Below are 72,089 nucleotides of genomic sequence, written 5' to 3' on the forward strand. Positions count from 1 at the left end.
TGACAAGTAATACCTCTTCACTCTCTTGTCTTATAAATTTTTCTTCTAATGGCCAACAAAGATGCAAAAATCGATCTCTCATTCAAATTGGATGGGACCAATTATCGCATGTGGGCGGCCGCTATGGAGAATAATCTCAAAGGTAAAAGGCTTTGGGGTTATGTATGTGGAACCATTCCGGAACCACAACTAAAGTTAACTAAATTTGAAGGAGGTGAAGAAAAAGCCTTGAATGAAGAAGAAAAAGAAAAGGTTATTCTTGATTACTCTTCTAAAATGGAAGATTGGGAAAGTGAACATGCTAAAATCTTAGCATGGTTCATGAATAACGTCGAATTGAAAATTTGTGCAAATCTTGCAAAATTCAAGAAGGCTAATGAAGCATGGTTTTTCATGAAAGGTATGTACACTCAAAGAGATCTTGCTAGACACTTTTTTCTTCAAGAAAAGGTAAGAGCTACCAAGCAAAGTGATATGAGCATTAGGGACTATTATAGTGCCCTATCCTCTTTATGGTATGAACTTGTCCTTCTCGAACCGCAATAGGAAGGAAGTGCTATTGCTATGAGACAAGAGCAAATGGAAAAAGAGAGGTTCTTTCAATTTATTCATAGGAGACTTGGGCACCCTAGTATTTCCAAATTGTACCTTTTTCCATTTTTGGAAAAATTTTGTAATACAAATACTTTTACATGCAATGATTGTATTCTTGGGAAAATTCACTCTCTTCCATATTCTCATAGCAATTTTGTGTCAAAAAGGTCTTTTGAACTTGTGCATTCCGATGTATAGGGACCGGCACCCGTTATGTCCAAAGGAGGCTTCTCTTACTATGTTTCTTTTATTGATGATTTTACTAGATACACATGGGTTTATATTATCAAGAATAAATCCGATGTCTTCACTAATTTTAAAGAGTTTCACGCTCTTGTTCAAAACCAATTCCAACACAATATAGCCATTTTTAGATCCGACTCAGGAGGAGAATACATGTCTAAAGACTTCCAAAATTATTTTAAAACAAATGGAATTTTGCATCAACGATCTTGTCCTAAAACTCCGCAACAAAATGGTCTTGCGGAAAGGAAACATAGGCATTTAATTGAAACCACAAGAACTCTTCTTGTGTCTAAATGTGTTCCTAAAAACTTTTGGGCCGAAGCTCTTCTTACCGCAACATATCTTGTGAATCGTATGCCCTCTTCCTCTTTGAAAAATGTTTCGCCCTTTGAAAAATTATTTAAGATTACTCCCGATTTTAATAGACTAAGAATCTTTGGATGCAAATGTTTTGTACTTAGTCTAGGACAAGATAAGTTGTCACCTAAAGCTATTGAATGTGTGTTCATTGGCTATGGTGAGAATCAAAAAGGCTATAGATATGATATTCGAAACAATAAATTATATGTGTCGAGAAATGTAAACTTTATTGAAGAACAAAATGGTTTCGATATCCACACATCTAAGGAAGACATCGATTATTCTTTTCTATTTGACTTAGCTCCTAGAATTGAGTCTCCAGAGGCTATTTCTTGTGATACTAGTTGTGATGGGATTTCACATTATAATGATATACAACAACATGATAATACCTCCCAAAATGAAAACCTTAATGATATAAATGTCTATACCCGGCGGATAGGAAATGAATATCAACCTGCTATTGACAGATACTCTCAAGACTTTTCTTTAGAAGAATCTACTAACAACCATCTACCTAGGAGATCTTCTCGTACCAGTAGGCCACCACAAAAATTTGTGTCCTATGAATCTTTTTCTCCGAATTATAGGACCTGTCTTATGTTAATACATTCGTATCACGAACCTTCCTCTTTTAAGGAAGCTAAAGATCACCCACATTGGATTGAAGCCATGAAAATCGAATTAGAGGCTCTTAACAAGGCCCAAACCTGGAGCATTATTCCTCAACCTTTAGGGAAGAAGGCAATTGGGTGTAGATGGGTATATAAAGTCAAAACTAAATGTGATGGGTCTCTTGAAAGATACAAAGCTCGTTTGGTAGCAAAAGGCTATGCCCAAGAATATGGGATTGATTATGAAGAAACCTTTGCTCACGTGGCCAGAATGACTAGTGTACGAACCTTAATTGCCTTAGCATCCATCAAACAATGGCCTATATACCAACTTGATGTTAAAAATGCTTTCTTAAATGGAACTTTATGTGAAGAAGTTCTTATGGATCCTCCGCCGGGTCTTGAAATTGGGAAAGGCAATATTCTAAAATTAAACAAAGCTCTTTATGGGTTAAAACAAGCGTCAAAAGCTTGGTATGATCTTTTTAGCAAAGTAGTTCTTGATAATGGTTTCTCCTCATGTTACACTGATACTGCTTTGTTTGTTAAATCCTCTAATGAATACATAACCATTTTGTTATTATATGTTGATGATATGATTATCACAGGTAATGATAAGAAAGGTATTGATCTTATTAAAAATATTCTTAAGAAAAATTTTGATATGTCTAATCTGGGTTTTTTGAGGTATTTCTTAGGAATTGAAGTTGCATACTCCCCCAAGGGGTATGTCCTATCTCAGATGAAGCTTGCCTCTGATATTATTGCTAGGTCTGGGCTAACAGATGACAAAAGGGTGGAGACTCCAGAAGTGATCAATGCCAAAATGAGAGCCAATGATGGCACTCCTTTAGCAGATCCCATGCCTTATAGTCAATTGATTGGATCCTTAACATATTTATCTATTACCAGGCCTGACATCTCCCATGCTGTTCATAGTGCAAGCCAATTTCAGACTGCTCCTACCACCACTCACATGGCAGCAGTAATGAGGATTATCAGATATCTAAAAAATTCCATAACTAAGGGAGTATTCTTATCCTCTTCTTCACCTCTTACTTTACTTGCGTATACTGACTCTGATTGGGGGGGTAACCCCGATGATCGTATCTCAACCACAGGTTATTGTGTGTTTCTTGGGGAGTCACTTATCTCCTGGAGGTGTAAAAAGCAGCGTAAAGTTTCTTTCTCATCTACTGAAGCCGAATATCGTGCGATGGCCACTACCACAACTGAGATTATATGGTTAAGAAGCTTACTTAAAGATATGGGTGTCTCATTCTCAACTCCCTCAAAGCTATGCTGTGACAACAAGAGCTCCATCTATATCGCTAGCAATCACACTTTTCACGAACGAACGAAGCATATTGAGATGAACTGTCATTATGTTCGAGACGAGTTTTTACGAGGCACCATTCAACTTCCATATGTTCCTACCGAATATCAGTTGGCGGACTTCTTCACCAAAGCTTTGCCTTCGCCTCGCTTCTACTTCCTCCTTAGCAAACTCTCGGTGATCTCACCATGTGTTTGAGGGGGGGTGTTAAAATATGATGTATATTTATTTATATATATATATATATATATATATAGATTACGACACATACATATATATATAATATATATATGTCTATGTGTCTATCTATATATATAAATATATATATATTTATTTTGTAAAACCCGATAGGGGTATTTCTGTAATTTCACCCTGTACACGCATATCATTGATATGCTTTTCTCTTTTTCTTTTTCCTTTATTCTTTTTCCTTTTTTTGTTTTTTTCTTTTTTGTTTTTATTCACTTGAGAGGGGTCCACATGGAGTCGTTGGACCCCTCCAACGGTCATAAATATGACCGTTGGAGGGGCTCCAACGACTCTATGGGAGCCCTTCCTTGGGTCCCTTGCTGTGTATAAATAAGGGGCTCAGCCCCATGTATTTGCTAAGCTTCTCTTGAAGCATTCTATAAAGTGAGATATATTTTTTTATCTTCTTTTTGTGCTTGACCACTTTTGTGGTTTATTTTGCCCTTTAGTGGCATCTTGTGTATGTGCGTGCTTCCGTACTTTCGCTTGGAGACGTTGCTCTTTTCATTTGGCACTTCATTACAGGTGCATCAGGTATACACTGACTGGGTTCTCATGCCAATACCTTTCATTGTTTCTTGGGCAGAGCTTGGAGTAGGGTGTAGGTGTTATAGATTCACCTCTAAGAAGTTGCTTACCTGCCCGTTTCCGTCTCTGTTGGCCTACCCCTCAGGATTTTCACTATCCAGATAAACCTTAAGCAGATATTGTTTGAATAAATAATTGCTTTGGTGTTTCTATTTATGTTCTGAATCACTTATATTGACAGTCCATGAATTTGATGAATAACTGATGTTTGATTCAAGGAAAAAAATGCAGTTAAGATTTCTAGGCTAATCACTTGTTTTCTTCATTTTTTTGTTTAAACTGTAACAAACTTGTCTACTGCAGAATAAGTGACATTATTTTCATGTGTTTGTTTTAATATGAATAAATGGCTACAGCTTTTAGATTCTTATTAACTTTAGTCTGACTTGTAGGAGTCATAAAACCAATACTGTAACCTCATCATAAACCAAGGTTTAGGGTTTTGAGGAAAGGATTGGTAGGGGTGGGTGGGGGAAAGGAACCTGCTTGAGCATAGAGTCTTGCAGACTCAAAACCTGTGCAACAATTATGGTGACTATTCTTGGATAAGATTAAGCATCAATCTGCACATTGAGTACTGTGTTCAAGAAAGTGTCATGAATGCACTACCTCTTTGTCCCAAGGTCCAACCTGCACTCAACTGTTTGCCCATGTCTTTATTCACAGACAAGGATGCAGTTGTCAACTTCTATTATCTCCTTCCAAGCAAGAAAACTTGTTGGAATCTTATTATCCCTTTTAATGGGCTTGGATCTTTATGAATTACTATAACTTTTCAATATCTTTGTGTTATTTATGCTCTTTATGTGTTGTCTCCGAAAGCTAAATTGATTCTGAAACAGGCTGCTATGAGATTTATGTTTCTTTTCCTTTAATTTTTGCAAACAGGCATATATATATCTAGATGAGGCGCACAGCATTGGTGCTGTTGGGAAAACAGGAAGAGGTGTTTGTGAACTCCTTGGAGTGGATACAGCTGATATTGACATTATGATGGGAACTTTTACCAAATCATTTGGATCAAGTGGTGGATATATTGCTGCATCCAAGGTTTTTATTTTTATTTTCTTTGGATTTCTATCTAATATATTCCAAAGATTTTTATGTAATAAGGATTTGTATTTAGTTATTGATTAGTTTAATGAACTTATAATCATCTACACAACTCAAATCTTTATTTAAAGAATTTGCTAACATATATTGTTTACCATGTTTTTGTTTGGGAATAGACAGCGCCGTAACATTGTGACCTTTCTTATGCTTCTCTTTCATCTTTTCTAGGAACTTATTCGGTTTTTGAAATATACGTGCCCAGCTCATCTTTATGCTACGTCAATGTCGCCCCCTGCAGTGCAACAGGTTATTTCAGCCATAAAGGTTATACTTGGAGAAGATGGTTCAAGTAGAGGTGCACATGAAATGTCTTCCCAAAGAATATGCCATTTTTTTAGTTTGTCTGATTTATCTTTTCTGTTTGCTAAGATTGATCTGATTTAGTTGTCTGCAGGAGCTCAGAAACTTGCAAGAATACGTGAAAATAGCAACTTCTTTCGTTCAGAGCTGCAGAAGATGGGTTTTGAGGTTCTTGGAGATAATGATTCACCAGTAATGCCAATAATGCTTTATAATCCTGCAAAAATACCAGCCTTCTCCAGGGAATGTCTGAAGCAGAATGTAATTGCTCACCTTCCTTTTGGATGTCGCATTTAATCCCTTGAGATATTCATTAGCTTTTTAGAGTGGAAGTTTGAAGTCCATGTCATATACGAGGGGGATTCAACCCAAACAAGAAAATTTTTGCTTTCAGTTGCTCAAAGCATACAATAGTTTCCTGTTAATTTTAGTTCATGCAGACTGTGGAGAAAGGATAATACAGCAAGTGCTTACCTTTTTAGATCTACATCTGCCACAATATAAGGCAGATATAAAGATCAGAAAGTTGAGATATTATTGCTGGTGAAATTTTGAGAGCATGATAGAACTTTCATAGGAGTAGCTTATTTTTGTAACTTGTACGGTATAATTATTACAGTGACTAATGGACATAGAGATTGAACGCAAAGGGAAATGAAACATGGAGAATAGGAAAAGACTTCCGTATAGTTAATGTTCTGATGGTACAAATTTTTGCAGAGCTTTTTGGTCAGAGTTTGTGTGGTCCAAAGAATCAGTAATCTCTCTCTATCTCTCTCCCTCTCTCTGGTCTAGTGACCAAGTCCTGCTGCTAATTCTAAAATAGTGGCGGGCAAAATTGCTAGATCAAGTAACAGGATTAAGACCATCCACCTAATGGGTCTTGCACATACTTTCAATTATCTGAGATTGAGGCTAGTGCCCCTTGGGCAGCCCCTTCTCAACATAATGTGCCCCTCTCAACCTAATGCCCTTGATGCGTTAAGGCTTGCCCAGAACTCTTTATGAAATGCTGCTGTTGTCTGTGAGGTCCACTTTTTGCATGTGGGAGTGAACAATGGCATGCTGGTTGTATGCCATACTGAATGGTTTATGTTGCTTTCTTATGTAGGTTGCTGTTGTAACTGTTGCATTTCCAGCAACACCGCTGTTACTTGCCAGAGCTAGGATTTGCATATCAGCCTCCCACACCAAGGAAGACCTAATGAAAGGTTTAGAGGTATAAGCATGTGTATTAATTATTTTTTTCTGTTATTTGGTTAATTCTTTTCATGAAGGTTTTGTTTTGTTGTCTCAGACCAGATATCTGCTGCCTCTTCCCTCTGTTATTCATTGTAATTGATATTGAATTTTCTCAAGATTTTCTCTTCCCGACCTTACGAACAATTTGACATGTCTATTGGTGTGCTTCAGGTTATCAGCAAGGTGGGTGATCTTGTTGGTATAAAATACATGCCGGAAGAGCCAAAGAAGCACCGGCAAGACGCACAGAAGCAGGATTAGGATACATTTTGTGTCCTTCCCATAAGCAGAGGCATATAATTTGCTTTCTTTATGTTGATTTTGTATAGTAGTTTGCACTTTCTTTTGCAACAGTTTTTGCAGTATAATTGTCACTGAATTGGATCATCACTTTATTTGCCCCATTGTGAGATCTATTGTCTTGCATGGTACATTGCTACAGAATAGTAACATCTTAACGCCTTTTTGTATTTTTGATATTTCCATTTTTCACTTAATTTAAACTTTCAGAATTAGTTTATTATTACGGAAAATGTCTGTGCTGTATAGGTAATTTGACGAGTTTTTCTAAAAACCCTACAATTTTTTATACTCCCTATGCCCAAAATTGTAAATATCTGAATTTAAAAAAACCCTTTTTATCCTTTGCACATTAATTTCTCCTATATATATTCAAACTCTCTCAAATATGTAATTTTTTTACAATCTTTGTTCTTAGATTTGTATATCTAAGATTCGATGTTGAAGTGTTTTTACTGTAGTTGAAAAGCTGAAACACATTTCTATAACTTTTATGTTTTGAGTTGAAATTGAAAACCCCTCTAAGGTTATCGTTTTTTAGTTCAAAAAGCAATCTTAGTTCAAAAACCAAAATAGTAATATGCCCTAACGATCGAATAATCTATCTAATGAGAGGTTGGAGGGAAATGTCTTCTGAAAGGATATGAAAGAGTACACAAAATATATTTCGCATCAAATAGCTGCGGACCTAAGGAAGTATGCATAAAATATGTGTTCAAGTTCCCATAAAATATACGCAGACTTCAAGAAGTTTGCATACCTCATTTTGAGTGAGAGTTTACAGCACCCAGGATATTTTGTGCAAACTTTGTGAATTCCACACATGTGAAAGGCAAAAAAGATATTTCAAAACTGGTTATTTGAGATTTTGGACATGAGAAGGATGTCAAAAATTATAATTTTTTTAAGAAAACACTTCAAATTAGCCATATAGAAGTCATTTTTCATTATTATTATGCTTTCAAGAAAACTATTTTTTTGTCTCAAAATTTACCTTGTGGTCTATATAATTTGCTTTGAAATCCACCAAAATAGTTGGTAAGAGCTGTGAGTGCATGTCTCCTTGTGGTGGGACCTTACAGGTTCAAAACGCCAGTGGTACATTGAATAATAACTTGTGGGGGTCGGACTAACCCCAGCTAGACTTTAAAAAAAAAATCCTTTGAAATCCAGTCCCAAGGCTGTAGGGCTGGTAAATATGCAGAACTAACCAATGGCAACTCGTTCAGGCTGGCCCTAAACTTGAGCTCATGACAAGCTCAAGCCAGACGAGTTGATCTCATGCTGGATGGGTAATAAAGAAAAATTATAAGAAGCTTATGCCGGCTGAGCCTTACCAAGCCAAGTGCCCGTTTTCATGCTTGACTTAGCAAACTTCACTAGCAGCTCGTGACTCTGCTTGTTGATCCAGTTTTACACTCTCAAACAAGCTCTTAAGGAGCTGCAGATTTTCAAACTGTTAAATGGCAGTACCACAATTTCAACCAACTACCAGACCTAGCAAGCTTTCATCCATAGTTGGTACTAATGGTAGAGCCAGCCTTATTTTATCCCCATTACTCCACAAGGCCTTCAGAACTTCCACTGCCACTTGACAACCAAAGGAGCCACCCTCAGGCATGGGAAGATTACTTGTTTGCTAGATTGCTTCTGATCTCAAGGAGCAGATGCAATCCCTGATTATTCCCAGGCACTGGTTTGGATTTAAGATATTACAAGCCCTAGTTTAAGCACAGCATACCGGAAACCAACCCATTTGGCCCACAAGGGTTTCACTCATCTGGTAGGGGTGACTCATGAATATCACCATTGAAAGGACATAACAACTTTGAAACCCACAGGTGTACTTTATTTGCCTTGAGGCCAAAGTTGAGTGTACTACTTATGGTGGGCACGAAGATCCTGGGGTTTTAACACAAATACGCTCACGGGTGAGTGAAATGCTTTTACCCAGTTATCCTAGAAAGAGAAAAAACAAAGTTATTTGATACAAGGGTCGAAAATTATGCATAGTGTAGAGATAAGGGTGCTTTTCGATTCTAAGATTTTGATGAGAATTCCCCACCATGTTCTAGTTTTTGCCAAATACCAAAAAGCTTATGGAAATTGGCCCCTAATCATTTATCGTAGAATTCTCAAAGGCCTCTGTAATTACAAAAAAACCAATATCACCTATTTTAAAAATATCATGCCTTTATCATGACAATACCATGTTAAAAACACATTTATATGCCACAAATTTTTTAAATATCCAACATTTTCCAAAGAAAATCAGAAATTTTAAAGTATCACAAGATTTTACTTCGCTGAGATTTTAAAGAAAACAATAGTGACAACCAGTAAAACACAAATTCTAGGTCTCAATGAAAACTAGGCATGGAAGAAAAACCATCACATCATCCTACTGAACCTACCCTAACATAATGAATTGCATACATAAGCACAGCTATTTAAAGAATTATACGGCTAGAGACAGCAAATTGAGCTCTATATATATATATATATATATATATATATATATATATATATATATATATATATATATATATATATATATATATATATATATATATATATATGTGGCAGAGCCGTTCTAAAAGAATAAATAAGATTCACCCACCTTCATATTACATGGTTGGGAGGCTCAAACCCAAAGGCATGTAGCAAAAACAAGTGTAGGTGTGCCTGTGTGAAGATGAGCCCAGCAAATCCTCGACTGCCTCGGTGCAACAGGGCCTCGTTAATCCTCCTTTATTGCCTGTGCATATAAAACAAGATCGCCCGCACAATCCACAACAAGACTTGTTTGTTATGGAGCATCATCTGAAGCACATTGGCAAGCGAACCAAGTAAGCTTCAAGTTTATCAACCCGAGAACCATCCGCGCCTGCCTGATCATGACTTAACATCATCACTGTTATTTGGATATATGGTGTCGAAAACTACCCTTGCAAACATATGCCGCACTTCCGGCAAGTCACCTTCACCCAAGGCTCTGTAATCTATTTTTATCTTGTGTTTTGGGACAAACCCTGTCTCTCTGCCTCTTCCCACACAATCAAAAATTCTAAACACCTTCCAGTACAAGTTGCATGGAATGAATACCTGCAAGCATCACAATACCATTTAATAAAAGATACATCAAACTGGAAACAAAATAATTCTATGAAATCCTTGTACTCAAATTTCTTAAAGTCAAGACTGGTGGGCCATGAAAAAATCTACAAATAAAAGTGATAACAAGCAGTACCAAACATGCAAATACATCAAATCCAAACCAACCTAGCCCCACAAGCAAAATCCAACATGAACAACCCAGTGTATCCCTAAAAAACCTAGTGTATTCCACAGAAGGGGACAGCAGTGAGAAGACGCTGATGTCAAGATCTTGGTCCAGACCCTAACAGTAGGTCCTTGCTTACAAAGTCTAAGAAATGACACCCTGGAATAGGTTGCTACAGACGTGGACAAACGATGAGAAAGAATAGGGGAACCACCCTATCTTTTTAACAGTATACAGTGGTCAGCTTCCTTTGTGCACAGGGTTCAGAGTAAATTACCAGGTCTGAGAAAGGGGCCTGCGGATATTTGGCCATAGCTTGTGATACTGAATACTCATCTGTCATCATGCCCAATGCAGCTTTGACTGATGATGCAAAGTCCAAAACATCATCTCTGAATTCCCTATCAGTATCAAATGGTTCGGGTTCCAATAATTCATTCAAACAGGAATCATGTGCCTGTTTGATTGTCTTCACCAAATTTATTGCTTCTGCCAAATCTCCTCCATTGCGAACTGCAAGAGCAAATGCTGACACCACGAAAGGATCTCGTGGTTCTTGAGCCAATGCAAGATGGAATGCCAATATAGCAACCCTGTGCATGTATCAATGGCCGGTAAGTGAAAAATGCACATTTTAACAGGGCAATCTAGAAAGAGGTATCAAATGGTAGTATTGAATTTGCAAACTAAGTTAGAAACCTCCAAGTCAAAAAACACTATCATCATCATACATTGGGTGGTTGCAAATACTACATTTTCATTTACAAAAACATACTTACCACAAGCAACTATGACAAGGCCTGTCAGGAGCAAGAAGTCTATCTAAATTTGAAAAAAGAACCTGCAAACAAAACATCCACAGTCAGAATATCGAAAATTTGAACTTATATAGTAGAAATTGGATTCCAACAATATAACGTTATCAGAAAATGCTAAATTAAACTACAAATAATTTGCCTTTAACCAGAGGTAAGGCTTTGAACATGTGGCTATCTATATCCTTGCTAAGATCAAAACAGTATATGCAGATGGTTGAATTTCAGCACAATGTGAACTTGCTTCACAAGGAAAAGTAAAAGAAAAAAAGAATGCAAATCAAGACAATGTCCCTACTGGAACAATTCAAATGTCAACAGTTAGTGCCAGTAATTTCAGTAGAAGAGAAGACAAAAAAGTGATGCAAGACAATCAAGGACTCCATAGAATGCAACTATTCCTGGATTAAATAAGTAAACCAGAAATAATGAAAGCACAAAACACGGAAAACATTAGCATCAAACATGGCATTGAAGCACAATAGCACATAACAGTTTAACACCTTTTTATTTTTTCACATTTGCTAATATGAAACATGCACCCACCCACATGCACGCCGATACATGGTTCTGTATATATACACAATTGACAGATCAAAATTAGTAGACATGAATAAATTAGTCGATTCACAATATATAGGGCGTGGAGTACATTGAACCTTTTATCTACATAGATATATTAAAGAGGTTATGTGAATATTTACATATAACTCTTGCCCCACAAACAAATTCAATCTTGGAGTTCGTTCAGATTATTATTTTGTGAATTATATTTTAAACGAAGCACTTATTCAATTTATTTAAGTACAAAAACTATGGAACTTTGCTCCTATACCACCATCATCAAGCTCCACCCAACTGGAACTGTGAATCCAATTCCCAATTTCCAAAGCATGTGACCAAATAGGAGAATCAGGTAACCATATCTCAATATCATGAATGACATTCTCTTCCATACATAACCCTTTAAAGACTTATCATATCGAGCCCAGAAAATGAACAAAAGGAAGACAAGGGTTAGTAAGCATACATATCTTGGGTTATTTCATACCAGAAGCAAGTTGGAATGTTTATCACGCCTTCTAAACCCTTGCGAGACAAAATATGATGCCTGTGTGTTATAGACATGCCAAATCATCAGAAGAAAGAAGTACATCAATGGACATAGTAAATCCAAGATAGGACCATAGGAAAGGCCTTGCATACTTGTATGGGAAGCAGAATTTCCAAAAGCCCATATTTCCAAAGCAATCTTAATGAAGCTTCTGCAGATCCAAATGCTAGCATATAGTTCATCTCCATCAGAAGCCTTGACTGTTTGTACAGAGAGAGAGAGAGAGAGAGAGTTAGCAGATGGTAGATCCTAGGTAAAAAGAAAGAAAGGCCAAAAAACAATCCAACAATCTGCAACCTTGTCAAGTCTCAGTACTAAAGCTGAAAAAATTTTCAATGAGTTGGCTGTTTCTTTTGTAAATCGAAAGCCTAACCGAGCTGCTATCCTGGCCGCACGTAGAATTCGAGCTGAAAAATGGATAAATCATCACGTCAAATGCCAGTGCAAATAACACAAAGAAAGAAAAAAGAAAAGGGACAAAGCAAAGCACAAGAGAAACAATGGAATATCACAGCTATAACCTCACATGATGTCAGAGAAAAATACTTGTTAAAATATATATATATGCTATGGTGTATGTTGTTTGCTGATGATATTGCTTTGATTGATGAGTCTAGAGCTGGGGTTAATGCTAAGTTAGAATTATGGAGACAGACATTGGAAGCAAGAGGTTTTAAGTTGAGTAAGAGCAAGACAGAATATATGGAATGTCGGTTTAGTAAGCAACAAAGTAGTGATGAGAGTGTAGTGAAGCTTGGTGAGCAAGAAATACCGGTGCATGATTGTTTCAAATATTTGGGATCTATCATTCAAAAGTATGGAGAAATTGATGGAGATGTAAATCATAGGATAAAGGTTGGGTGGAAGAAATGGAAAAGTGCAACTGGAGTGTTGTGCGATCGTAGAATGCCATTGTGGTTGAAGAGAAAGTTTTATAAGATGACTATTAGGCCCACTTTACTATATGGTACAGAATGTTGGGCTGCCAAGAGACATATTCAAAAAATGAGTGTAGTTGAGATGCGTATGCTGAGATGGATGTGTGGAAATACAATAAAAGATAAGATTCGGAACGAGGAGATACGAAAGAAGGTAGGTGTTGCACCCATTGAAAATAAGATGAGAGAGAATCGTTTACGGTGGTTTGGACATATTCGGCGAAGGCCTAATGATGCTCCAGTTAGAAGGATGGAGAAATGGGAAAATATATTAGTTAAAAGAGGTCAGGGTAGGCCTAGGAAGACATGGATGGAGGTGATAGGAAAGGATATGAATGCTTTGAACCTCACCGAGGACATGGCATTGGATAGAAATGATTGGAGGAGAAGGATTCATGTGGGAGACCTAGAATGATTTTTTTTTTGTTCATATCGCCGACCCCAATTGTTTTGGGATGAAGGCGTAGTTGTTGTTGTTGTTGTTGTTGTTGTTGTTGTTGTTGTATAAAAATCTGTTTTTAAAGTCAGGGGTATTTTGATCTTTTCTCATTGTAATAGGTATTGTTCATTAGGAACAGTTTTTCACTGTCACAGGGACTCTCCAACTAGGTGCCGCACCCGCGTCGCACCCGCACCCGATGCAGTCAACCTGACCATGGATGCAGTCAACGCACCCAGGGTCATTTATGTCCAACTTTTGGACTTTATATATATGACCATTGGGAGCTCCCAACGATTCTACTGGGAGCACCCTATGGTCTCTCTCTTGTATATGTGTATATATAGGGGGTTTGTCTCCCTTAATAGATGTTTTTGCTTAAGCATATCCTAATAAAAGATCTTTTTTTATATTCTTGTGCTGCCATTGTTGGCTTTTGTATCATCCCATAGTGGACTTGTGCATGTGCACTTGTGTTTGTGATCTTGTAAGCTCTTAGAAGCTCTTGTTTTGTATTTTTGCATGGCATCAGAGCGAGGAATTTTTTATCTTGGTATCTTGTTCGAGTTTGTGCTTCGAAAGAAAATTTTGGATTGATATATGGCTTGGACTCGAGGCTCTCATATTTCGGTATGTATCTCTTGTTTAATCTTTAAAAGGTATTTATGATATATCTTTTTCAAAATTTGTTTGAAATAATATAGTTGTTTATTGGGTATGTAAAATGTGTTTTTTTAATTAATTGAAATTAGAGTTTGTGAAATTTCTTTTAATGAAATATTGTTTTATTGATTCTTGTGTATGCTTGAATGGCCCCTATGTGTTTTGGCATTAACTCTTAAGTGGTCTATTCTTGAGCTCTTTATATTAAGTTCTCCATTTTACTATTATTCTATCGACATATCATCTACATATTTATGTGTCGTGCACATGTCTATGCATGTTTTTATGTACCATTAATAATTGTGTGGCATGAATGTTTAACTTTAAGATATTGTTCTATTAAAGAATATCTCATTGTGCAAAATTATTTTTAAAAATGCACCCTTGATTGGTTATGCTAGTGTATGATTTTGGTCTTTTATGGCTTGTGTTCATTCCTCCTTGTCATTAGTGTAATCTTGGATTAATGAGTTGAGAATGCCTCTTGCATATTATCAATAAAATATTATTTTGTTATGTTCTTGTGACTCTTTTGTGGGATTGTGAGTGAATCCCGTAGTGGGTTCCTTGTTGATGTTTGTCCACTTTTGTACCAATTTGGTGGACTTTGTTCGTGACATTTGAAGGCTTTCATATTTTCACTTGTTATTTATGAAAATTTTTACATTATGTTCTTTGGTGTGTACACTTAGTGACCTTTGTGATCATCCCTTGGTTGATAGTTATGCTTTGTATCATATGTTACCTCTCATATATATCGTGCGTTGGATTAATCTAGCACTTGCATATATGCTTAAATGTGTTCTTATGCATATCATATGTGATCCTTCATAGCTTTTGTATAAGATATGTGGCTTTAAAGTTATTAGATTATTGCATATACATGAATTTTGATCACTTTGTGAGAGCATCTATGATTAGTTGTACTAGGGTATGCTCTTGGTTTTCTATATGGTTCTTTGAGAATCTCTATATATGTTTTAGCCCCTTTAACGTTATATGTCATTGTTGCCTCATAGTAGATTTAGAATCAAAATTGGGTTATCTCTCTATATAGCTTGCTTATATTGGTCATGTGCATTCTTCATTGTTATTAATGTAATCTTGATAGACTTTGCATACACAAGGTTTATGAAAAATTATCAAACGATATCTAGTTTGCATATGATTACACTATTTCATCTACCTTTACTGGTTTTGATTTGAAACTTTGTTTTTCAAATCGGTTCTTATATATGAACTCACTTATTTGGAAATTGATTTATGTATGATTTTATCGCATCCTTATAGCATTAGTTTTTGTCCATCACAAAATTTACTGATATATCATATTTTTTTGTCTTGTTGTTGTTAGGTAAAAGTTAGCCATTGAGGGGAGTTATGTATGCACCTCAAGTCATCTTATCAATTTAGAATATAAAGTTTATGAATGTTGTGTTGACACTTGTCTTGGGTTTGACTGATAGTTGATTGGCCTCTGGATTCATGAGTTGGTTCACTATATTGCTTTTGTAGAACTAGAGATGTTTGTTGGGGTGAGTTGTGTGCACCTAGGTTTTGTTAGTTTAAATTACCGGCTTATAGTTCGGATCTAACTGACAGTTGTTTGATCTCTTATTATGTGACTATGATGTATCACTCATTTGTTTATCTGGTCATTGATATATTGTTGATGCTTGTATTTATGCTTATCTGTGATGGTTGTATTTTTCATTAAAACCATGACGGTTTACCATATAGTTTGTAAAAACTCTGTTCTTACCTTGATTTTAAATATTGCTTTCTTGGTGACATTCGTTTGTTTTTATTACAAGTTCTTGTTACTTCGCTTGTTTCTCCACTCATACCTCTCATTTGATTGACCTTTTTTGTTGGATAAGAGATTTTTGTTTATCAGTTTTACAAACCATGGTTGTGGTGAGTTATATGCACCCATTGTAGTTTTTATTTGCAGTTTTACAATCATTTGTGAGGTGAAGGATGTGGACCTCTTGTGGTTGTAGCTAGTTTGTATTGTCAAATAGTCACTATTGTTGGTGCATGGTCATTGGTATGATTATTTCTAAAAATTTGTGTTTGATCTCTTGTCATATGCACTGATACACTTGAATTGTGAGGTCTTTTGGGTTGGAGGTCAAAGAGGTAGTTGCTTGTGGTAAGCAAATTGGTGTTTAGATTTGCAAATATCATTCCTTTTGTTATGTGAGATTTTTTAATCTCTTCATAAAATTTCTAACTTTTACTACTCATTTTCCCTTGTACGGAAAATGTTTATTCATTAAAATATTTTTATGCATTGTTATGTGCACTAGGAGCAGTTTTTCATTTCTTATTTTTTATTGTCATTAATTAAGTAGAGCAGGGGCTCTATGGTCATTTGACCATAGAGTCGTTGGGGCCGTCATAAATATGACCATTGAGAGCTCCCAACGACTGTATTGGGAGCTCCCTATGGTCTTTCTCTATTGTATATTTGTATATATAGGGGGTTTGTCTCCCTTGACAGATGTTTTTGCTTAAGCATATCCTAATAAAAGATATTTTTTATATTCTTGTGTTGCTATTGTTGGCTTTTGTATTGTTCCATGGTGGACTTGTGCATGTGCACTTGTATTTGTGATCATCTAATTTCTTAGAAGCTTTTGTTTTGTATTTCCGCATATTTCATTACAACACTAGCCTCCTTATTTTGCAATACAGACCACTCACCACAATCCTCTTGAAAAGAAGCATGTGCAGGAATTACTGTTCGAACCTAACAGCAGGAAAAAATGTGAGAATAAGCTCATATGGTTCATCCAAAATAATAAAAAAAATTAACCTAAAAGCATTTAAAATGTATGCACACTTTAGCTTTTTTAATGTCTTCAATGCCACCCATGTAGTCATAAATAAGATTAGCATATGGATCCAGCATCAATCTGCAAAACAAAAGACAACTAAATGAGTTACAACTCAAATTGAAATACAGACACATGCAAGAATGTCCTTGGGATAACAAAAGCTGAAAGTGATATCATGACTATGTAATGTCATGAAGAAAATCAATATTCAGACAATTGTGGAAAACTTCTATTCGCAAAGTGTTTACCCATTTATGGTGAAATCCCGACCCATACAGTTCCTCCAGCGAGCATAATCATGTTCACTATATCCAGGAGGTTTTGTGAAAAAATAACTCAGGTCTCTGCAAGATTGTTTTCCAATAGTTCTAAAGCTTGATACCTGGTTCAAAAAGAAATTCAACGTGGAAAACTTCAACAAACAAAAGCAGGCTCCCAAAAAAAAGTATGGTGCCTTCTCAGCAATATCTGGTCTAATTTAACCAACCCACTCCAAGTTTTCACATTTTCACAAGGATGACTCATACATTCTTTTTATCAAAAAGGGGAATTTTCAAAATGGCACTTTAATCAAATAAAACCATGGAGGGATTCTGTTAGCTTTGATGTTAAATGCTAAGCAAAATCACAAATATGCCGTTAAAAATTTTATTAACAATTTTCTCTCTCCTCTTAAAGTTTATTCTCTCCTCAAGTTCAACCATTACTGGTGTTGAGTGATGCTGACAATTTAAAGATTTAAGGTTGAATTACACATGATGAAGGCAAAACCAAGGGAGAAAGGATATGGAATCAAAACCTACATAATTCCCAAGCATTTCAAGCCCAAGTTAGAACGAAAAACAGCATTTGAATAATTAAGATGGAAAGATTAATAATGTGACAAATGAAGGTACTAAGAGAAGATGAATGTGAGTGATAGGGCAGAGAGAGAGAGAGTTTATAACATCCAGAAGATAGAAACTAGAAAGGTATACTAACCCAGCATGGGTTACTAGTAAATGTAGTTAACAAAAGTTTGCTTTCCTTCAATATCGAATAAATTTTGGCACTTTTCTAAATTTTCTAAAAGGTACATGCATTTTCCAATTATTCTAAAATATTGGTGCCAGTTTAAAAATTCCTAAACGTTAAATAAGCTGAAAAATCAACCCAATTCACAAGGCTTACACCTGGTCAGATTTTTTTGCCCTTACTCTTTCTAATGTCAATAACATATAGAATGAATTTTAACCCATGTTAAAAATTCATGGAAGAAATTTGATTTATTGTTAAACCAATTAAACACAAGACAAGAAGAAGAGCTTGGTTTTTGTTAGTTAAGGCATTAAAGTTGGGGCCTTGAGTCTTTATTGGCATTCCCAGGCAGAGCTGGATTAATTAAAATAAGCACTCCATATTACACAAAGATAAGTGTGGCTGACTACCATAGAGGTTGGGGTTTCGGGACATCACCCTAGAAGAAATCCCACCTCAAGGGAGCTATCAGAATGGAAGGATTTGATGAAAGTCCTTGAAAATAATGAGTATGGTTGAGAATGAGGATAACATTTACCCGTTATGTGATAAGTCAAGTAAAACGGATTGTTTCCTTTGGAATCTTATGTCTTCCCAATTCCTCAAGGTGTGATCCGAGGTAGAGGTCCTACGCAAAGACCTGTGATTTTTTCTCAGTTATATCTTTATATTAGGCAGCTACTTAGATTATCTTAAAGCACATGACAAGTCATTTCTCTTTAAATAGTTCAGCTAAAGAGACCACTTTCAAGATCAGCTCAACAAGCCAGTTGTTGCTTGCTTCTTGTGTCAGGACAAATGGCAAAAGGTGGAGATATATTTGGAAGTGGTGACATTTATAGGTGTAGACACCCAAAAAAATTTGACTTCCCAAACCAACATTTTCATTACTCCCAGGCACACAGACATGCTATGGCTCGACGAAATTCGGGTCTTGCTTGTTCACATTCACCAGGATTTGGGGTGTGAACTTTAAATATTTCATCACTGGTCAAAAGTGTGAAGTATTTCGGGAAAGAAGAAATCTTGTGGAGGCTTTTTCAAGTCATTCGAGCACGCCAGAGCACATTCGAGCCTTTCTCCAGTATGGGGAGAGTGTTTTCTAAAACCTTTCTACAAGTTCAAGGAGCATTTTGGAATATGTCAAAGTCCAAAGTGGCGTGCTTTGGAATATTCCAGGGATTTCATGAGTTTTCCAAAAAGATAGGTAAGTATCATAGTCACAAATGTCATTCTCGGCAATTTCCCAGCATTGGAATATCTCGGGAGATTTTCAAAATTCTTGTTTTTTTTTTGGAAAAATCTCAGGAAAATATCAGTCTTTTAAAAAATATTATAAATAAATATATACTAAGAATATTATGAAAAACTATGAACAAATACATACATTGGTAGGTTATGGTACCTTAGCATAGAAATATACACTCACAAACAGTCGGATATTAAGGTGGAGGGAGAATGACTTATATGATATTAATCTTAAAAGAAAGAGAGAATGCTTTACATGGCATTAATGTCAAGGGAAAAAAGAAAGGGACAAAAAATAGTTCCATATCAAGGAGGGGGAATGACTGCCGCTCCCTCTTCTATTTAAGATGCCCGTTCCCCCTATACAGTGCACATTCGAATTTAAAGTGGTTGTCCACATTGAGACACGTGAAATGCAGCCCTTGTTTATTAGCTTTTTCCAAAAAAGTGGGCTTTGCAGCTACGGATAAAAAAAGATGGGATTTTCAATGCTCCTACTTTTAAATTTTTTCTTTTGTTGTGCTGGAGTGCTTTTTTATCCGTGATAAAATATGATAAAATCACGTGCTTTTTTATCCATGACAAAACACGATAATATAGCAAGATATTCGAGATAAGAAAAAAATTTGAAAATCTCGCAAAAATATCAGAATTATCACGGATCGTGATTATATCATGATAATATCGCAAGATTTTCAAAATCTCGCCGATATTTGTGACTATGGTAAGTAATTTAAAAAATTTGGGTTTCTAGATGGGTTTTCTCAAAATTTCCTACGAATTTCATTTTAGCCTCCATACTTTCTGAAAATCCCATTTAAGACTCTCATATATGCCTTATTGCTGCCTTGGTCCTTAGACCAAGCCTAGCGACAATGTATTGCCTCTAGACCAAGTCAAAGACCAGGCCTAGCAGCAGTGCATGGCATTGCCGCAAGGACACCTAGTGGCGGTGTTGTGCATTGTTGTGAGGGTGGTCCAAGGACCAGCCTAGCAGCAATCATATTGATTGTCGCTAGGCCACCTAGCAGCAGTGTTTTGCATTGCTGTTAGGGTAGTTCAAAGACCAGCCTAGAGGCAATCATATTGATTACCACTACGTACCCTAGCAGCAATTGCAACGTTTGCTAGTGGGCGAGGGTCGGGCAAAGGCCATAAATAGCCGACCTTTTTCAAAGTCCTTCAAGGCTCCTTACTTTAGCTCCTTGTTGAGTTTGTGAGAACTCTTGAGTTCTCTTTCCTCCCTCATGAGAACTGAAAACCCTAAAACGGGGATTCTCCTCTTTTCTATTTTCTTGTGCACGTGTTCGTGCTTGAGGTTTCTCACTTAAGGGTTCTTGTTGAGTTTGTGAGAACTCTAGAGTTATCCTTTCTCCCTATTGAGGATTGAAATCCCTAAAGGAGGAATTTTCCTCTTCTCTTCTCCTCTTTTCTATTTTCTAGCTCCCGTGTTCATGCTTGAAGGCCTTGGCAGCACCATCCTTCTTCCTTCTTGTCCTTCGCTTCGGGGATAGGCTCCTCTAGGTAATTTCTTAAATTTTTTTCACTAGGTTAGGTAGCTTATAGACTAAGCTTCTAGGTGGTTTGCTACTTAGGCTAGTTTTCCTACTTGGTTCTAACTAAGTTTAGAAGGTTAGAGTGCATAGAGTTCTACCTTCGCAACTAGGCTAGTTCGCTTTTTGCCTCTCCTTTGCTTAGGATTTTTTCACGTTCTAACAAGAGAAAATACAAAGTAACTACTCTTGCTTAGTTAGGAACTTAGGAATTTACTTTTTCGAGCATAGTAGAGCAGTTTCCTACTTGGGAAGGCATGTTCCCATGTAGGATATCCAGTTATAGTATAGAAAGTCTGCTGGATTTTCGGCTCGCAGCTGGGTAAAGAGACTGTCAAATTTTCGAGCAAGGGCTTTGTAAAGCCCGAGTAAATATCCTTCCTCTTTACTCTTTGATTATTTTATTGTCAAATCTTTTTTCTACTCACTTTCACTAATATGCACATACTTGTTTTTATCTATTTAAGCCTTGGTGGGTCCATCACTCTAGGCTTACTTCACAAATACTTGAGAAAGCTTAAGAAGGTCAATTTTCAAGAAAGATCTCAACCCTGATCGAGTTACACTTTCCATTTGGAAAGGAACGACTTAATCTTCGTACCAACAAAGCATAGTTGGCAAACTCGGTGATCTGACTCGAGAATCATCCGAGTCAGATCGGATCGCCCAATAACTGGCTCACCAAACCAGCCCAAACCTGTTTAAGCCAGATTTGGGCATGGATCGGCTAGGAATCACCCGACTCAGCTGACTCAGGACTAAGACACGGCTCGGTGAATCGATACCGATTCACCAAGCCATCACGAATTTTGAACCGGTTTGTTTCGATAAGAGCCGGTTCACCGCTTTAAAAGTAAGTTTTTTTCGAGAAGTGTTCCCTCTCACCCCTTCTACAACTCCAACCCTAGGGCAACGATCGACAACCACCGATAGCTATCGTCCATGCCGTTGGCAGCCACCGTTCGACGTGCCTCTGGCAGCGAAGTGTTCTCTCTCTGTGTGTATTATTTAAAAAAAACACAAAAAGAAATTAGGTCCTAACCCGTCCGAGTTACCCAGTTGACCCACTGACCCACGAGTCAAGGGTCGGGAGATCCGAGCCTCAATCACGGGTTTGCCAACTATGCAACAAAGAACTCATAGTTTCTGTAAGAAACAAATTTCAAAGAAATATTTTCTAAATTTCTCTTAAATAAAATCTTTTATTTTCTAAAGGACTTTTAAAATCCTACAATAGGCTTGGTTGTATATTTGGCTGGCATGTAATTAAAGGACTCTATGATTTGGGCAGTCATCCCGTGGCAATACGCATTAGGATCCAGCATATTTTTTACATCTTTATGATAAAAAGAACCGGTCATATTAGGGTCAGTTAATTCTTATTCTCAGATTTGGTAATCTTCTGTTGTTGCTTTTGTTTTCATATTGTACTTGATGGCATCTCATAATCCTCATTTTCTTTTGAATCTACTCCCTCCCCTTGGCCTAAGGTTGCTAGTGTTGGATGAAGCAAGAGTTGTCTAACAACACATGGGACCTACAGATTCCTGGTCTGTTGTGCAAAAGCTTCCTGTAGGAGCCATCACTCCCAGCATCCAATGAGCTGCCACTGAGCTTTCTTTGTCTCTACGTTGTACTAGGAATATGATAATTAGTAATTACTTATCACATATAAGATTATTCTCATCAATCTAGATAACTTTTCTTTATTTTCCTATTTTTTAATTTCAGGATCCAACTGATTTTGTCAAAACCAGTTCTAAATTTTTCCAATCAAAAGAAAGCATTCAAGAAACGCAAACCTCCACGATGGAATCATCTATGTGCACATGGCAAATGGGGAACCTTCTCCCAATAATCTCACACCTTGAGAATGTTTTCTTTACCTGTAAGTAAACAAGAAATATTTGAGAGAACAACTCATGCTGGAAACTCCATGTCATCAAATTGAAGACATATTAGTTTAAATAGCAGCAAAGAATGCTACGAGATGAAATAACTCAAAAACAAGGCATGCAAGTATAGCACTCAACTATGTGTTGGATGCACAATTGACCAGTCAGCCTAAATCAAAGCACTATTCATGCAAGAGTGAGTAAAACCAAGAATGCAGTGAAAAGATAACAAACACATAAAAACACATTATGATGCCAAAAATGAAAGAGATGTAATTTTTTACAGGAAGCAAGGGGCAATGCCAAAATTACCATGCAGCGTTACAGGATCGGCAGCACTTGCACAGACAACATATATGATCCATACATGTTGGTTGAGAGTATTTAATAAAGTTGCCAGAGAAAGAAATGATGTGAGAAAAGATACAAAAGCAAGAGGCAAGAACCAAGTGTTTTAGAAAATGCTCCAATGCATGAAGTGTAAAGCATTTAGTAAGCCTAAGGCAATACAAATAGGAAGAGATAGTGGAAGCAATTAGGAATTGAGAAGTAGTGAATGAAGCATGTGTTTTTACTTAAACGTAAAACTTTAAGCTTCTTATCAGAATATACCCACCAGAATATATAGGTTTGTAGGGGCTGTTCAACAATGTTAAACAAACTCAATTTTCATATTGAGAGAAGCACACTTTAACCAAAGCTTCAAAAGCATGCAGTCTCAAACTTCGGAATTCTAAAATCCTAAAAGGATCTTCCGGTAAGAATGGTCTTGAAACACCAGGCCAGAGAGCAAGCAAAGAAAGCAATACAATTATTCTAGTGGGCTTATTCACCAGAAGAGACGTTTAGAAGGCAACAAAAAATATGTGATTAACCATATGCAGTTCTATATGTACCATATAAGGCTACAGCAAGGGAAGGTTCATTATTGTACAAGAGATATGATTTGCATTATTGCATTTACCATGTGAACTTAATAAGCCGCTTTCATTTATTTGGAAAAAAGAGTACTATGATTGCTGCCTGAAGTTTTTTTTAGAGTAAAGAATTAAGAATTTAATTAAAATAGAAGTTTAAGTACAATGCTGTTACAATGCTGAGGATGAGATATCCTAGGAGCCGACGAGATAAGGATTTACAAATCTAATAGAGCCCTTGGAGGAGCTATCGAGGCTCGGTATGTGCTATGCCAGGATTTGCGAATACCGGGTGATTCGCCTGCGCATGTACCCAGGATTGCCCATCATTTGGCCACAACACACGGGTTGCCTAGAGGATGTCTCTTCTGATAATGCAAGCAACTTTGCATGAAATTGCTGATACATTTCTGAATATTATGCAATTCCTTTCTTCCCAAACCCGCCACCATCCGGCGCATATCCACCATCTCCAAATCATGAGCCATTTCTTTGAGCATTGCATCTCCTGTGGACCAAGCAAGAAAGCCTGAAATCAATCTCCTGCTGGTTGCCAAATGAGATGCTAGGCCATGTATTAGACAGGATTTTTTTTGGAAAAAATGGCAGTGCTATAATAGGTGTATGGCCGATTCCTGACTGCTGCAGCAAAGGAGGCAACGATTTGCAAAATTGCAAGTTGCTGGCCGAGTTTCTGCAAATCCTGCACATTAATACTACCCATAAGCAGCAGCCGAGCAAAGAACATTGCTCTGGGGGAGTGTGCTTTTGACCAAAGAACTTTGGGAGGAAACTGGTCAACACCGTCCTCAAGACAAACATCATAAGTTGATGCCAGGGTGAAATCATAGTTGGCAAACCCGTGACTCGGAGTCGGATCGTCCAACCCTTGGCTCGCGAGTCAGTGGGTTCACTTGGTAACTCAGACGAGTTAGGACGATGTATTTTCTAGTGTTAAGATATGGAAAAAATCAAAATTCATATTGTATAATCATTAAATTTAGCATATGACATCAATGACTAAGCTATATAAGTATTCAATTATACATAATTGTTAATAATTGTGATTTAAAAACATATAATTCTTTGTAACAAATATTCTTTTATGGGAATTATGCATTAAAATCATAAAATGCATGAAAAAACACATAAGAGGCATGTGGATCGGAAGTCCTGAATTGGTGACCTAGCTGGGTCCGATTCAAGCAATTCCTGAGTCGACTCGCCGGGTCTGCCAACTATGTGTGAAATTGTCGTCCTTGCAGAAGGCCCACAAGTTGCCTGTATCATTATTGACCATGCTAACAAACTGTTTGAAGAGATTATGTACTTTGGCTAGGCCCTTCCAGATGGTAGAACCCTTTTTCCATGAGACATGGGGTTGCCAAGATTTAACATTCTCAGTAAGGTTGTATTTTGCTTTGATGAAGGTTGTCAATGGAGTTGATTCAGATGCCAACTGCCACCACCATCCACACAACAGGGCATGATTCATCATACCCAGTTTCTGGATCCCAAGACCACCACGACAAATCGGTGTGGATACTCTTTTTTAGGCCACCAGAGCTTTCACATGGTTGGGACCACCCCAGAGAAAAGAACTGCAGAGACGATCCAACTTGGTCTCTACTTTTTTTGGCATCTGGAAAAGACACATCATATGGACCAGAATACAATTTATGACATGTTGCATTAATGTAACACAACCTGATTTTGACAAGTATTTCCCCTGCCAAGATTGTAGTTTCCTGTCAATCCTGCTTTCGACCTTGCCCATAGGGAGATTGGCACCCAACCAAGGTTTATGAAAAACCAAGGTAGTCAATAGGAAGGGTTGTATTCCTACAAACAAACATATGCTCAGTGAAGGCAATGTCCTCTGGTAGACAGTTGAGAAGGGTAATTAGACACATGGTTGTCAGCCGAGGAAGCAAGAGCGGGACACTTTCAAAATTTTAGGAAGTGTGGGACGACTTAGGAGCGAATAAGGAATTGTCTCAAAAGCAAGGGGGGAGTGAAAAAAGAGAAATAAAAATAAAAATATAAAAAAATGAAAAAAAAGGGAGGAAGCGAGGGGGGGCACGTGTAATGAAGTGCCAAACGAGAGAGACGAAATCTCCAAGAGTAAGCACGGAAGCACGCACATACACAAGAGGCCACTAGTGGGCAAAATAAACCACAAAAAGTGGTCAAACACACAAAGAGGTAAAAAAATATATTTCACTCATAAAATGCTTCATAAGAAGCTTGAAGAATACATGGGGCCATGCCCCTTATTTATACACAGCAAGGGACCCAAACAGGGGCTCCCATAGAGTCGTTGGAGCCCCTCCAATGGTCATATTTATGACCGTTGGAGGGGTCCAATGACTCTATGTGGACCCCTCTCAAACAATAAAAAAAAGAAAAACTAAAAAGGTAAAAAGGAAAAAGAATAAAAAGGAAAAAGTGAAAGGAAGCATATCTAGGATATGTGTGTACAAGGAAATGACAGAATTACCCCTATCGGGTATTACAAAATAAATATATATATTTATATATGTAGATAGACACATAGACATATATATGATAATATATATGTGTATGTGTCATAATCTATATAGATATATATATACATAATATTTTAACACCTCCCCTCAAACACACGGTGAAATCACCGAGAGTTTGCTAAGGAGGAAGTAGAAGCGAGGCGATGGCAAAGCTTTGGTGAAAAAGTCCGCCAACTGATATTCGGTAGGAACATATGGGAGTTGAATGGTGCCCCGTAAGAACTCATCACGAACATAATGACAGTCCATCTCAATGTGCTTTGTTCGTTCATGAAAGGTGTGATTGCTAGCAATATAGATAGAGCTCTTGTTGTCGCAACACAGCTTTGAAGGAGTTGAGAATGAGACACCCATATCTTTAAGCAAGCTTCTTAACCATACAATCTCAGTTGTGGTAGTGGTCATCGCACGATATTCTGCTTCGGTAGACGAGAGAGAGACTTTATGCTGCTTCTTACACCTCCATGAGATAAGTGACTCACCAAGAAACACACAATAACCTGTGGTAGAAATACGATCATCAGGGTTACCCCCCAATCGGAGTCAGTATACGCAAGTAAGAGGTGAAGAAGAGGATAAGAATACTCTCTTAGTTATGAAATTTTTCAAGTATCTGATAATCCTCATTATTGCTGCCATGTGAGTAGTAGAAGGAGCAGTCTGAAATTGGCTTGCACTATGAACTGCATGTGAAATATCGGGCCTGGTGATAGATAAATATGTTAGAGATCCAATCAATTGACGGTAAGGCGTGGGGTATGCTAAAGGAGTGTCATCACTGGCTCTCATCTTGGCATTGATCACTTCTGGAGTCTCCACCATTTTGTCATCTGTCAGCCCAGACCTAGCAATAATGTCAGAGGCAAGCTTCATCTGAGATAGGACATACCCCTTGGGGGAGTATGCAACTTCAATTCCTAAGAAATACCTTAGAAAACCCAGGTCAGACATATCAAAATTTTTCTTAAGAATATTTTTAATAAGGTCAATACCTTTCTTATCATTACCTGTGATAATCATGTCATCAACATATAACAACAAAATTGTTCCTGATGCAGAGTGGATCACATGTGGTTTCTCTTTTTGGGCCACCGGGGACTCACTGAGTGGGGAAACCACCTTCTCTGTTTCCCAGTTTGTGTTTGCCATCCCAGCTTGCCTCCTAACGACAGTGAGGTTAGGGTTGTTCTTTCTCCCAACCGAAGCTACATGTGAAACACCTTTGGTGGTACCAGAAGTTGTGATGCCTGCAGCCTTGGCACCACCAGTGCCCGTGACTGGCGGGGAGGAGGCCACCCAGCGAGGATAGCCTGTATTTTCTTCTCCTTATGCAAAATCACCTTTCCCCATTCAATGTTTTCAATCGCGGGTCCATGAAGAAGAACAGAAAACTGTCTGATTTCCTCAGCTTTAACTCATGCAGTGCAATCCAAGGGACCTGCCAGAGAAAGTTTTTTATGGTGTTCGAATGCAGGGACCCAACCGCTAAGCTGTCTTTCATGGCTCTTGACAAGCGGAGAAGTTCCTGTGTAACGGACTGTGGTCTCTCGAAGCTTGGGGGAATGCCCCAGCAAGAGAGGCATCGGGTTGTTCTTTCCAGAGCTCGTGTGTTGGTCATTTTTGTGTTGCTCCAATGGACGCCCCATCCCTCATCCACGTTAGGGAAGTGACGGTTGATCTTTTTACCTGGCAGGGAAGGGTTCCTAGCATGTCTGTCCCCAGTTTGGTGGTGACGTCCCGGCTACCCAACACGATTTCGTCTCTCTCTCTCTCTCTCTCTCTCTCTCTCTCTCTCTCTCTCTCTCTCTCTCTCTCTCTCTCTCTCTCTCTCTCTCTCTCTCTCTCTCTCTCTCTCTCTCCGTGTTTAACGTGAGCCTTCTACGTTTGCCACCTGAAGTTATACATACGCAATCAAAGCCTAGTTACAGAGAGCACCACAAGTGCCTTGATTTCACTGAACAAGCAATAAAAGCATCCTCAGGATTCTTGCCCTAAATTAGCAATTTAGCATTCCCACTCATATAATTCTCATTGTCTATTCAATTCAAGCAATTAAGAAGCAAAAGATCAAGATAAACATTTTAGCAGAACAGAGACGGAACCTCATGAAGATCAGCTGAAGTTATAACATCAAAATCTTTAGGGATTCTCTTCAAAATAAGATCTCGTACACAGCCACCGACAAGATAGACCTCATACCCTGCAAGATGAAGAAGCAAACAGAAATGATATGCAGAGTATCAAATCACAAATCACATTGTTTCGATAATATCGAATCCGCGTAAAAGTGCGCTACCTTTCTTGCGGAGTTCATTGAGCACCAACCTCGTCGGCTTCGAGATCATCGACGTCGTGACCCCGAGATCCTTCGAGCTCAGCTTCTTCCACGTGGGAGCACCCGATCCACCTAAACCTCCACCGGAAGATATTAATCAAACGCTAACGGAACCAGAAACGCAACCAAAGGAGGCACACGGAATCCTCATTCGCAAGCCCTGAAATTCCGATAGAAGAACAGAATCAAAGAAAAGAGATTATCAGATAAAAACCCACCCGAACTCGAAGCCGAGCCCGTTCCGTTGGGCGATTGCCGGTCTTCGACGACGGCCGCCCTCTCGGGCCTGGCTGCGACGGTCTCAACCATCGAACTGTGACGGAGCTATGCAGAACGAAGACGACGGTGAGGAGGACAAGAAAGAGTAGGGAAAATGGGGGGAAGGGAGGCGTTTGAAGGAAAGAGTGGAGGGGGAAGCCAGACCTTGCGGGCGCAGTAGACGAGTGGACGGCGGTGGAAGAGGAAATTGGACGACTTGCAGGAGATTCCCAAACACGCGAACGCCATTTCCACAAGCTCGGGGCCTCACCATCAAACCCTAGAAAGGGCCGGAAACGGAATTCCCGGGAAATCAAATATGCCTTCCGGAGGGAAACGCGAGGCTTGGGCGTCGTTTCTGGACCGTATATATCCAAACGCCAGGAGATAGGAAAATGCGTTTGAAAGACATTGGGAAAATATCGGACCCGATGGGGTCCGACTCGGATTCAAATCGGGCGGATCTTGGAGCTTCGGGGCCCTAATCCGGCACCAAATGTTTATTAGTGTGTTCGATTTAGGTAGGGATGTCAATGAATCGGATTTTATCCCACCAAATTCGACTTTGTTTAGTTGCATTTTTTTTATTTACAACCCGAAGAAATCGCACTCAGCACGAAGACCAGGTCACGCAGGCTCAGCCTGCCATACTTACTGTCGTTGTGCCGACATGATAAAACTCCGAGGCTAGGACCCCTGCCCTGTCTATGCTATGCTTTGGCTTGTGCATAGAGAATCCAACCTTGACTGCCCATTTAGCAGCCAAGGCCCCACCCCCTTGGCTTAGTTGCATTTGGTAAGCCAAAATAATTGGATGCATATATGGTTTTGATTTGTTGCTACCAAATCTGGTAAATATCCGAATTTGATGAATATCCAAATTTGTTTACATGAAAAAAAAGCGGATTTGGTATGATCTTTTCACCATTCAATTCATATGTAGGTATTACTGGAATCTAAATCTGATCTGCCCGGATTGGATTTAGACCTGGATTAATGAGATTTAAATGGAAGAAAGAACATTACCGACCCTGGATAACATAATCGGACATGCGTTCTACATATATTATAAATTCAAACGTGTCTCTGATTTGGGTTCATTTCATACTGACTCCGATGCAGAAATTGAATGGAAACTCTAAAATAAAAACCCAAATATAATATAGTCAGATGTGATACACCTTATTGAATCCAAGTAAATTAATTGAGATTCATTCATATATCTGATCCAAACCTGCAACTGTATTTCAATGGAAGCTATTCAATGCCACAAGTTCAATTTTGGGATCTTCTTGGTGAAGGAAAATATTGTAAGTGTCTGTTTCTTTCTTTCTTGTGGAAAAGATAAGTCTTTCGTGGGAAAAGATAGATTTCTAAAAAAATCTGTCAGCTCAGAATGCTTTCATATGGGGGAGGTAGGAAAGAATTTATGCATGAAAAGTAGTAGTTGGGTGAGAAAAATTGTGGCTCACTTGTGCCAAATTGACACTTTCTTGCAATGATGATTTAAGGCATGTTTGCTTTGGTCACAAAGTGGGATGAACATTCACACTCGAGAAAACAGAAGCTGTGATTGTTGATCACAAGGTCAATATTGTTACCAAAGTTAGCAAGATTCAAGGCAAAAGTAATCATGGCTGTCAATCATAATCGCAAGATTCAAGGCAAAAGTTACACTAACTTTGCAATAATGTATACTTTTCTCATGTTTCACTAACTTTGCAATAATGATGTGATTGTTTTTTACAATCACAAATTCTTAAGAAAATCCAATAATCAAAAGGCATTAACCGTTGAGGTTAGTTTCACAAGGAAGGGAAAACTAAAAAAAAGGATGTCAGCTCAGCAATTTCTCACAAAAATTGCATGTAACCGACATGATTTTTGTGAAAGAATGGTGCTTCATTTCTTAACCTTTTTTTCTACATTGGGATGTCATATTTTCTCAAGTTTGCAAAATTCTTGAAACGTTTGTGAAATTCACAAAGTTTTGCATGCAGTGAGGTAAAATTTCTTTTTGGTGTCCAAAACTACTATCACATTAAATGTGATATTTCGTTTACGGTGAAACACACATAGATGATACTTCATAAACTGTACTTCATCTTATCAATGATTTTTTATCCAAAAATGAAAGGATCCAAAAAACACAAAAAATAGATATTCTAGATGAAAATATCTTTTCAATAATATTTTATTTACTAAAAAATATTGAACAAAAATTGAGATACAACCTTGAGAACATTCATAAAACAAGAGATAAACAAGCACAACTGCACCTATCTTAGTGATTATATACTGATTTTGAGAAAATAGAAAAAATAATAGGGGAATATCAAGACGTTAACTTTTCAGCATCACTAAAATCACATTGACCTGATGAATGGTTGGAAAGAAATGTCTTCGAGAACTAAGACTGTACACTTGTAATAGTTTGCACAGCAAATTTTTATTCTAGCTTTGGATCTTAGAAACAAGAACCCTAGAGGGTTTTCAGTTCAACTAAAAATAAAAAGGTTTGAGATCTATGTCTCAACTTTCATGATTATAAAAATGTGAGTTTTTAATATCAGATGACTTAGAAATGGTTTTGAGAACAAAGGTTGTTCTGTAGACTTTTGAGAAAATGTGTATGGTAGTTGTAAAATTCATGAGGTTCTCACATGAGAAAGGTAAAAAGGTCATAAAAATTTAAAAACCTATAGAATTGTCCATTTGGCGGATTTGATAAACTGTGGGGCATTTTTGAAAATGCATTGTTTTTATCGTGTAGTATAGTCATTTTTTTTATTAATCTAACATGAAAGAACATAACTAACTTCCTATGTTGGAGGTTAAAAATGTGACATATTAGAGAAAAAATAGATAAATTAATGTATTAAACAACCTAGAAACTCATGTTACATGCATATGTTAATAAAAGAAAAGAAAAAAAAGAAAAGAAAACATGTAACATGAAGAAAAAAAATATGCATTGATGCTGAACCAGAAAAAAGAGAACAATGGTCACCCATACACCATTACAAAAATTTAGAATAAATTAAAGATAAAACAAATAAAAAATAAAACTAACAATTACCATCCTTTGGGTCATGGCCATTCCACATAGGATTAATGAATTAAGAAAAATAAAAAGCATATGTATATACAGAATAAGATGAACAAGTAGCAAGCAAACTGCACACTCACATCACCACAACCTGCATGAATGGCCAGTTTGGTGATAGAGCAACAAGATGGCCAGTTTGGTGATAAAGGGTTGCAGAGAGAGAGAGGCACATTTGTGATGGTTGGGAACTCCGGCGGTGCTTGGCTCCTCCAATGGAACTTGGCTCAGGCTTGGGCCTCCGTTGGTGTCCAATGCTGAGAGAGAGAGAGAGAGCAAAGAGTGAAGGGGCAAAGAGATAGAGAGAGTGCGATGAGAAAGGGGAAAACAAAAGGTAAAATGGTATTTCTCGCCCCTATGGATTTTCACTGCCGTGATTGAAGAATGTGTTTCATTGGTGCAGTGTTTAGTTGCGCCGTGAAAGTCAATTTTCACTAACGATAAAAACGACGTCAGTGAAAGTCATAAATTGTTGGCATCTATTTTACTCTTGTGGGGTTCTTGCGTCAGTGTTTGCTTTTTCTTTGGTGCAACCCATTTCTGTGCCAGTAAAATGCCTTTTATAATAAAGCCCTAATCTCTTGTAGTGAAAAATATAAAAGAGGAAAAGAAAAGTTGCAACAATTATAAAAGAAAAGAGGGAACACAAAGAGTTTAACGTGGTTCAGCACTTGGCCTACATTCACGAGAAGGAAAGGAGGTGTTCATCGTATTTCTGCAATGCATTGCCACTAATTACAAGCTACAAATATATAGAGCTCAGAGGATGGTATAGCAGGGTAGACAAAGGCATTGTAGTCCTTATCGAAAGTTATAATGGATAGGGATAAGCTAAAAACAAGAGACTGAAGGAACCAGAGTATGAAGCCATATAGATTCTTAAATAGATTACGATGGGGTCATGGATAAGATCCCATCGTAATTGACGTGATCATCTTAACACTCCCCCTCAAATCGAGACTCAATGTTGATCAGTCCCAACTTGACTCCAATGTCATGAAGTTTGTCGCCACTCACAGCTTTAGTAAATATGTCGGCTAACTGGTCTGTGCTTCTGACATGAGTGGTGGATATGATCCCTGCTTGAATCTTCTCTCTCACAAAGTGGCAGTCCACTTCAATGTGTTTTGTATGTTCATGAAAAATGGGATTAGCCTCGATATGGGTGGATGTTTGATTATCGCACATTAGTTGCATAGGTTCGTCATTGAAAAAGTCCATATCGCTGAGGAGAGCTTTTATCTAGACGAGCTCGCAAGATGTAGAGGCCATAGCTCGATACTCAGCTTCAGCGCTGGACCTAGCAACGATGTTTTGTTTCTTGCTTCTCCAAGTGACTAAATTCCCTCCTACAAGCGTGTAATACCCTGTTGTTGACCTTTTGTCATTGGGATCTCCAGCCTAGTCAGCGTCTGAGTACCCCATAACTCTGATGTGACGGTTTCTGTGCATGAGGATTCCTCTGCCAGGAGATGACTTTATATATCTTAGGATTCTGTGAGCGATGGCCAGGTGAGGGACCTTGGGGTTGTGCACAAACTAGCTGATGAGGTTGACCAAGTAGGTGATGTCAGGTCTTGTGATGGTGAGATAAATCAGACGTTCCATGAGCATTTGGAAGCTACCAATGTCCTGTATGGATTCTCTCTCATCTTTGCTAACCTTATGGTTTTGCTCGATGGGCATGGTGATAGGCTTGGTTCTAAGCATGTCGACTTATTGGAGAAGATCTATGGCATATTTTCTTTGGCAAAGAAATATTCTTGTATCAAATTGTGCAACTTTTATGCTAAAGAAGTAGCGGAGCTTTCTAAGATCTTTGATTTCAAATCTTTGATATAGGTGGTTCTTAACGATGTCAATTAGCCTAGGATCGATCCCAATTATGATGATGTCGTCAACATAGATGATGACGAGGATGATGACTGATATGCTCCTTTTGTTGATCATAGAGTGCTTGGATGGATTTCTATGAAAATCGAACTATATAAGGGCATCACTTAGTTTTGTGAACCATGCGCGGGATGATTGCTTGATATCGTATAGGGCCTTTTTCAATTGGCATACAAGGTTTTTGTTGTCTGCACTGCGGTGTCCTGGTGGTAGCTTCATGTAGACCTCTTCTTGAAGTTCTTTGTGCGGGAAGGCATTCTTGATGTCCAGCTGATATAGGGGCCCATCTTTGATTTGCGATGACAGACAAAAAGATTCTAATGGAATTCATTTTAGCGACGGGAGTGAAGGTCTCATTGTAGTCAATACCTTCAATCTGGGTGTAGCCTTTTACAACGAGCTTCACCTTATACCGCTCGATGGTTTTGTCACTATGATATTTGATCTTGTAGGTCCACCGACAACCAACAAGTTTTTTGTCGGGGGAAAGGGGGACAATGTCCCATGTACCGTTCTTTTGCGGGGCAACAAGCTCTTCATCCATGGCAGCTCTCCATACTTCTTGGGCATTGGCTTCTTTGAAGGTAGATGGCTCTGTGTTGGAGTAGACGTTGTATAGGTATGAGAGATAGGCATTGAAGAACCCATCGAAGATACATACCTTTCAATGAGGTGATCAGTGGACCCAGAAGCAAAGTACATGTAAAAGCCTCTTGGTCTGTTGGGGCATCTGGTGACTCTGTCAGATCTTCGAGGTATGATAGTGTGCTCCTCAGGGGTCTTGACAAGTGTTTGCATGTCCGTGGTGGCGGAGGTGTCGGCATCAGAGTGCTCAAATGACATGTCATCAGCAATTCTGGTAAGGGATACCTCTTTTACGTCTATGACAGGCAGAGCTGGGACAACGTTCAGTGAGGTACACTCCCCCTGATGTTCATGGGCACATATGGACGAGTCTTTGCTTTGATAGTAGGGTTCCTTTTCAAAGAACTCGACGTCACGAGAGAAAACCAACTTCTTGTTTATGGGGTCGTATCATTTATATCCCTTTTTAGAAGTGGAGTACCTAAAAAATATGCACTTAGTTGCCCTTCTTTCAAGTTTATCTCTATGTCGCTCTTGTAAGTGGATGAAGCACTTACACCCGAATACACGGAGATGCGATAAAGATAGGCTTTTTACCTTTATCATCTCCATGGGGGTCAAGTAATTGATGGCTTGACTGGGTAAGCGATTTGATATATAGCAGGTAATGGATATGGCATCAGACCAAAATCGTTTAGGGACGTTCATGTGAAACATGAAGGCTCTGGCAATGTTCAAGAGGGTCATGTTCTTGCGTTCGACAACTCCGTTTTGCTGGGGTGTGCCGACACAGTTGGTCTGGTGGGTTATGCCATAGTTGGTAAGGTATTCAATGAACTTGACATTAACATACTCTGTCCCATTATCGGAATGGACAATTTTGATCTTGGTGTTAAACTGGGTTTTAGCCATGTTCATGAATTCTTTGTAAGTATCAAAAACCGCATCTTTGTGCTTGAGCAAATATACTCATGTTGCATGAGAGCAATCATCAATAAAAGTTACAAAATATTTGAAGCTTGAATAAGATTCAATTGGAGCCAGCCCCCATACATCAGAGTGAATAAGGGACAAAATCTTGTCACTTTTGGTTTCAGATAAAGAAAACTAGATTCTAGTTTGCTTGGAGTATTGGCATGCATCACACAACTGCTGAGTAAAAGAGATGTCAGAAAATATCCTTTTAAAAGTTTGGTGAGAGGGGTGTCCAAGTCTGAAGTGCCACTTCTTGTCCATATTTGTCCCCTTGCGAGCAATGTGAGCCCTTCTTTCTGCGTCGAAAAGATAGAGTTCATTTACTGTGTGCCCCCTACCAATCACCTTCTTCGTGTTCAAGTCCTGAAAAACCACAAGCTTAGAGGAAAAAATGGCAATGCAATTATGATTTTCTGTAATCCTGCTAACGAGCATGAGGCTAGAGGGAAAAGAAGGAATATAGGCCTCTGAGGGACTCGGGCCGTTAAGGAGCGAGATGTCACCAACACTTTGGATAGAGATCTGAGTTTCATTAGCAATGCTAACAGGGCCCTTATTGGCAGATTGAAGGTTAGATAATAGATCAACTTTACTTATCATATGGTCGGTAGCACCAGAGTCGATGACCCACCTGGAGTTAAGGGTAGACGCATTACCTGCCGGTTCCCTTTGTTGGCCTTTAAGCATAGCCATGAGATTTAATTTATTTATTTGTTGTAGGAGTTTGCAAGGTCATCCATAGTAGTTCCTGCCTTTGACCCTTTATTATGTGTCTTTTGTTGCTTGGGGCGGCCATGGAGGTCCCAACACTTCTCCTTTAAGTGTCCAAGTTTTTTGCAATGACTGCAGCGAGGCCTCACACGCCCATGAGGGTTCTCGTCGGACGTGTGTTCGGGTGGGGTTCTGGTTGGTGTTTCCTTGGAGTTGCTTGAGAAGGCAACTTTCTCGTGACTTTTGGCGTGGGGTTGGATTCATATGACATTAATTACCTTGCTGCAAGTTTTCTCATGCTGGATGATGGTACATACTTTATTGAAGCGAGGTAGCTCTTTGGAGATGAGGATTTGGCTCCTTAAGTTGTCGTAGAGCTGTTCGAGGCCGGCAAGGACCTTGAACACTTAGTCTTCCTCAATGCATTTTTTTATGATATCTATGTCGTTAGTAATTTGGGCAATAAAGGCTTATTTTGTCCCACATGACAGGCAGAGAGCTAAGGTAAGAATGGAACGACTTATCTTCTTTGGTCAGGTGTGCGATCTCCTGTTGGAGTTGATAGAGTTTAGCCAAATTGTTTTGCTCACCATAAATATCTCTTAGGGAGTCCTATATATCTTTTGTGATGTCGAGGAATAGGAAACCCTCAATGATATTTGGGTCAATGGGGTTTAATAGCCAGGACATGACCAGGTGGTTCCTTGATTCCCATTCGTCATAGGTAGGGTCCTCGGGTTTCAGAGAGACGATCTTACCATTGACGAATCCAAGCTTGGATTTTCTGTTGAGGAAGTGCGTGGCCGCTTTCGACCATGATAGGTAGTTGGATCCAACGAGGGGTACGGTAGTGATCTTGAGGGTTGGGTTCTGCTCCTGTACGACCATCCTCGATGCGCCTTGTGTGGGGGAACTTGACTCCTTTCGCCATGGACGATAATGGAAGATGTGTGCAGAGTCGCTCACGCGCTGATTCAAACCTGCTTTGATACAATGATAAAAGAAAAGAGGGAACACAGAGAGTTTAACGTGGTTTGGCACTTGGCCTATATCCACGGGAAGGAAAGGAGGTGTTCTTCATATTTCTGCAATGCATTGCCACTGATTACAAGCTACAAATATATAGAGCTCAAGGGACGGTATAGCAGGGTTGACAAGGACACTGCTGTTCTTATCAGAAGTTACAACGGATAGGGATAAATAGGAGACTAAAGGAACCAGAGTATGAAGCCATATAGGTTCCTAAATGGATTACGATGGGATCATGGATAAGATCCTATCGTAATCGACGTGATCATCTTAACAAGCAGCATTGCCGCCTTCGAGTTTTTGCTCACCTTCCTGCTTGTCTTTGCCCGTGGAATGACAAAGATCCACGATTCTAGCATTGCCGAAGATGGTGTTGCCATCAGCGCCCATGGAAGAGGGTAGTTGCTACTCCTCTCTCTCTCTCTCTCTCTCTCTCTCTCTCTCTCTCTCTCTCTCTCTCTCTCTACTTCAGTTCAGAAACAAAAGATGAGGGGGCAATAAAGGGGGTGTCTCTCCTGATAGGAAGACCTCCCCCCACAAGAAGTCTTTCCTATAAAAAATTATACCTTTTTCAAAATGTTTCTCGACGAAAGGGTTTCCTTGGACCCCACCTCAAAAAAAAAAAAAAACTTGCATTAATCTTGCTGGATGATACCACAAATAGGATACAACAAGGTCCCAATATGGGGCTGGCAAGAGCACAACACACTTAGCTAGGTGGGTTGCTTAAGATGTTCAAGCTAAAAGACGTCAAGAGTTAATACCAAGAGTGTGCATCCCTTGCTGAAAGGCTAAAGCAGTTGGCTCCTTACTGGGTAGGGAGAGAGCGACCTCGGCTTTGTGCCATCTGTCATTATGACCATAACTCCAAGGATATGGCCTATAGGGCTGGATCCCAACTTGAATCAGATCCAATATGAACTTGGTTTAAGCTAAAATAGGTCTGATTAGTTATTTGGTCGAAACTAGGCAATGTATGAACCTTTGTCTGATTCATGAAATTTTAAATCAGACCCATGTTCAATCTGAGTTCTGATGCTATTTTTCATTGTAACAAATCCAAAAAGTTTTCATTGTATTCCGATTATACTGTCTATACTAGGAACCAGGACTAGTTCTGCCTATACTAGGTCTATTCGAATGATCCATACCCAATTTCACTGTCTCAAAGTTGGACCTGAGTCCAGGCTCATTGGGTATGGTAGAAGTCCAATCCATTGAAAGCCCTACTTTGAGATTGCAAAATTAAGCACTTGGCCTAATTAACACATCGCCGAAGATGATGCCCATATACATGCAAATTAAAGGATGTATAATTTGTGGGAAATGAAAACCTACAAAATACAAAACCTACTAAATAAAACATGTTATTGGATTTTCATAATTTTTTGGTATTTTTTTGAAATTCTATCCATTAAGATGTGATCTATATGCTTGTTTTTTATAGGAATCACTTCTTGGAACATTTGATTTTGATGCATAGATAGGTTTTTATAAGGTTTCAAAAATCAATGGCCTACAATTTTCATAAATTTTTGAGGCTCCAAATATCATTTTTTTCATCCAAAATGCATGATTCAAGTGTTGATTTTTAATAAATCAATCATGCTAAACACATCTATGGGGTCAAAAATTTGAAAAAAAACACCAAAAATCCACTTTCATATTTAATTTAGTAGGTTTTCATTTCCCATAATTTTGTTACAACCTATTGTACTTACAATCTAGTTGGGATTTCTTAAGATAAGGATTCATTGATTACGATAAGGATCCACCTTATCGTCAGTTGGCACTGCAGTAGATAGAAAAATACCAAAAAAAATGTTATATTCAACCCCTTCCTTTCAGGGATTTCTGTTGTATATAACCAAATTATGTAAACTCAATATGAGATATACAAAAATACTCTTTTTTCATTTGTGTTTGTCTTATCTAACATGGTATCAATGACCTTCTAGTTCCTGTGTTCTTTCTTCTTCTGTGTATCCTAACCTATTTTTTCTCTTCTCTACGCATTCTGCTATGGCTGCCTCTCAGATTAACACCACCTCCAGTTCTTCATCTGATATTCCATTAGATTCGTCCAGTCAATTTTTTCTCCACCACTTTGATAATCCAGGCATGGTTCTTGTCTCCAAGCTGCTCACTGGACAGAATTACTTTGCTTGGAGCAAGGCCATGACCATGGCCTTAAGTGTAAAAAACAAGTTGAGCTTTATCGACGACTCTCTTCTGCAATTAGATACAACAACTCCTACGTACAGTGCTTGGGTGAGGTGCAATCACATGGTCTTATCTTGGTTACTAAATTCCATTTCTGTCGATCTTGTTGATAGCGTTATTTACACAACTTTGGCTCATGAAGTTGGGTTCTTTGAAATATTTTCTTGGCATTGAAATTTCTCGATCTGCACAGGGGATATTTTTATCCCAACGCAAATATACTCTCGAGATTCTGGATGAGATGGGTCTTCTTGGTGCACCGCCTGTCAAATTTCTCATGGAACAAAATTTGAAGTTTGACTGGTACTGATGCTCCATGATCCGACCTTTTTATCGATGTCTTATTTGACGTTTGATCTATTTGACAATCACTCACCTAGATATTATCTACCCAGTAGGGGTGGCAATTTCTGACACGACCCTCCAACCCAACCCGCCTCTTAGGCGGGTTCAGGTTGGGCTTAAGCCAACCCGTTTAATAAACGGGTCGACCCGCGTAACCCGTTTATTAAACAGGTCGGGTTCGGGTTGGGGGTATGCCAACCCGCCAACCCGACTGACCCGTTTAATAAACGGGTTAGGCGGGTGGGTCAACCCGACCCGCCAACCCGACCCGTCAACCCGTCAACCTGACCCGCGAACCTGAGAACCCGTTTACCCGACCCAACCCATTTATTAAATGGGTTGGCGGGTTGTGTCGGGTTACCCGTTTATTAAACGGGTCGGGTTCGTGTTTGCCACAGCCGACCCATTTAATAAACGAGTCGGGTTCGGGTTGAGGTATGCTGACCCGCCAACCCGTTGGGTCGACCCGCCAACCCGACACGATTGCCACCCCTGTACCCAGTGCATATGCTTAGTCGTTTCATAAATGCACCTCCAAACCACATCTAGACGCAACACTGCATGTTTTAAGATATCTCAAACGGAGCCCAGGTCAAGGAATTATTTTATCATCCTCTAGTTCATTTGAACTGCAGACGTATTGAGATGCCGATTGGGCAAGCTGCTCCGATACTAGGAGATCATTATCCTGCTATTATGCCTTCCTGGGTACAAGTCTAAAATTGTGGAAAATAAAAAAGCAAAACATTGTTTCATGATCATTCACAGAGGTAGAATATCACTCAAGGGGCTCCTCTTTTCTGGTAGGAGCAGCTAGTGCACGGCACATTGTGCTGGTATGTTGCAGGTTCAAAACCCAATGGTATGGTTGTATAACTGGTAGGGGTCTGCCTAACCTCAGCTTGCCTTTCAAAAAGAAAAAGTGTGAGAGAGAAAAATAGAGTTATTAACTCTTAAACAGTTTTATATCCTAGAAACTTTTGAACACCATAATTGTAAGTTTTTTTTCTGTTTAATCTAAACCTATAGATGTATTTATCATTGCTTATATAAGCTCATTGATATACAAATTGATTTTAGATGTCAATTGCGTTCAGAATACAGAAGTCAAACTCTAAATAAAATCCAACATGTTTAGCTAATCAGATGCAATGCTTTACCAAATTCAGTTGGTAAGACATCTGGACCAAACCTGATTCATTGACATCACTAAGTTGATTGAGAAGGATTCCATTCAAACTGATTTTAGACCATGTCACAAATTTTCAGTCACTGAAGTCTAAAGGTTGTCATGATTCCAACTTTACACATAAAAGAAGTAAATTTGAGTTGGATCTGGATCCAGGTTTGTTATTTTCTCTAGTGGATCAAACACGACCCATTGATAGCACTACAACATCACCTAAGCCTCTCTAACATTATATAAATATAAGTAATGATAGGGTGCTCCCAGATCACCTACTCCCACCTAATAGAAGCTTTAGATTTTCAAATTTCTTGAAGTTTTTTTTTTTCTAAATAATGCCTATAGATATGATCTATAAGCATTATTTAGAAAACAAGTTGTGGATCATGTGATTATAGCACACATGTAGGTCTTTGAAGACCTTTAAAACTCAATGGCTCACAGTGTATGAAATTTTCATGACTTAAAAAATCCTATTTTTTATGTCTAAAAAACATGATTCCTATAAAATAAACTATGTTGAGTACATTCATAAGGTTGGATTGAGAATACAATCCACAGCTATGATTTCTAGTATGTGAGAGCATGAGCTCCCAGAGCATGGTATCATTACTCTGTAAATATATAGATATATAATCCCCTGACCTCCACCAAATCGGGTTTTGGAACCTATATGTATCACAGTAAAATGGTTATAAGGCGATTGCACAAAAAACATGCGTCGTGCTTCATCTGCCTGTTTGATTGAGACAGGTGTCATTGCATGAGATTGGGCAACACATGTTTTTTGTGCAATTACATTAATTTGGACCTGATCCCTGTGCACCTAAAAAGTAAGTGGGGGAGGTTTCCTTGGGACACAAACACGCACCTAAAATAGGTAAAAGAGAAGCATTGAGATGGGGAAAAAATGCCAAAACCTTCAATTTTTCAGAAAATTGCTGAGTTGTATTGATTGCCACAAGAGGTGGCCATGTTCAAAATGAGTTCCCTTTGCCCTTTTAAAAAGTATGAGCTCTAGAGTGCAGCAACTATTGACAATAAATACCAACGGGGCTCAGCTTGGTGAACGTCACCTTGTGTTGTGATGTAAAACCCACCCACTGTGTGTCCGGTGGGAAGGTAAGTTAAAAAAAAGAAAAGGAAAACAGTTCTTAAAAAGAGGAACGGCCTTCCCCTCTTGTTGCATAGGGACGAGGATAAGACTCACCTTCCCTATTTAGAGGGAGGGTGAGGGTGCCATGATGGCTACTCAATCCATCCGTGTGTGCACGCGTGCGCACGAACGACGCGTCCGTTGCTGCATCGTTGCTGCACGATGCGCAGCAACGTCCGCAAACCACCTAAAGACTCAAGGCTTCCAAAGTAAAGAATAGATAACAAACTCTCTATTTAAATCTCTTGAAAAACTTTTCTCTTAGATATGAGACTAAACTTTTTCAAGGCACTTTTGGTAGTAAACAAAATCACCAATATTTTAATTTTAAAACTTTTCTAACAATGCCCCACTAATTTCAAAATATATTTGGCTTGTATAGAAATTTATGCATCAGGGACAGTGTCTTCAAGACTTAAACCCCCATTTTTTGAAAGAAAACCTAAATTAACCAAGGTGCTAAGTGAACTTACCTTGAACTCAGCTCCTTGTATTGTTAACGGAGTTTCTCAATCATACATAGGTTTCCAAAAGTTCAATTGTGTGGATTTCATGTTAGCACATTTACAGCCTTGTGCTTCCCTGGATTCATGAGTGCTCTAGAGAATTGTCAATTCTCATAAGAAACGTCTCACACTTCTACACTCATATAGGTGAGTTTGTCTAGGTGTACTGTAACACACACCCTAACCTTGTGTGGCTGGAAAAGTTAGTGCACATCACATTGTGTTGGAAAGTTGCAAGTTCGAATCCCTATGGTATAGTTGTATAACTGGTAGGGGTCTACCTAAGTGCAGATTTGACTGCGGAAAAAAATGTGATTTGACAAATCACATAATCTACTCTTGTTTTCAGCAAGGTCTAAGTCAATGAAACCATCGGGCCAAGAATGGACCTACTATGCTACCACACAGTCACAAATCATGATCGGATTCATAATTATACTGTCAAATCCAAATCCAAATCCAAATCCAAATTTAAAACCAAATCTGCTATTCAAACATCAAATCTTTCATTTGAAAAAAAACTAGAACAGATCCAATGTTTGATCAAGCTGCACAGGGCCCATATCTGACCCAACCCATTTGCATTTGTTTAACGGTGAAAAACAACAATTATGGTTCGAGTACCTCCTTTCTTCAGTATCCTCGGCTAGTACAAATACTCTCACTACTCACCAGTTTCTCCAGTAGCAAACAAAATCTTACTATCAGAATTTCCTCAGCAAAGGAAAATGTCACAAAAAATTAAAACAATTATTTTCATGGAGAAATGTTTGAGAAAATATCGATATATAAAATTTAAACATGTGTGATAATATAAAAAGCATTAAAATACTAAAAAAATAATTATCACATTACTAATAAAATATTTTGAAAACATTACTTATTTTAAAAATATCACATTCTTTTTGGGGATTAGACCCGTGATATTTTCTGTACTGCATTACTCCATGATGTTGGGCTTTTATTTTCAAAAAATGATTATACTGTGCCTAAAAAATGACATGTTTTAAAAAATGTTTCACAATTTAACCAAACCCGGCCAATGAACAATTCAGCAGAGAAACCCAATTTTTTATTTTCGTGCATCATGATGCTAAAATAATACACTCACAAAACTCATCAACAAAATCACATATGAGATTATGAACTTTCAAAAAAATTGTAAAACGCGTGACGAGTATCGCGACCAGCAAAAATTATAAAATTTATAAAAGTTCGCGTTACAAAAATACCTTGCACAATTGCTACAAATATCGCGTTACAAAATACCTTCAAGTGTCATAATTTATAAAATTTATGAAAGTATGATATTGTGAAAGTTCTTATTCACATCACAGTGGTATTGTAAACTTTTTTTTTCTTGGGAAATTTCTTTTCAAAATTCTGGATTTTTGTACGAGCATAACATAAAAGCAAAGCTAATGAGAGGTTGTCTCTCAAATTTCAAATTTTCTTAATCAAGTTTACACAACTCTCTCTCTCATGTTGGCTAGGGTTAACAAGTCACAACACGCATCTTGCATTCATGACGATACCGTTAACTTGATGCCAATACAATAAGGATCATGTGCAAAATGATAACCATTAATCATTTCTTGGACGCCACAACTGACAGACTGTATCCCAGATATGGAAAGTGATCAAGTGTAGCAGCAGACTAAATCACATTGTACCTTATCCTCTCTCAAGTATAACAACATATGTTGAGGGCAGATTAAGTGCAATGTGATTGCACATTTTTAGTGTCCTCCTCTCTCAAGTATAACATCATATGTTGAGGGCAGATTAAGTGAAATGTGATTGCACATTTTTAGTGTCCTGCTAGACTTGATCACCTACCATCTTTGAAGTACAGCCTGTGTTTGATGGGGGCCCAATAGCAGATGATGGGTGATCAGGTGCAGCAGCACATTGAAAGAGTGCAATCACTTTGCACCTGATCCTTCCTCCATATGTTTAGGTGGGTTTGCATGTCACGAAACCATGTGCCATTTTACAGGTCCTACCGACACAAATATTGGCATCGTTTTTCTTGCTGAATTCAATGGTGGCTGGCAGCTTCCCATTTTTATTCACATTCCAACGCACCCTTTCTAAGTATATTTGACAGCTACTCATAGAAGAGTGCCATGTACGCCTAATTACTAAATTTGTCTCTCTCTCTCTCTCTCTCTTTATATATATATATATATATATATATATATATATATATATATATATATATATATATATATATATATATATATATATATGGGCATCAATGAGTCGGGTTTTCCGGACCAAACCTTATAAGATCCAGGTATGGTGACAAATAAGAAGACCCAATTAAGACCCATGTCTCGACCTGAAGGTCCGATTAATACATGGATCCGGGTACAGTTTGTGAAATTTTATACTAGACTTGGGCCCGACCCGAGTTTTGATTAATTGTTGCAATTTTTTAATGTAAAATTAATAAAAATATTATTTTACCGGGTATGCTCCGGGGTCTGGTTCATGTAGTTTTTATCAGGTCCGGGTATGGTTTCTCTTATAGTAGACCCGATTAGGCCCAGGACTAGACCCGATACCATACTCAAAAATCTAGTCTAAGTCTGCTTCCACATGGGTCCAAACCAAACCTGACCCGTTGACACCTCTCTCTCTCTCTCTCTCTCTCTCTATATATATATATATATATATATATAGAGAGAGAGAGAGAGAGAGAGAGTAGAGATTAGAATATGAGAACTAAAAAATATGGGCATTTTCAGCACCTTTTTTGCAAATCCAACCATGTGGATGTGTTTGGCGTGGTGAATTTGCTAAGAATCAACCATTGGGTAATGTATTTTTGATGAAAGATGCAATTTTTGAATTCTTGAATATTTATAAAGATTATGAGCTATTGTTTTTAAAGCCTTAAAAAAATCTCTTTTATACATTAAAATAGGATGATTTAAGAGCGGGTTCTTATAAAATCAAGCATGTAGAACACATCTATGATTAGATTCAAGAGAAAAAAACCAAAATTCATGAAAATTATGATTTATGTGTTAGTTCTCATATTCTAGTGACTCGTGTATATATATAGTCATTAGAATATGAGAACTGAAAATATAAGAACTAATGTGTGAACCATAATTTTTATGATTTTTTTAATTCTTTTCTCTTGAATCTAACCCTATAGATGTGATCTACATGTTTGGTTTCATAAGAACACACTCTTGAATCATTCAATTTTGATGTATAAATGAGATTTTTTAAGGCTTTAAAATCAATGACTCATATTCTTCACAAATATTCAAGCATTCAAAAATCATAAATTTTCATCGAAAATACATGATCCAATGGTTGATTCCTATCAATTTCATCATGCCAAGCACATCCACATGGTTGGATTTACAAAAAAAGTGTTGAAAATGCCCTTATTTTCAGTTCTAATATTTTGGTTCTCGTATTCTTCTGATTATATATATATATATATATATATATATATATATATATATAGAGAGAGAGAGAGAGAGAGAGAGAGAGGAATGAAAACCCATCCACTTAAAAACATGTCAAACCTAACCACCACACCTTTTATCAAAATTTTTATTTTTTTTTAAATATTGATCGTACAAATGTGATCTATATGCTTGTTTTTATAGGAATCAGTCTTTGGAGCATTTGATTCTGATGCATGGATAGGTTTTTAAGTTTCAAAAATCAATGGTGTACAATATTTATAAATTTTTGAGGCTTCAAATGCCATTTTTTCTATCCAACATTCATGATCCAAGTGTCGATTTCTATTAAATCAATCATGCTGACACATCTTTACAGTGAAAATTTTGAAAGAAATATCAAAAAAATTCTAGTTGGTTGGGGTGGCATGTTTTCATTTTCTTATATATATATATATATATATATATATATATATATATATATATATATATATATATATATATATATATATATATATATATATATATATATATATATATATATATATATATATATATTGACAAATGTGGTGAAATAAAAAGTTCACTTTCCCGGACAGCAACTTATTTGTTCCAAATATCGATGTCCGGTTTTTCGTTCTTGCTTGGGGTCTGAAGAATCAAACCCTAGAAAGTAGCAGTGCATGTGGAATTGTGGATCACCTTGTGTCATTTTGTGCATCTCTTGGTGGGTATAAAATAAGACTGGATCCATGAGCTGTAGTATGCAACAAATAGGTTTCAGAAATAAACCAATTATTTGGCTCGCTTGATTCTCGTTTGGGAGCGCAAAAAGAAGTTCCTTGAGCCAAGGCACAAGCACCGTGCGCACTTTATATATATATATATATATATATATATATATATATATATATATATATAGGGCAAGCTAGGCGGACCCTTACCACAACAACAGCCGCCCCATTTGACAGAGGGATCCGATCCTAAGCCTTCATCCTGCTTATCACATGGGATACCACCTTGGTGGTACACTTATATGAATATATAGAGCCAACTAAGCACAAATATGCAGTGCTCGACCGGTTTGGCTCATATAAATCCACAAGGAGTTTTTATATATGTATGTACATTTTCTTCACAAAAAGGAGCAGTGTGGCTTGTGCTGATCATGAGCTCAGACTTGGGCCCAGTTTGTCATGGCTCGAGCTGGGTATGAGCTTTAACGAGCCAAGCCCAAATAACCTTCGCTGGGTTGGGCTTGTATTTCCTTTTCACCACTTTAAATTTGATAGAGGTGTGGTGCTTGTTGGCAAAAATAAAAGTGTGTTCAGGTTTGTTGCAGAAAAAAAGTCTCATTAATTTTGAGAGATGGAGCTAGGGTTGTCAATGGGTAGGTTTGACCTGGACCCAACCTTTACCAAACCCTATAGGGTCAGGGTTTGGTGATAAATAAGAAGGCCCTGTTAGAATTCAGGTCGAACCCAAAGGGTCTGATAAATATATGGAGCAGGGTATGGTTTGTAAAATTTCTTACCAGACCTGGGGCCGACCCAAGTTTCGATTAAGATCCGTAATTTTTCAATGTAAAAATGAAAAATTTTACTGGGTATGGTCTTGGTCTGGTTCATGTAATCATTATAGGATCTGGGTATGGTTTCTCATATTGGCGGTGGATCCGATTACACCCGAGTCCGAACCTGGTACCATCATCTCAAATAAGGTTTGGGTCTGATTTCACCTGGGTTCAAACCAAACTCGACCCGTTGACACTATTATTTTTTAAAGCTAGGGTTGTGTTCTAATTAAGTACATTTACATGTTAGTGGTGGAAGATGGCTTTGTTCCATGGACAATGAGGGTCAAAATGTCTTGGTTTAATAAGAAAAGAATGGACTCTTTGGTGTAATAAAAGATGGACTCTTTGGCTTAATAAAAGATGAGAAGTGCAAGTATATTTAAAGCACAGTGTAAGCTCTATGTGGCACTGAAATGCCAATTCCTGGATATCCCAAATTAAACGGAGCCTTGGGATTTGCCAACCCCCACCACTGTTTGGAAGCTGGTAGAGGAGGTGGTAGCTGCCACATACCACCTCCCCTCCTATTACCAATTCCAAAACAGAGGTCAAATGGAGTTGAGAAGGATGGTGTCAAGGGTGTCTGACATTGAAGCTGCCAACCATAGTGAAAAATATCGCGAGATTTATGAAAATCTCATGATAATATCGTGAGAAATTGCCTGAAAGTTTAAAACGATAATTTCTCACGAGATTTTCAAAATATCGCAAGATTTATGAAAAAACATAAATACTGCAATTTAAATGTGATATTTACATTTTAAATGGCTATTTATCATGAAAAACTGTGTATTTTTATTTTTAAATAATTTTTATTAATATTTTCTTATAAAAATTATTTTTTTATATTTTATTTATTTATTTATTGCCGAGATTTTGCCAAAAAAATGCGAGATTTATGAAAAAACTTCAACTTCTCACAAGTTTTTGAAAAATGAGATTTTGCCAAAAAAAACTTTTGTCACTATGTTGCCAACTAAAACAAATAGGGATTGCACCTAAATTTGGGAGATGGGTGGGAATTTGGGATGTCAAATTCCATTCTTTCTCTAAGGTTTTGTCATACCAAAGCTCCAACTACCAACTACAGGCTCCCAAATAGAACCTTGGATGCTTGGTAGAGGTACAACAAGATAAGGAATGAGCATATTGGAAGTTTCTGGCGAAGCTCTATGAAAGGTAAAAATACTGAAATCTAATTTAATGCTGTTTTTGCACACCTTGACAATACTTGAAGTGAAGCCTTGCTTCAACAAAAAGGTTGGTTTAACATCATGGAACATTATGGGGCATTTAGTTTAGCTTTAGATAAAATTGAATGAAGAAACAGGACTTGTATGATGGTAGCCAAAAGTGACATCATGGAACATTAAGTGTTATTTAGGTTAGCTTTTAGATAAAATTGAATGAAGAAACAGGAGTATGGAATTAGATGATTTATTATAGATGATACAACACTTTATTGTAGTAATGATGGTGCTCTAGAAAATCTCTTGTGTTTCTTGATCTATGGGTCAAGGAAACTTTGGATTAGGTAAAATCTTTGGTTCAATTATCGTCCCAAGTGATTACTTATTATTTTTTTATATAATGAGGTGAAGCCGCCCTCATAGTTAGGATGGGAGCAATGGACTGAAAGATGCTGCATTGATTGCTTGGCATGCAAAACTTCACGAGTACAAGTACGAGTACTCAATAAGGTGCAATGATTGCACACTTTTTGTGTGCTGCTGCACAATCACCTTTTATCTTTGGAATAAAAGCCTGTCAGCTGTGGGACCGGACATTAGATGAGTTAATTGTTGCTTGAACGAGTTTATATAAAGTAGATTTTTTGAACTCTTATTTAGAATCACATATGATATGATAAATAGAAATCATATAAGGTACTTTAATAAACAAGGACTCTACATTTTGAGAATTATAAATAAAGGGTGTAACCTCTTGGAAGAGGTGAAGAGTTACTTCTTGACTTAAGAAATAGAGAAAAAATAAGGTATCCTTTTTGTTAAAAAAAGACGATGATTTTGCTCTCTTAAGTGATTTTATGATAATTAAGGTTTCACTTGGTGAGAGAGAGAATGTAAATGGTTCCTGCTTGTGAATTTACTTGTTCTCTCTTGTATCAGTAACTGATTATAATAATAAATACTCTTGACACTCTCTTAGCAATATTAACGTAAGTGTAAAACCTTATACTATATAACTATATTATGTAGCTATATAGTATGCATAAGAATATACCATCTCTTACCTCTCACATTGGGGCCCACAAGCATGGGACATTTTCTCTTGTGCTCTCTAACTTATTAAATACCAAAATCATATAATTTAGGTATCAATACATTAACATTTCTAACCTATTTAATAAGTTTTGACTTTTATTATTATTTCTCATTAAATAATATTTCAACCAAGACATCCCATCCTAGATAATTTCCTCTCTATGTTTTAAAAGTCTACACAATTTTTTTTTAGCTTTTGACATATTTAATTTATTTATTTTTTTATTTATTTAATTCTTGTAGAAAACATAGAAATATCATTTTCTAAGGTTTTAACTTACCAATTTTCAAACTTAAATTCTAACATGAAATGCCACATATAATAGGCCCACATAGAAGGGCACCCACTCTATGGACCTTTACCATATTATAAAACCTAATTAATCTAAGTTTTTGATCTTATAAAATCTTTATTTAATATTTTATATTATTTTCGCATTTGGATTTCAATTCCATCCAAAACCAATTTTAATTTAATAAAATCACATTACATACATATCAAATTAAACTTAAATTCATCTAAAATCATATTCAATTTTATTTAGAAGAAATTTATCAATTATTCAATTAAAATTCTATTTTTTCATAAGTTTGATTTTGAATATGAATTTCACTAAAATCAAACTTTATTTCTTTACAAAATATATTTTAAAATTCAACTTAGATTAAATTATATTTTACATTTATTTCACATAAAAATTCTTATTAATATTGTTTTATACATTAAAAATACTCTAAAAAATCACAAGCGTTACAATTACATTTAACCATGTGTTTTTCTTCAATGTATGTCAAGTACCCACTTGAAATATAAAATTAATGATGTTATTTTTTTTTTTGCTAAATAACTCAGCTTATGCTCTTTAATCTCTGGTGGCTCCCTGGGGTCAAGGGGTGTGCCTCGATTTACACCCCTTTAGGGTGGTTTTCCCATTCCTATATGGAAAAAATGCCCCAAGGGGGGTTGGAGTAGTGGGGTGGGGCCTTGGCTGCTAGACAAGCAATCAAGGTTCGATTTTCATGGGCATCACCCCTTTACACAAGCCAATGCGTAGCATAGGCCTCAGGGGCAGGGGTCCTAACTTTGGAGTTTTACGTTGTCGGCATGATGACCGTAGGTATGGCAGGTTGAGCCAGCGTAACCAGGTCTTTGTGTCGGGTGTGCTTTCTTTGGGTTATAAATTCAAAAAAAAAAAGTAACAAAAAAAAGATCAATAATGAGAGCATATTTATTATTTTGTTTAATGAACCCAAAGAGCTTTGCAAAAAGGGGAACAATGTCTTGGTTGAGCCTTCAAGCTTCAAATGCTACCCTCCCAACCTGTGAAACTGCCTATTAAGCCTTGTTTTTTTAGGTCAAGTGTTCTTGAGTGGCCTAATGCCAAATACCAACATATCTTTAATGACACTCATTCTTCTGGTCAAGTGTTTTTGGGTTCATAAAATTTATCCGATTTGGGATCCAATTTCATCAAAATCTTCCATAACGAAAGAACAAAAGATTATTTTGATGGAATTCCAATTCCACCAAATTCCATTAATCCAAACGTGTTCTATTGCCATTTAAAAAACAAATGCCACCAACAAGGGACATATAAACAAATGAAGACATTCATAACCATGACTCATCTTTTAAAAACTCGAGCCTAGGGGTGGGTAATGGGCCGGCCTGTCTAAATGAATGGATTGGGCTGCAGTCCAAAACCTCGGCCCAAACAGGCTGGACCAGGGGCTGCCCACCATTGTATCTGAGCAGGCTGCCAGGCCAGACTCCAAAATACTGGCCGGCGGGCATGGGCCTGCCTGTAACAATACCCAGCCCCACTTGAGCCTTTCAGGCACCAATACTCATCCCTTTCTAGAGCTAACCATGGAAGAACTATCCCAACTGTAAACTTATCCTAAAACTGGGATTTTATTTTCAGTTTGAGAAACCAGTTATACAATCATACCATTTGGGGTTCCAACTTGCAACGTCCCTACAGAAGGTGACTAGAACTAACTGCTCTTGTCAGAAAAGGCGAAGCCCCCGACCGGTAAAACATTGACTGATCATCATAATCATCACCATAATCTTCATTACCGTGCTAATAAATGAAAATCCAAGGCCCGCTCTGCCTCGCCCCATTTGGACCAGAGACGGAGGACATGAAAAAGGGATGGAGGCGGTGATGGAGATTAAAATTAAAACCCTCGTGCGGGGATGGACTTATGCTTTTTCCCACTCGCTATGTTCCCATCCTAGATGACCGCCTTGCCCTGCCCCCAACCCGTTTCTGATCCTTCTTTAGAGATGGCAGTAGACCGAGGGAAAATGGGGCCCCACCCTGCCTTGCCCCCATTTGGACCGAGGATGGAGGTTAAAATCAAAACCCATGTGAAGATGAAGGCGAGGATGGAGGGTAGGATTTTGAGACCGGGCGAGGGTACATACCTCCCACTGTCATCCCTAGACGTCAAGGGTTTTACCTAAGGGAGGCCAGCCAATATGGGGGGTGAATTTTTTTAATTATACAAAAACAAATATCTAAGTATATCTAGAAATTAACAAAAGACAAAATAGTGAAACATGTCAGAATCAAGTTGAACATATATAATTTTATGCTAATTAAATAAATTCCCTCAAAAAAACAAAAAAAAGGCTGTAGGTATGTACATTACATGAGGTTATTTAATGATGTTGAAGCAAAAAATGTTTATTGAAATGACTAGTCAAATATAGAGGAGCTTTCTTTTTTTGCATGCGAGCAAATACTGGCGTTTGTTGCTCTGTCTCTCATCTTTATATAGACTTATGCTCTCCTTCTCTGAACGCCAACTCTCTCTCTCTCTCTCTCTCTCTCTCCCACAATGTCAGCCTTTGCAAACTACCATTTTCTAGGCCATGCCCTTCAGACTGACATGAACGAAGAGTGCAGCATTGTGCCCTGTGGTTTTGAGACCAACACCATGGTGGATAATTCATCTGTTTCACATGTATATGATGGCCTTTTGGATCCCCATCACGCACATGACACTAGCTTTATGAACCAGCTTGTGAAGGAGGATACGCAGTGGAGGAGGGAGAGGAAGCCTGAGAAGAGGTGCAACAGTGGTGATTACCACAGTGATTCCCAGAAATCTGTGGAGAACAAGAAAAGGAATTCTAGTGTGTCCAGCAAGGTAAAGCAAAACCAAGAAACCCCAACAAAAGAACAAAAGTAGAGAGAGAAGCTTGTCTTTTGTTTCTGTAGGGTGTGGGTAAAGATTTGAAATCTTTTGAATTTGTAGGAAACAAAGGACGGGAGAGAAAAGAAGGCAAAAGTTACCAGTAAAACAAAAGAAACAGAAGAGAAAAACAAGGAGAATGAAGAGTCCAACAAAGGCTATATTCATGTGAGAGCAAGGAGGGGTCAAGCAACTGACAATCATAGCCTTGCAGAGAGGGTAATAGTCATAAGAAATGCAAAATTGCTTCATATATTTTGGTAATCAAAGAAAAGTAACTCTGACCCATTGCTTTTGTTAAGGTAAGGAGAGAGAGAATCAGTGAGAGGATGAAGATGTTGCAGGCACTTGTTCCTGGTTGTGACAAGGTTTGTCAAGTCAAAAATATGTTCAGATTTTCCCTTTTTTCTTTTTCTTTTTTGTTGAAATTTCCTGGCTTATACCACTTTTGAACAGGTGACAGGAAAGGCTCTCATATTGGATGAAATAATCAACTATGTTCAATCCTTGCAAAATCAAGTGGAGGTAACTAGTTAGAGACTTTTACTGGTATTTTTTCTTTTATTGTTTCTAAATCATGAGTAAATTGAATTTTTAACTATTACCCTCCTCCAGTTTTTGTCCATGAAGCTTGCATCTTTGAACCCTACGGTGTATAGTGTCAGCATGGATTCTGATGGCTATGGTACCAAAACAGAGGTAAAAATTTCAAAGTAAAATTTCTCTACTTGTTTTCCTACTTTTTTTTCTCCATAACTTTTCTGATCCTTTTTTGTTTTGGAAAGAGATTACAGAACCTGTCTGTACCACTTCCAGCACATCAAGAGTCAAGTTTCTCATCACTCACAACTGAACCTGAAAGATTTTCTGGGGTTGTAGATTCTACTTCTTTTCACACAACAAATAATCTCTCCATGTTGAACAGTTCAGACTACTCTGTTTTACTTCATGACCAGAACCAAAATGCTATATCTCAGGTATAAAAACAAAGATAAAAAGGCATTCTGTTGCTGTTTTTTATTATTAAAAATATAAAAAAAAAGAAGAGAAACCAAATTATATTATAATATTTATTTTTGTCTTGTTAAAGGGTACTGGTGGTCGTGCATGGATCATGGAGAACCAGAGTCTCAGTTTCACTGATCAAGGACTGCTCAACAAAATGGGTTTCTTTCAGTAAAAGTAGGCCCTGTACCTGAAATTCTTAGCATCTATATCACAAAATCTAGTACCATCTGCAACATGAAAATCTAACTCTAAATTCTCTTTCCCATCTTTTTTATGACCTTTTAACAGTTTCCTATTTTTCAATATTATAACTTATCTTTTTTTATTTATATTTGCAAATTTTAAAGAGGAGACATTCTATGGCAAAAATCAGCAGTTTCAGAGAAACCCATTTGAAAATAAAGGCACTCGGCTCCCAAAGATTTCAATGAAGGAGGCATCTTCTCCTGAACATCCCTTGTATGGTCCTGTGAGACACTGAATGTGAGAAGGAGATGCAGCAATAAGAGCACTATATCAAACAAATAAACTACCCTTTACTTTTATCCTTTAGCCTCTTGCCTTTTTTGTCTGTTTCCCATTCTTATCAGTCTACAACTCCATGAAATGACTAGATGCTTCTATGGGCCTATTTGGGATCTTCCTCTCTTTGTATGATTGCTGAAGATTAATCCAATCTTCTTATGTAAACTACAGCCTTCTAGAGAGAGAGAGGATGTCAATATATGTGTAAATTATCTATGATACCATTTTGCAATAGTATCATCTTTTCTTTCTGTTTTTCAGTGCCAATGATTGAATAATCTTAGAACATAGTCCAGACTCCAGAAATACATCACCATCTGCAGTCAATAAATAAGCTAAATGAATATTATTACTGTGATTGTGATTTTTTTTTACTATCAGATAGATAATATGAGCTTATCACTAATTAATTCCTTGAGTGACAAAAGAACTAAAGAAGTTTGATGCTTTACAAATCTGCCCTACTTGGATCCGAGGTCAAAGCCTCATCTCATAGTCACAATGAACATCTCTTTTTCTTACTATTGTGACATCACCATCAGTATCAGGGTGACTCTGGCAACCATAATTTCCTCGTCTCTTCTATGATATGACATAACACTGGTCCCCATGTAAATTTACCAAGCAATCCTTGTGTACATACTACAGTTACATCTGATTACATTTCATCTAATAATAGGTTAGTACGCTGCTTGAATCTTCACTTTAGCACAGTCATTATCCCCGTTTGGCTTAAACTAATGTTAAACAGGAATCTGTCAATAATCAGTGACAAACTAGTTAAGATCACCAACTTGCCTGTACATTGGCAGCTACCATCATAAACTAATCAGAAGTGTCAACAGTATAAAACTCTATGAGTACTCTCCTCGGTCCACCGGTGATAGTTTCCTGTTGGTTTCGAACTTGCAGCAAGGGATGCACACCCTAGATTTCGAACTCACCACGTCCTTCAATTTGAATGCCTTAGTCGACCGACCTAAAAAAGGTGTGTCGATTCCTTATGGGCTATCTAAACTTGAGGTTGTAAGAAAATGAGCAACACAAATTTTGAAAATGAAACATTGTCAGTCTTGGAGCTTTCGAAGGGTATCAGCTGCATGTTTCGGATTCATTAATCAAGCATCAACATCAATTCCAGCACCAATGGATATGGTCCATTACATTGTATTGAATTCAAGGATATTGATCTAGACCTATTCAAGCTGACCAGAGACAGATCCAGATTGGGATGGGACTAATTTGGGTCCCACCCAGATCCAAAAGGTGTTTGGATAAATTTGCAGAATACAGAATTGAAGCTTTTACTCCTTTCTATGTCACATGGACACGACTAAAAAGACACACAAGAGACGCACTATTATTGTGCGACTTTCCAATAAAAATAGTATATAAGGGACACGACACGGATGTAAAACTGGAGTATTCATGTGATATAGCTTTCTTGGTTGTACGTAATCCTTGCTTCGGCGACGGTTCCTCATCATCAAAAGAAAAAAAATTGCTCTCTACAAGGTTGGACCTGGATCCTTCACCCGGACAACCTTGACCCGGACCAAGTTAAAGCCTAAGCTGATGTCTTGATGTAATTTTGAAGAATCTCCTTGGCTCAAGTATGGCATGGGTGCTCTCATGATCAAAAGCTTTGATGTTTCACAAAAAAGTTGGAAGAAAGACTAGTTCTAGAGGGAAAACGGGTTATAATTCTGGCAACAGAGGGCCAGAAATCTCTGGACAGGACTTGACTATTTTTTATGTTTTTTTCCCTGGAAAAGGGATTATTTCAAAAATGGGACATGAGGACACAGATTTATTAAAAATTTTAATCAATAAAAACTATTTTTTAAATATTTTAACATTAAAATAACTTTTTTATTTAAATAAAGTTAAAATACAATAAAATATTATTTAAAGATATTAAAATAATGCCATAGGTGTCAAGGTCCGTGTCAGCATGTATGAGCTGGTCTGCTTGTGTCAACAGGAACACAGCCAAAATGGCGTGTCCCTGTGACATAGCCCACAACCATGGTTTGTTACTTGACATGGGACAACCACAGTCCTAAACCCTTGAGCGATGTCCCCTACCCCATCGTCGAAGCTGGGTGTACACTCCAATGGGAAGGGAAGACCACAATGATTTTATCAACTGGAGGCCTACCAATGTGCAGTCAGTGATCGAGGAGGGTTTCCCTTAACCTACATATATACATGCAAAAAAAGGTCTTAAAAAGAGCATAAAAGGCTTGCTGTGCCGGGTTTTCGCACATTCGTCGCGGTGGGAAAGAAAATTCCATATGCAAACGCATAACAGTGGCAGTTATTAGGAAATAGGTAACAGATTCTGTAATCTCTTGGACTTGTTCTCCTTGAGCCATCATGTCCTGCATTATAAGTTGCAGAGGTGACAAAATGGTCTTTCCAAGTAGCACCATACTTTTGAGCAAGGTTGTTAAATGCGATGAGGCGAAGCGAGGCGTTGAGCCTGCGCTTCGCCTCTGAGGCGTACGCCTCAGGTACTGAGGCATACGCCTCTCACAACTGGTATGGAAGTGAAGCGGTGGGAGGGGAGGCAGTAGGAGAAGGACCACGCGCCCAGCTGGTACGGAAGTGAGGGATATGCCGGTCGTCCGGTGGTCGGAGAAGACTGAGCAGCACAGCAACTCCGGTGGTCGGTGGTCACAACTGGTCGGAGGTTGATGAGGGGCAATTTGCGCATCACAGCAACGCCTCAGTACCTTGAGCGTGCGCCTCGCCTCTGAGGCGTACGCTTCAGGTACTGAGGCGTACCCATCTCACAACACTGCTTTTGAGAAATAAATTTTAGTAGATTCCTACAAAAGCACAATACAAGGACACCTTTCTCAAATTATTTAGCTAGTTGAACATAAGCTTTCAATATCCTTTATTGTGGTGTGCTTGTGGACTATGCAAAAAGTCTAGGTGCATTTTTAAATGAACATAGCTATAAAAGCATCACCATGACTTTTATTGGCTCATAACATCCAGGCACCGCATAAATCCCCAAAGTCTGAAGCTATATTTAGGGTTGGCAGTGAACTGGGGTGGGGGCGGGGGACAAGGTCTCCATCCCCGCCCTGTCTCAAAATACAGACTTTCATCCCTGCCTCCATTCCTGCACGGGTTTGAATTTTAACCTTCATCCCCGCTTCCATCTCCGTTTCATGTCTTCCATCATCAATCCAAACGGGGCTAGGTCCGGTTTCTCCTCGGTCCATTGCCATCCCTAAAGAAGGATTGGAGATGGGGTGGGGCGGGGTAAGGCGGGGAACGGGACAGGGCAGGATGGGGGAAAGCGTAAATCCATCCCTGCCTCCATCCTGAACGGGTTTTGATTTTAACCTCCATCCCCGTTTCATGTTCTCCATCCCCGGTCCAAATGGGGCGAGACCGAGTGGGCCTGTTTTCCCTTGGTCCACTGCAATCCCTAGCTATATTATGGTTTGATGGTGATAATATGAAGCTAAACTTTGAACCTTGGGCTCATATCAGCTTTGATTGTCAGCTTGAGGTAATAAGGTTAAAGGTTTCACCAAAGTAGCTTATCTTTGGCCTATGGATCATCTTTAGCCATTAGAATATTGTTGAAGGTTTTAGTTATGAGCACAAGTGTTTACTAGGCACCTCTGGAGGTTATGCATTTGTACAAGATCGCATGCTGGCCCTAATCAATCGAGACATGATCACTTTGGTTGTGGATCTGAATTGGATCCAAATTAAATCCAGATATAGGCAGAGTTATTTCTTTATGTATTTTTTTTCCTTATTTCAGTTCTGCCCCTTGTGTTATTAGTTTGTGGGTGTTTTTTATAATTGGTTGTATCTTGTAAGAGAGGGTGTTGCGTGTTCTCCCAAGAACATGCACTGTAGCTACAGTGTGTGTATAACCTGCCCGCATCTTGTAACTGATTCATATATATGGGGAAGGAGGAGGTATCATCTAACCCCCTTTCCATCGATCAAACGTTAGACACTCGGAACGATTTTGCATAAAATCGTGGTTTAGCAGCGGTCTTTGACTGACACTAAAGACCTGTTGTTCCCTAGGTCTTTAGCGGTGGTCAGCACTGCACTGAATGTGCATTTTGCGTTTGCGCACACAAAAAAAGGTGCCACTGGACGCACACATGATCAGCTGTGCTAGCAAGAGACGTCGCTCATGGATTTTGATCGAAGTGTCGTTTGTGCTCTCGAGCTCGTCAAACGTAGCAAGGGATGCCTAAGCCTGATGTGAGATTCAATATTTTTTATTCAATTTTTAGGTTTAAATTGTTTTAGCATTAGTATATTTCGGCATTTTCATACTTTTTTTAAGTTTTGGTGGTTCTTACCATCAAACTCATCTTTTTTTTAGGTTCGTGCTCGAGGTCCCTACTTTCACAATGATAATTGAAAGTCCCTAATCCGGCTGATCCCCTACTTGACAGAGGAAGAAAGGCTCTCTATCTTGAAAAACAACCCCCACAACCCCCATATTCTTCTAATATCCCGATCTGTGTGTCTGGAATACATTTTCGAAAAAAAAAAAACTTTTCTAAGTGAAAACCACTCTTCATTTTTCTCTCTCTTGAAAACCCAGGGAGGGATCCACACCTAGAACAGTTCCAAGGTGAATGGTGATCATTCACAACATTTCTCATTGGTGCAGCCACACTATGTTAAATGCGATCTTTTTTAACTGTTTCCCATTAATTTGTACTTTGGTAATTAATCTACTTTCTGAGTTGGAAATTTAGCACCTACTCATTTCTAATTAAGTATTACATCTGTCATCCATTAACAGTGTGGCGTGATTGAAAGACATCAGCAAGGTCTCTTCAAGTGATTCCAAATGAATAATTGAACCCTTGAATTTGATTTCTTGATTGACATGTAGTTGAGCGACTAATAGCTGTAAATAAGAGACAACATATGGGAAACTTAAAAACTTAGCTACCATGATTAGTGAACTAATCCTTATAAGACATTTAAAGCTTATCTTTGTGAACAGTGCTTAACTTGAAGTCGAAAAAGCAAAATAAATACCAATTAATCGACCACATTTATTATGTATTTTGTATTTTGAGGTGGTTAGGAGGATGGACTTCTTCATCTCTACATGATAAAGGTGTTAATTCAGCTACCACTAATTTATATTTGAATCATTAGCAATAGTTGCATGAATGGAAGAATACAAAAGTGTTCATGCTCTCTGATTTTTATATTGCAATCTTAGAGCAGGTTTGGAAGCAAGAAAAACACTCACAGTAAAATAATTTTACCTATGAGAGAAAAAGACTCACGGTAAAAGAAAAAAGTTTTGGTATGATCTTTTGTAAATGAAAAGTTTTAGCTTGTTTGTGTAGCATGAAAAAACAGAATAAAAAAATAAAAAAAAAAATGAGAGGAGATAAATGGTCGATTAGCCCCCCTTCTATATATATATATATATATATATATATATATATAGAGAGAGAGAGAGAGAGAGCCCAAAGTAATTCAACATTACCACTCATGAAGATCAACAAAATGTTGAACCCATGAATTGAACAAGAACAAAAGTCAAAACAAATAAAGAAAGCACAAGAGAAAAAAACATTAGACAGATAAAATGGGCTCACGCCGGAGCCGCTTGCCCAGATTGCGACAAAGGATAGGTAGCATCAGCAGGAGGGAGTGGAAGATCACTAAGATGCATACGCAAGATCGCATAAACATCTACCAAGATTTTATGCACCAGATTTTGAATGTTAACTCGAATATGACGAAAATGAACATCGTTTCGCGTCATCCAAACAAACCACCAAGAAGTAAGCAACCACGTCCGCCAGATGAACCTTCACCTCTTGTTGTGTCTAATACAAACCGGCCCCAAGATCAGATCTAGCGCAAAGGACTCCTCCTTAACAAATACTTCTGGATGCCTCCAGGTCCTGCTAAAGAGAGAGAGAGAGAGAGGCAATCAGGCCCCTCTGAGATAGAAGTGGTCAGCCATGCCCAAGAGAGAGCCCCCTCTCAGCTAGAAGTGGTCAGCCATGCCCAAGAGAGAGAGAGATATGAAAATGGTGGTGGGTGGCTCTTAGAAAAAGGTGGTTGAACCAAATAGAGATAGAGGGGTGGTCGGCCACTCCCAAGAGAGAGAGATTTGAAAATGGTGGTGGGTGGTTCTTATCTAAAGGTGGTTCGGCCAAATAGAGAGAGCGAGAGGTGGTCTACCACGCCTAAGAGAGAGAGAGAGAGCTGAAAATGGTGGTAGGCAGGAGGTGGATGAAGATGTTCTTGTGGCAACCCCAGGGAATGAGGTGTGTTGGGGTTGCCTAAATCCAAAAGATTTTTTGATAGAAAGAATTTCTTCACTCGTTCAGAACATGTTTGGAAGCAAGAAAATTATCACTAGAAAAAAAATGCCTATGGAAAGTTTTGATATGATAACTTTTTTTAAATAAAAATTTTCATTTGTTTGTGTAGCATGAGAAAAATGAAAAAGAGATCTAGAGCGACAGAGGGGGGGGGGGGGGGGGGGGTCGATCAGCCCCCTCCAATTTGCCACCTCCGCAGCTAAAGGAAGGTTGACCCCTTGGCCGATGGGGCACCGCTCTTGTAGCAGTGTATAGATGTGCATTTTGACGAGGTAAAAAAAATCATCACTTAATATTGTGTTGAAATTTGATGATAAAATATTCATATTTTTATATCAAATCAATTTGAATCAAAGTTTATTTCAAATCTAGCATAAAACTATATTTTTTTGAAGGTCCTATGGTGACCTAACAAAAAAAGTGTTAGGAAAACCGCAAGCAACAAACAACCGAAGAAAAATAAAACACAACAAGAACACACAGATTTACGTAGAAAAACCTCTCCTCAAATCCGAGAGAGAGTAAAAAATCATAGCCGCCTAGAAAAAAAACTTTATTGATCTTTCTCGACAGATACAAGAGAGAAAGAAAAGAAAAAATTTATACAAGGCAAGGGCGAGAACCTTAAACTTAAACAAATTGGGTATGATTCATAAAAAAACGGGTCTCAAACATAAGCCCAAGAAAAAATTTCTTCTGAGAGGCACTGCCCCCTTAAGACCCTCGCCAGGGGCGGCCCCCCTAGACCCGCGCCGGGGGAAGCCCCCGGACCCCCTTACTGCAAGGGCAAAAACTCTAAATCAAACTCCACAACTCATCAAAAAGAAGATAGCACACACACACACACACACACATATATATATATATAGTTGAAACGGGCAATATCTTATTATTCATGCTCTTTTAAGTGAATTGAATTGTATAGATATGATCTACAAAGTTTGTTTTGTGGGAATTGACTTTTTTTTTAATTAAACCAAAATCCAGGTTTTTGGTGATTCATAAATCAACGATTATAAATGCATCAATTTTCATGACTTAAATAAAGGTACTTTTTTTTGTAATAAAAACATGATCTAAGGGTAGATCTCTAAAATTTGACTATATTAAACCATATGTAGGGTTAGATTGAGTAAAAATAACTTTCACCTATCAGTTTCAACTCACTGGTACTGTATGCACATCTACACCAAAAAGTATATATATACATGGAATAGTCTTTGGCGCGGATGTGCATATGGTATCAATGAGTTGAAACTCATAAATGTAGGCTGATTTTACTAAATATGAACCTATAGATGTATTCAGCATAATCAATTTGTTAGAGAGCAACCCTTGGATTATGTTTTTCTGACAAAGAAATTGCCTCTTTTTAAGCTATAAAATTTTGATGTATTTAAGGCCATTGATCTTTTACAACAACAACAACAACAACTATGCCTTCATCCCAAAACAATTGGGGTCAGCGATATGAACCAAAAAAGAAATTCATTTTGGGTCTTCCACATGAATCCTTTTCCTCCAATCATTTCTATCCAACGCCATGTCCTCGGTGAGGTTCAAAGCATTCATATCCTATCCTATCATCTCCATCCAAGTCTTCCTAGGCCTACCCCGACCTCTTTTAACTAATATATTTTCCCATTTCTCCAACCTTCTAACTGGAGCATCATTAGGTCTTCGCCGAATATGTCCAAACCACCGTAAACGATTCTCTCGCATCTTATTTTCAATGGGTGCAACACCTACCTTCTTACGTATCTCTTCGTTCCGAATCTTATCTTTTATTGTATTTCCACACATCCATCTAAGCATCCGCATCTCAGCTACACTCATTTTTTGAATATGATGTCTATTGGCAGCCCAACATTCTGTACCATATAGTAAAGCGGGTCTAATAGTCGTCCGATAAAACTTTCCCTTCAACCGCAATGGCATTCTACGATCGCACAGCACTCCAGTAGCACTTTTCCATTTCATCCACCCAACCTTTATCCTATGATTTACATCTCCATCAATTTCTCCATACTTTTGAATGATGGATCCCAAATATTTGAAATAATCATTCACCGGTATATCTTGCTCACCAAGCTTCACTACACTCCCATCACTACTTCGTTGCTTACTAAACCGACATTCCATATATTCAGTCTTACTCTTACTCAACTTAAAACCTCTAGCTTCCAATGTCTGTCTCCATAATTCTAACTTAGCATTAACCCCAGCTCTAGACTCATCAATCAAAACAATATCATCAGCAAACAACATACACCACGGTACATTTTCTTGAATTGATCTCGTAAGCTCATCCATCACTATCGCAAATAGGAAAGGGCTTAAAGCAGATCCTTGATGTAACCCAACCGTTATCGGGAAATTGGTTGTCACCCCTCCACAAGTGCGGACATTGGTTACTACTCCTTCATACATATCTTTAATTATACTAATGTACTTGAGAGAAACACCTTTCTTCATCATTGTCCACCAGAGAACGTACCTAGGTACTCTATCGTATGCCTTCTCTAAATCAATAAAAACCATATGCAAATCTTTGTTCCTCTCTCTATATCTTTCAATAAGTTGTCTAAGAAGATGTATAGCTTCCATAGTTGATCTTCCAGGCATAAAACCAAATTGATTCTCCGATATCATGACAACCTTCCTCAACCTAGACTCAATCACCCTCTCCCAAAGTTTCATAGTATGACTCATGAGTTTTATACCACGATAGTTTGTGCAATCTTGTATATCACCCTTATTCTTATATAAAGGCACCAAAGTACTCTTCCTCCACTCATTAGGCATCTTATTTGTTCGCCAAATCAAGTTAAAAAGATTTGTCAACCATTCTAAACCTTTCTCTCCCAAGCATTTCCAAGCCTCGATAGGTATACCATCTGGGCCAACTGCCCTTCTTGATTTCATTTTCTTCAAAGCCTCTGCAATTTCTTTCTTTTGAATCTTGCGCATGAAGTCACGATTTATCTCATGAAAAGGAATGGAGAAGTCTCCAAGATCTTGAGCATGACTATCATTAAATAGCTTATCAAAATAATCTTTCCATCTCTCCTTAATCTCCTCATCTTTGACTAAAACCCTTTGCGTTTCATCTTTGATACATCTAACCATACCCAAATCCTTCGATTTCCTATCTCTCATCTTTGCAAGCCTATAAATATCCTTCTCGCCTTCTTTGGTATCCAACTTGTCATAAACCTCCTTATATACCTTAGCCCTCGCGTTTCGAACAACTTTTTTAGCTTTCTTCTTTGCTATCATATACTTCTCCAAATTCTCATTATCACGACTCTTACTTAGATTTCTATAACACTCTCTTTTAACCTTAATAGCTAATTTGACATCCTCGTTCCACCATGATGTATCCTTACCTAGTGGTGCACCGCCTTTAGACTCACCCAATACCTCCTTAGCTACTTTTCTCATACCACCCGCTATCTTATTCCACATTGATTCTGAATCCTCCTCGAGACACCAATCAACTTCCTTAACTACCTGCTCTACAAACATTCCTTGTTTAGCTCCTTTCAGTGCCCACCACTTAATTCTAGGATCTATCCTATGTCTATCCCTTTTGCGGCATCGTCTAATTCTAAGATCTAAAATTAAGACTCTATGTTGTGTAGCTACACTTTCTCCTGGTATAACCTTACAATCGATGCAACAACCCCTATCTCTCTTTCTAAGTAGGAAAAAATCTATCTGACTCGTATTAACCCCACTTTTAAATGTTACTAGGTGAGACTCCCTCTTCCTAAACCAAGTGTTTGCTAAGATCATATCATAGGACAAACAAAAATCTAAAATCCTTTCTCCACTTTCATTTCTTTCTCCTATACCATAGCCTCCATGGATATTCTCAAATCCATCCCTACTAATGCCTACATGTCCATTAAGGTCACCGCCGATGAAAAGCTTTTCTCCATAAGATGTCTCTTGTACTACTCCATCTAAATCTTCCCAAAATTGATGCTTAATGGAATCATCTAAACCTACTTGAGGTGCATAAACACTAATAATATTAATAATATCCGTACCTAGTACTAATTTAATAAGTAAAATTCTATCACCCTTCCTACGGACCTCCACTACATTATCTATAAACTGACGACTCATAACAATCCCTACTCCATTCCTATTCCTATTTATTCCTGTATACCAAATCTTATATCCCCAAGGTTCTATCACTTTAGCTTTCTCACCTACCCATTTGGTCTCTTGAAGACATAAAATATCAATCTTTCTCCTATACATAACATCTACTAACTCTACCAACTTACCAGTTAAAGACCCTATGTTCCAAGTGGCTAACCTAATTTTATGGTCTTGGACTAACTTCTTTACCCCCACCCGTCCAACAAGGCCATTGATCTTTTAATCACCAAAAAACCTGCAAACACACTAGATTCCAGTGATTTGAAAGTTGATCCTCAACAAACATATCATGTAGATCATATTTGTAAGTTTAGATTCAACAAAGAAAACACGAGTAGCAAGATACTGCTTGCTTCAACTCATTGATACCAATGCTGTCACCTGCATCGTTTGGCCAACGATTCAGGTGAATCAGCCCGTACCGATTCTCAAGTGAATATTTTGAATCAGCCAAAAATAATTAAAAAATATTATATCTCAATCAAACATGTGTTAAATCCATTAAAATAATATTTTAAAATAAATTTTAAGCTATTTTTTATTTATTAAAAAACAACTTATTCATGTCAGTATTATATGGATTGTCAATAAGTATCGACCGATTCAAGCCCACACGCACCAATAATGACAACACTGATTGATACCATATGCACATTAGCATGAGAAGACTTTTTCTTGGATAATACAAGAAAAAAATCCATCACCCACCGCCCATTGGCTGGCCTCTAGTTGATTAAACCCTTGAGATCTCCTTGCCCAATCCCTACCAGAGACTTATCCTGTATATACTTTTGGTTAATGTCTGGCATAATTTATTTAGGGTAAGCTCGGGTGGCTCAACTAGAATGGGATTTAGAATCAAAATGATTTCAAATCATTCTAATTTTATTCCCCAGGGCCACCCATGAGATTTGGGTTGCCATGATTTTGAATCAGGCTGCCTGAAGAATAGGGATGGCAGTGGGGCGGGGCGGGGCGGGGGACAACGTCTCCACCCCCGCCCCGCCTCAAGATTTTATCCTCCACCCCGCCTCCATCCCCGGCAGGGAATGGATTTTATCCTCCATCCCCGCCTTCATCCCCGGTTCAAACGGGGATGAGGCGGGGCGGGGATATTGCCGGGAAAAGTGGTCGGGGCGGGGATCGTGGCAGGGATGGGGAAAAGTGCACGTCCATCCCTGCCTCCACCCCCGATGGGGATGGATTTTAACCTTCATCCCCACCTCAATCCCCGTTTCATACCCTTCATCCCCGGTCCAAACGGGGCAGGGCGGGCCCCCGCTTTCCCCCGGTCCACTGCCATCCCTACTGAAGAACATGAGATTTCAGGCTTTTAGAATCACTTTCTTAGGTTCTCTTGAGAAAGCGATTATGTGGGAACAAACAGAACGTCCTCTTACTATGCTTTTCAATTTTGAAGATGGTGAGAAATCTGAGGATAAGCATCAGACTAACCCCTGCTCTTTCATTAAAACAAAAAAAATGGAAATCTGTGGATAAGCATCTGTCTTAGTTAACAACCCATAGTCCATAGTGATGTATAAGTTTTGGAGTCAGAAGCAACGCATGAAATCCAAACAGTGGAAATGAATGAACCACCTGAAATCTCGGGAGTCTCGCACGTCTAGTCTTTTGTCCTTTACATGCACTTTCATTTTCATGGGCCCGCCATGCAACCAATCACAGGTGACCCTCTTTCCACGCCAGCTACCTGGCCCTGCCCACGTGGAACGTCGCATCATGCATGCATGTATGCATACGTCTACACATGCATCAAGAGGATACCTTGATGTGTTGGTATGGAACACCTTTGACCGTAGTGGACTCATCTTATCAACTTGGGTCTAAGTGGGGTGTCAACGGGTCGGGTTTATCCGGATCCGACCAGTACCAAACCTTGTAGGGTCCGGGTACTGTGATAAATAAGAAGACCTGATTAAGACCCGGGTCTGAACTCAAAGGTCCAATTAATGCATAAAGCCAAATATAGTTTGTGAAATTTTATACCAGACTTGGACCCAACCTGACTCGAGTTCCGATTAAAACCTACGAATTTTAATGTAAAAATAATAAAATAATATTATTTTACCAGGTATGGCTCGGGTCTGGTTCATGTAGTTCTTATTGGGTTCGAATATAGTTGATCTTATGATGAGTCTGATTAGACCCGGGGGGTTATACCATACCTGAAAATCGGAGCCAAGTGTGATCCAACTTGGGTCCAACCAAATTGACACCCTTAGGCCGAAGCAAACGTAGACCATCGTGAATAATGTATGCCATGAAAATGACATGATGCTGCCATGGACAGTGCCATGGCGTAGGGGCCCACTTGGTATGAAGAGGACAAAGATAATTGATGATGTGGCAAATTAGACGACTCCGTATGTGCATTCGGGGAGCCCACCGTGACTATTGGTTTGGGTCCTAATGTGGGCCCGGGATATATGTTAGGATCCACAAGGAGACCCATGTGTTATGCGCCAGTCTAGAACCGTTGAAGTTGGTCCATCTCATGGATCCATACCGACATGACACGTGGAAGCTCTTAAGGTTGTGGCTGCCAGGTCTGTCTGATGTGATCCAAACCCAACCCATGTGGGCAAGCATGAACAGAGCATGTCCAATCATGTCCAAACTCAATTAGGATACAGCTGGAACCATATGAGTCTAATCGGATACAGATCCAAATGGGGTTGGTAGTAATCCAAATTAAGGTCACTCCCTTGCTGCAAGGTCGAAGCTGGGTGTACTCCCTGGTGGGAAGAAGAGAGGGGGGTCAAGGGTTTTACCATCCCAGCCTTTTTTATATATATGTAGGGTGTATCATCAAACACCTAAAATGTTCGACGCAAATCAGACAAATTTGAGTTGCTGATCAGCAGCGCAAATTTTCTGCATGAATACAGTCTTTAGCGGTGGTCAAGGACCCCTAAAAGTTTTTTTACAGTACACTTGTCTGTGTCCGATGTTTGTTCGACGAAAGGGGGTTCGATGTTACCCCCTTTCATATATATATAAAATCTAGAAATTGTTGTTATTTTTTAAAAAATACATGTTTTAAAATATATCATGATATTGATGTGATAAAAGCACTTTAATTTTCTTTGTATTATATACTTTTATATATTTTCATGTTTTGTATTGTCTTATATTTTTATTATTTTTACATAAAATAAAAAAAATTAATTTTAATGCAAGATTTTTCTTCTCTAAGAAAAATTCAGCTACTGAAACTTTTTTTTGTTTGAAAGACAAGTTGGGGTTAGTCCGACCCCTACCACTTATACAACTATACCATTGGGTTTTGAACCTGCAACGTCCCAACACAAGGTGATGTGCACTAGCTGCTCCTACTACACAAGCGGAGCCCCCGCCCGTTGGTCGGGACACTGAAAGGTGCTACAATATGACCATAACCATACAGAAAATTTTTGCAAGTTTGGAATTTTTTTTTTCGCCCACCTGACTGGCCAATCAGATGAGGTGATGGAGGCGGTGTTGCTGCACCAGGCATGGCTGGTCCACACGAAGCAGAGTTGTTAGGGATGGCGGCAAGAGCTGAGGGGCCCCATCCCCTTTCAAGACAAGAGAAGGGAAGGCCCATATGGCCTGTGGGGAGCATGCTGGTATGGTTCCAATTAAGTGAATGTGTCTTGCTGTTTGCAATGCCCAGGGACAAGCACTGCACCTTGGCTAGGACCATTCATTGCATCTCAAAAAGTAGAGGGAGTATCTTTTTGCTACCATACTGTTCAACTTGAATCCTTAATCAATGGAAACAATGAAAAGTGTGTGGATTGTTTGCTCTGGGGTGTCACACATTATATATATATATATATATATATATATATATATAAAGAACTGAAATATGAGAACTAAAAATATTGGCATTTTCAACACTTTTTTTTTGCAAATCCAACCATATTGATGTGCTTGGCATGGTGAATTTGCTAGGAGTCAACCATTGGATCGTGTATTTTCGATGAAAAATATGATTTTTGAATGCTTGAATATTTATAAAGATTATGAGTCATTGATTTTAAAGCCTTAAAAAAATCTCGCTTATGCATCAAAATCAGACAATTCAAGAGTGAATTCTTATAAAACCAAGACAGTTCGATTCAAGAGAAAAGAACAAAAAATCCATGAAAAGTGTGGTTCACACATTAGTTCTCATATTCTAGTGATTATATATATATAGGGGTAAGTGAAATATGTTTACTGGTATGAACTGAAAATTTTATAGGTTTTTTTTTTTACTTTTTTTGAAAATTTTACAGTACAGGTGATCTAGGCGTTTGGTTTTTATAGAAAATGACTCTTGGATAATCCAATTACGATGTATAAAAATAATCTTTTAAGGGTTGAAAATCAATGACTTAGAATTTTATAAATATTAAGCACAAAAATCACATTTATTACGAGTATCCAACAGTCGATTCCTAGCAAACGTCGAATGCATCTGGAGGGTTAGATTTGCAAATAAAACTATGAAAATCTTGATTCATACCAACAAACATATTTGGTTGGTAAACATATTCTAGTTTCTCATATATAAAATCTTGTGGCACAAAATAGATAATTCTGGCATTTGATTTTGATTGAACAACACCAACCTTTGGCTTTCATTTGAGTATTCCTCAATGGCATAGCTGAACCAAAGTCACTTTCTAAGCGTTGTTTGGCCATACAAAAAGTCAGTGCTTCCAAACTCAGAAAAAGTTTATTGGCCCATGGCTTTAAGATACGGTGTATCAATCTAAAAAGGATTTTATGTGACTTATAGGGTTCTTTACTAGTCTATTACTTATCAATTATCATAGATAAATATTAAATAAAAATCTAGCTAAATTATAATCTTGTTTTTTTCTTTTGTCTTTTTTTTGTCTAAACAAAATTTGAATGACATTCACGCGGGGGGGGGGGGGGGGGCTCTGCTTGTTGGTAGGAGCTGTTAGTGTACGTCACCATATGTTTGGATGTTGCAAGTTCAAAACCCAATGTTGTGTAACTGGTGGGGGTCTGACTAACCCAGCTTGCCTTTCAAAAAAAAAAAGTAAATGGCATTAACATCTTTGTGATATCAAGTTGGAGATATGAAAATGCAGCCATTCACTTCTATGAGCCCAACAGAATCAACTAACCTTAAATGTTACTCGAAACCATAGTGACAAAGCAAAATCTTGTTTGTCAAAAACTCGAGAGAAATTGAAATTTTTTCATAAATCTCGCATTTTTTTGGAAAAATCTTGGCAATAAAAAAATTAATTAAAAATTATAAAAAAATATAAGAAAAATATTAATAAAAATTATTTAAAAATAAAAATACATGGGTTTTTATGATAAATAGCTGTTTAAAACATAAATATCATGTTTAAATCGCGGTATTTATGTTTTTTTCATAAATCTTGCGATATTTTGAAAATCTCGCAAGAAATTGCTGTTTTAAACTTTCTGGCAATTTCTCATGATATTATTGCAAAAATTTTCATAAATCTCGCAATATTTGTTCCATAGCTCGAAACCAACCTTAAATGATGAAGAAAGAGTATGATTTTTGAGTATAATAATTTTGAAAATGGGATGCTGGTGCACTTCTTTCAAGGGTAAAACTGAAACCTAAGCAATGGCACATCTTTCAGCTGTTAATCCTGCCAGGGCTCTAGGAAAAGTATGAACTTCTAAAACCATCATTATTTCTCTCTCACAAAGAGAGCTAAGGAACTCATATTCATAAGATGCATGCCACTGATGTCAACCTTCTCTTTTATCTAGGGCTTGGACTAGCACTAGTAAGGAGAACCTGGATTCATTGAAGCTGAACTCGCGTAATTGGGATAAAGCTGATAATGATAGTGAGAGTAAAGTTAATATGGTCAATCCATCTTCATGGGCATGACCCTCATTGTAAGCCTTAAGGTCATTAGCTAGGGGGAAAACAGACCATGAGAAGAATAAATCATGAGCCCACAAGGGTTCATCTGGTAGGGGCGACACTGTCATCACAAGTTCAAAACATATAGGTGGCGTCCCTTGCCGCAAGGTCAAAGCTGGGTGTGCTCTCCAGTTCGCAGGGTGGACCTCAAGGGTTTTACCAATCGAAGGCCAGCAAATGTGCGGTCGATGATGGGGAGTTTTTTCCCTTGAAAAAAAAAGAACAAATCAGGACATCCAGGTAATTCCCACAAATAAGAAAGAGTCTAGGCAACAACCAAGGCTAGGACATAAGCACCTATAGTTAGCTGAGGTCCACACAAGAAGGGCTGGTTATGGTGGGCTAACATTTAAAATAAACCAAGCCTTGTTTGTATCGTAAACAAATATGTGTAGTCATGTAACAGGCACATATTTCCCAGTGAACATATGGTCTAGGGAGTGTGTACCCGCTCAATATTTCTTTTTGTTTCTTCAGTCTGGTTTAGTCTCTTATATGCAGAGGTGGTGGGATTCAAATCCCGGATTAGAACTTGAGCTAATTGGAGTTATGCAATCTGAGCATGACTACATTGTGATGGATGGCAAGATGAATTAAAAGAGGAAGTCAAGATGTCAAGGTCTTTGATTTATTATAATCACCTTAAGAGAGAGAGAGAGAGAGAGAGAGAGAGAGAAAGAGAGAGAGCATTTCACAGGGAATCGTCCAATCCATCAAGTTCAAACATAGCTTCTTTGGCAGCCAACGAAATCATTTGTATGAAAAGAAAAAGGGGTAAGTTGGTGGTGCTGAAGATGGTGCCGTGCTATTTAGTAGTCATAGTTGAAAGCGTTATCTACTGACCTATGGATGTATCTACAGAAAAGCATGTGTTGCATCCCCATGAAGTGTTTATCAGGTCTTTTGTAGTAGAAAAGGTATAATGCACCAACTTGTTTTGACAAAAAACCTGGTTTTTTGAATTGTAAAATTTTGTTGTATTGTCAACCATCGATTTTTCAATTATTGTTCCTATTTATACAAATTGAAAAACTGTATAAATATTAATCGTGAGACTTGTTTG

The 72,089-nt window shown here is 38.1% G+C and overlaps 3 protein-coding genes across 4 annotated transcripts in view; 2 read left to right on the top strand and 1 right to left on the bottom strand.

Moving 5' to 3' along the window:
• LOC149851498 (long chain base biosynthesis protein 2d-like) overlaps window positions 1-7,100 on the top strand; it is a 20,142-nt gene extending 13,042 nt beyond the window's left edge. The window contains exons 8-12 of the mRNA XM_090000956.1: window positions 4,876-5,037; window positions 5,269-5,395; window positions 5,495-5,661; window positions 6,512-6,619; window positions 6,814-7,100. Coding sequence (XP_089857082.1) covers window positions 4,876-5,037; window positions 5,269-5,395; window positions 5,495-5,661; window positions 6,512-6,619; window positions 6,814-6,903 — 654 coding nt within the window. The 3' untranslated portion in view covers window positions 6,904-7,100. The remainder of the gene's footprint in view (window positions 1-4,875; window positions 5,038-5,268; window positions 5,396-5,494; window positions 5,662-6,511; window positions 6,620-6,813) is intronic.
• A 2,219-nt stretch (window positions 7,101-9,319) lies between these two features.
• Window positions 9,320-29,126, bottom strand: LOC149851499 (uncharacterized). Of its 2 annotated transcripts, XM_090015285.1 has the most exons (14): window positions 28,975-29,126; window positions 28,770-28,875; window positions 28,513-28,623; window positions 28,319-28,416; window positions 22,658-22,741; window positions 17,286-17,419; window positions 17,043-17,115; window positions 16,904-16,949; window positions 12,452-12,561; window positions 12,247-12,354; window positions 12,092-12,151; window positions 11,005-11,066; window positions 10,503-10,818; window positions 9,320-10,047 (listed from the first exon to the last, which is right to left on the bottom strand). In XM_090015285.1, the coding sequence occupies exons 1-14, from the start codon at window positions 29,056-29,058 to the stop codon at window positions 9,838-9,840; spliced, it is 1,602 nt and encodes a 533-aa protein (XP_089871411.1). In that variant the 5' UTR covers window positions 29,059-29,126; the 3' UTR covers window positions 9,320-9,837. The 2 variants fall into 2 exon arrangements, with proteins under 2 accessions (XP_089871411.1, XP_089871413.1); XM_090015287.1 differs by lacking the exon at window positions 28,770-28,875 and having other exon boundaries at window positions 28,513-28,711; window positions 28,975-29,112.
• Window positions 29,127-52,666: 23,540 nt separating this feature from the next.
• On the top strand, window positions 52,667-54,203 carry LOC149851500 (uncharacterized). Its single transcript, XM_090008554.1, has 7 exons — window positions 52,667-52,978; window positions 53,087-53,242; window positions 53,326-53,391; window positions 53,480-53,548; window positions 53,639-53,722; window positions 53,809-54,000; window positions 54,114-54,203. Exons 1-7 carry the CDS (start codon window positions 52,667-52,669, stop codon window positions 54,201-54,203), a joined length of 969 nt encoding a protein of 322 aa, XP_089864680.1.
• The last annotated feature ends 17,886 nt before the right edge of the window (window positions 54,204-72,089 follow it).

This window comes from Nuphar pumila, chromosome 1 (assembly GCF_984573655.1).
Source record: "Nuphar pumila chromosome 1, dmNupPumi1.hap1.1, whole genome shotgun sequence".
Taxonomy (NCBI): Eukaryota; Viridiplantae; Streptophyta; class Magnoliopsida; order Nymphaeales; family Nymphaeaceae; genus Nuphar; species Nuphar pumila.

What these genes read in the sequence shown, in the direction of transcription:
- LOC149851500 (XM_090008554.1), top strand. Translation starts at nt 52,667, where the DNA reads ATGTCAGCCTTTGCAAACTACCATTTTCTAGGCCATGCCCTTCAGACT. An exon ending in ATCATAGCCTTGCAGAGAGG is followed by an intron (nt 53,243 to 53,325) that starts GTAATAGTCATA and finishes GCTTTTGTTAAG; the next exon opens with GTAAGGAGAGAGAGAATCAG. An exon ending in TTGTTCCTGGTTGTGACAAG is followed by an intron (nt 53,392 to 53,479) that starts GTTTGTCAAGTC and finishes ACTTTTGAACAG; the next exon opens with GTGACAGGAAAGGCTCTCAT.
- LOC149851499 (XM_090015285.1), bottom strand. Translation starts at nt 29,058, where the DNA reads ATGGCGTTCGCGTGTTTGGGAATCTCCTGCAAGTCGTCCAATTTCCTC. An exon ending in CGGGATTTCACCATAAATGG is followed by an intron (nt 17,116 to 17,285) that starts GTAAACACTTTG and finishes TTTGTTTTGCAG; the next exon opens with ATTGATGCTGGATCCATATG. An exon ending in CCTTGTCATAGTTGCTTGTG is followed by an intron (nt 10,819 to 11,004) that starts GTAAGTATGTTT and finishes ATACATGCACAG; the next exon opens with GGTTGCTATATTGGCATTCC.